The 65,427-nt window shown below is 37.4% G+C and overlaps 1 protein-coding gene across 6 annotated transcripts; it reads right to left on the reverse strand.

Annotated features, from left to right (window-relative positions):
- Nucleotides 1-6,567: 6,567 nt before the first annotated feature.
- LOC110463222 lies at nucleotides 6,568-57,009 on the reverse strand. 6 transcript variants are annotated; one of them, XM_021517634.1, is made up of 17 exons: nucleotides 56,912-57,009; nucleotides 56,516-56,669; nucleotides 24,161-24,217; nucleotides 21,248-21,376; nucleotides 20,661-20,714; nucleotides 20,198-20,269; nucleotides 19,238-19,351; nucleotides 18,860-18,955; nucleotides 18,241-18,369; nucleotides 12,844-12,990; nucleotides 12,191-12,253; nucleotides 11,804-11,895; nucleotides 11,474-11,579; nucleotides 10,162-10,330; nucleotides 9,444-9,511; nucleotides 8,754-8,875; nucleotides 6,568-8,275 (listed from the first exon to the last, which is right to left on the reverse strand). In XM_021517634.1, the coding sequence occupies exons 2-17, from the start codon at nucleotides 56,537-56,539 to the stop codon at nucleotides 7,213-7,215; spliced, it is 2,505 nt and encodes an 834-aa protein (XP_021373309.1). In that variant the 5' UTR covers nucleotides 56,540-56,669; nucleotides 56,912-57,009; the 3' UTR covers nucleotides 6,568-7,212. The 6 variants fall into 6 exon arrangements, with proteins under 6 accessions (XP_021373309.1, XP_021373313.1, XP_021373312.1 ...); XM_021517638.1 differs by lacking the exons at nucleotides 56,516-56,669; nucleotides 56,912-57,009 and adding an exon at nucleotides 56,104-56,264; XM_021517637.1 differs by lacking the exons at nucleotides 56,516-56,669; nucleotides 56,912-57,009 and adding an exon at nucleotides 45,352-45,622.
- Between the last annotated feature and the right edge of the window lie 8,418 nt (nucleotides 57,010-65,427).

A 65,427-nucleotide genomic window follows, 5' to 3' on the forward strand; every position in this document is an offset into this window, starting at 1 on the left:
ACCCTTAATTTCGTCTCGGCTATAACTGTTGTCGGGCCGGACCAAGTGACAACCACTAATTACGCACCTCAGCTGGTAAGAACGAATATTTGTGACGTGTGATCTAGTTACACTCAGAGCAATGTTAATCCGTTGTTAATATCTTTAATTAAATTATTTTTTTCGTAAAAAGTTTCGCAAGGTTCGGGTTTCTTTTCATAAATTAGTTATTAAATCTTTTGTCTTGTAAGTTTCTAATTCACCGTTTTTGGTAATGGTACGACGATCGTTAAGAAAAACATTCTGTCTAAGTCTACTGGTTTGTGTGTGCGTTCGGGTTTTCCTTTCATAATGTTGGTAAGGCGTCCCATTTAACTATACTGTGACCTGTCCTTGAGGTCTTCTTATTGATGTATGTATTAACTAGTCCCTCTGTTTGCATTCAATAAATGCAATGATGTTTATGATTTCATGTTTTTATCAAGTTAAATCATCAACAATAACCTAGATTGATCAGAATAGCTGAATACATAGCCTCTTCACTCTAGTGCATTGTGTATGACTGTATTGATGATATGTAGGTCTCTACTGACTGCGGTAAAGACAATAGAAAGGTTTTTGTTTCTCTGCTGATTGTGGAATAATATACTAATGATACAGGTATAGCATTTCTCTTCTACTGATACAGGTATAACATTTCTCTTCTACTGATACGGGTATGACATTTCTCTTCTACTGATACGGGTATGACATTTCTCTTCTACTGATACGGGTATGACATTTCTCTTCTACTGATACAGGTATAGCATTTCTCTTCTACTGATACAGGTATAACACTTTTTCTTCTACTGATACAGGTATAACATTTCTCTTCTACTGATACAGGTATGACATTTCTCTTCTACTGATACAGGTATAACATTTCTCTTCTACTGATACAGGTAATATGAAAAAGCAAAGCCTTAAAAGAGCGAAGCTTTTGTTGTTCTCTGATATATACTGATTCAGAATGAGATAATACTGCTTTCAGAATGAGGTAAGATAAAATTTGTTTAAAGTCGGCTAGTCGAGGGATAACAATAAAAGTCTGTTTTGGGAAGTATGGCAGCACGTCCGTTTTTGAACATTATTTAATTTTCCCTGACGGCTGATCGGATGGCCGAACGTTCTCCGCCAGGGGATAAGTTCGGACAGGCATTCTGGTTAATTCGGACCCACTGGAATCATGCAACGTCAGATTTTACCGCCAATTTTACGACTTTTTATGTGTTACATGGGCCGAACTTGCCACGGTATCATTGGCCGAAACTGTCCGGGCCCAAATTGATATTTCAATAAATTCTTATCGTACAGCAATATGGTATTGAGTGATTGGCTTGGCTTTGATGTATATCATTTGAAGCTGTCAGTGTGCTACACGTTTGACCGTAAAAGAATAGCAATTCCGTTCACAGAAAATTCGCATAACTAGAAGCGAGATCATGATTTTGTTTCTACCCTCTCAAAAGTAATTTTCTCCTGTTTAGTAATTTTACATTAGAGTTTTCCTCTCCATTTTTTCGTGTGAATGCCAAGCCAACTTAACTGCTAAGATCTTTAAAGTTGTAAATATTAGTACAAAAACAAAAATATCAGGGGTGGCCGAACTTGCCCCGGTCTCCCCGTATGTAGATTTTTTGAAGAATTAAGAATTAAAACCTCTGCGTGTTTCCGTTAGGTACAATGATTGAAATGAGTTGAGGAAAAACTGTTTTGTAATTGCTATAGAAAAAAGTGCATATTATATATTTGACGATAAGTCTATAAAAGTAAATGTATAAAAAAAAAACAAAAAAAAAACCCACATTGTTATACTTTGATGTAACTGAAATTGTCGTTATATCGATATATAGTCTGAATTCCTGAAACACTGGATTGAATTTCAGGTTTTATAATTGTCACTGAGGTTTGACAGGTAATGATGCCAAATAAAATTAAACAGTTTCTCTCTGTAACTAGTTATATTTACATTTGCATGGCATTGTCACTATATAGCCTCTTTGAGAGCTGTGTCGTTGATGGGACTTTAATTACCATAACGCACGAGACATAATTACCATGCCGCACGAGACACAATTCTAAGCGTATTAATTACAACACTGACCGGAACTACAATATTTAATGTAAATAAACATGACGGGTGCTGAAATATTGCTGGGCATTGTGAGATTTGATAATGTCATTGTAACTTTATGTGCAAAATAAAAAATAAAATAAAAAACACTTTTATTTCAACGAAAACAAGACCAAGGTCTGCAATATCGTACAAAATGCACATTGGTTGAAAACACCAACGCCGGCAATGGAAACAATTTTAACGCTCATGCAATTTATCAGAAATATCGTCTGTTACACTGCACTGATCAACAGGGGTTCGTTATAAATGTCTGAAATACACATATTCTATAGACCTACTGACACATATGTTACAGACCTACTGATGAGTCACAGCACACATAAACATTCGTCATTTCAGACATTTGTAACGAACCTGTGCTCCGTCGCNAGGGACGCTATACACAGCGGATTGGTGATCGCCGACTTTGAAGAAGGAGAAAATGGTGAGGATCAGGACGAGACACAAATGAAGACTTATGCCGTACATGGGGTAGTGAACCAAAGACTCAAGAGCAAGGTGTCGTTCACGGACGCCGTTGATGACGGTCTGCTGGACCGAAAGGATGGTCAATACGTGAACAATGTAACAGGGGACAAAGTTCCTGTTCAGGAAGCAATCATGAGAGGCTTCATCAAAGCTAGGCTTGTGACCGACACCTCGAAACTCGATATCGACCCATCAAATAACATCGTCATAGACAGGATCGAAAAGGCCAGGTCCAAGATCCTCTCTGCTGTCAGATCTGCGCATGCGTTCAAAGGGTTGACTAATGGTAAACATTAATCAAGCTATTTTTCATTGACATGGTGACTTAATCGGTTCTACTAAAAACACTCGTTTCCGAAAGCATATGAACAACCGTAGTATATAGAGATTGGAGTTTGTGTACATTTTTGCTTTACAAAACAAAAACTTGATTTAGTTCACGCATTTTAAGCGAACATATGATATATTGATAAAAGCAGTAAGGCATGCTTTGAGAGAAGAAAACAACAGTGCCCTGACCAATGACAATTGTTTCGCCGTTTTCGATTGAAGTGGATACATAACATCATACAAGCAATTATATTTATTATTTCGATTTTTTTTCAAGTCATGATCTCAATTGCCATTTGCAAAGATCTTGAAAACAATATATGAAATAAATATATATATAATATATACATTATAGATTAAAATAAATGTGAAACACCATGGGAAAACACGAACACGTACTTTTTTACGGATATATAAAGAATGAAGTTTGTAACATGACTTACATAAATATATATATTCACAACAGAGCTTATCGTCTCTATATGTTATATATATATCTTCCCAGCGCGTCGTCATACATTTATACCTGGTATTTCATATCTAATCATTATAATGTGATTTAATTTTTAATGATTTGTTAATAAAATAAATTCATGAAAATATGACAAGTTATATTAATTAATTTTGCTTGTTTTCCCCAAAAGTATGTGACATTTTCAAACATTTTTGTGAGATGTTCTTGCTAGAACTATTCCGACGTCTTTCTGTTATTTTGAGTAAACTATCAAGACGCTCATAATTGTATCGCCTGCGAAAAGCTGGTGACACATAGGTATTGCTATGTCGGCGTCGGCGTTCGTGCAATAACTTGAGTTTCCTTGGGCCGATCAAACTCAAACTTCATGCAGTGCTTCCTTACCAAAAGTGCTTGCTTGGGATTGCTTTTAAGGTTCAAAGGTCAAAGGTCAAGGTCACTGTAACAATAAATAGAAAATCTGTTTTCGTGCGATTACTTGAGTTTCCTTGGGCCGATCAAACTCAAACTTCATGCAGTGCTAAGCATACTTGCATTTTCAAGAATTTTTTGATGGATACCAATGAGGCGATGTATTTCCCCGTAATCTCCCAGCTTCCTGCGCAGGCGACACATCCACTTCCGTGGAATTCTTGTTCTTTATACACGTAATCCCTTTACGTCTTGAACATGATCTAAACGGGACATTACATCTTACATAGACATGTTTTCATGAGAGCGTAGTTCGGCACCCGAGCGAAGCTCTTTAGTGCTAACACATGCGTGCGTAAACAGAGTTGCTTCTCCTTTCTACACATTGCCTTTATTTATTTTTCGTCCAGAAGAAGACGTCCAGTGGGGAAACAGGAAGGGTATCCTTGAAGCAAAGACAATTGTGTTTCAATCCATGCATGAACATCTTCATATAGTGAAAACAATACCCATGTTTTATTACTCATTTATTTAGGTAAAAACTAATATACATTCGGAGTGAAAAAAATCGATCACATAAATGATACCAGCAGGCATGAAACGTCGTTCAGAGATTATCATACTATGACGTCATAAGCACGTCATACTCCATCGGCCTTCATCGGTTATTTCCGGGAAGGTAAAATATAACCGGAAAATTTTGGAACTGACAGTCGTTGCATTTATCTCTTTGTCGGTGCTTCATGACTTTTTAATTTGAGTTTTTGCCACAGGCATAACAAGTAAAAACGCGGATGTTTTCTGAAGATCCTTTTTGTCATCAACCATGTCCTGTTAAAATTTTCTACCGGGAGATATTTTCCAAAAGAGCCGCATTAAACCATTAGGTCAACATGTACATTTTTTTTTCATCGTCAAAAATTTCATCAGCTTTTGATTTCGATTTGTTGAGAATATGAACGAAATAATTAACATTTTTGAAAGTATGGTTATAGTCTTTATATAATTTATGTATGCATCCCCACTCATAAAAGAAACAATGGATAATTAATGTATGTCGAAATCAACAATAATTGTCCAGACAACGAATCCGAGTTCAACGACATTTTTCAACAACGTATACTTTTTTCACATGTCGATTTATATAAGTATTGAACTGTTTTTGTATGATATTTATGATCTATTTGAATGACACAGCTTTGCAAGCAAACAAATCATAATGCGCTAGCGCGCATTATGATTTGTTTGCTTGCAAAGCTGTGTCATTCAAATAGATCATAAATATCATACAAAAACAGTTCAATGCTTAAATAAATCGACATGTGAAAAAAGTATACGTTGTTGAAAAATGTCGTTGAACTCGGATTCGTTGTCTGGACAATTATTGTTGATTTCGACATACATTAATTATCCATTGTTTCTTTTATGAGTGGGGATGCATACATAAATTATATAAAGACTATAACCATACTTTCAAAAATGTTAATTATTTCGTTCATATTCTCAACAAATCGAAATCAAAAGCTGATGAAATTTTTGACGATGAAAAAAAAATGTACATGTTGACCTAATGGTTTAATGCGGCTCTTTTGGAAAATATCTCCCGGTAGAAAATTTTAACAGGACATGGTTGATGACAAAAAGGATCTTCAGAAAACATCCGCGTTTTTACTTGTTATGCCTGTGGCAAAAACTCAAATTAAAAAGTCATGAAGCACCGACAAAGAGATAAATGCAACGACTGTCAGTTCCAAAATTTTCCGGTTATATTTTACCTTCCCGGAAATAACCGATGAAGGCCGATGGAGTATGACGTGCTTATGACGTCATAGTATGATAATCTCTGAACGACGTTTCATGCCTGCTGGTATCATTTATGTGATCGATTTTTTTCACTCCGAATGTATATTAGTTTTTACCTAAATAAATGAGTAATAAAACATGGGTATTGTTTTCACTATATGAAGATGTTCATGCATGGATTGAAACACAATTGTCTTTGCTTCAAGGATACCCTTCCTGTTTCCCCACTGGACGTCTTCTTCTGGACGAAAAATAAATAAAGGCAATGTGTAGAAAGGAGAAGCAACTCTGTTTACGCACGCATGTGTTAGCACTAAAGAGCTTCGCTCGGGTGCCGAACTACGCTCTCATGAAAACATGTCTATGTAAGATGTAATGTCCCGTTTAGATCATGTTCAAGACGTAAAGGGATTACGTGTATAAAGAACAAGAATTCCACGGAAGTGGATGTGTCGCCTGCGCAGGAAGCTGGGAGATTACGGGGAAATACATCGCCTCATTGGTATCCATCAAAAAATTCTTGAAAATGCAAGTATGCTTAGCACTGCATGAAGTTTGAGTTTGATCGGCCCAAGGAAACTCAAGTAATCGCACGAAAACAGATTTTCTATTTATTGTTACAGTGACCTTGACCTTTGACCTTTGAACCTTAAAAGCAATCCCAAGCAAGCACTTTTGGTAAGGAAGCACTGCATGAAGTTTGAGTTTGATCGGCCCAAGGAAACTCAAGTTATTGCACGAACGCCGACGCCGACATAGCAATACCTATGTGTCACCAGCTTTTCGCAGGCGATACAATTATGAGCGTCTTGATAGTTTACTCAAAATAACAGAAAGACGTCGGAATAGTTCTAGCAAGAACATCTCACAAAAATGTTTGAAAATGTCACATACTTTTGGGGAAAACAAGCAAAATTAATTAATATAACTTGTCATATTTTCATGAATTTATTTTATTAACAAATCATTAAAAATTAAATCACATTATAATGATTAGATATGAAATACCAGGTATAAATGTATGACGACGCGCTGGGAAGATATATATATAACATATAGAGACGATAAGCTCTGTTGTGAATATATATATTTATGTAAGTCATGTTACAAACTTCATTCTTTATATATCCGTAAAAAAGTACGTGTTCGTGTTTTCCCATGGTGTTTCACATTTATTTTAATCTATAATGTATATATTATATATATATTTATTTCATATATTGTTTTCAAGATCTTTGCAAATGGCAATTGAGATCATGACTTGAAAAAAAATCGAAATAATAAATATAATTGCTTGTATGATGTTATGTATCCACTTCAATCGAAAACGGCGAAACAATTGTCATTGGTCAGGGCACTGTTGTTTTCTTCTCTCAAAGCATGCCTTACTGCTTTTATCAATATATCATATGTTCGCTTAAAATGCGTGAACTAAATCAAGTTTTTGTTTTGTAAAGCAAAAATGTACACAAACTCCAATCTCTATATACTACGGTTGTTCATATGCTTTCGGAAACGAGTGTTTTTAGTAGAACCGATTAAGTCACCATGTCAATGAAAAATAGCTTGATTAATGTTTACCATTAGTCAACCCTTTGAACGCATGCGCAGATCTGACAGCAGAGAGGATCTTGGACCTGGCCTTTTCGATCCTGTCTATGACGATGTTATTTGATGGGTCGATATCGAGTTTCGAGGTGTCGGTCACAAGCCTAGCTTTGATGAAGCCTCTCATGATTGCTTCCTGAACAGGAACTTTGTCCCCTGTTACATTGTTCACGTATTGACCATCCTTTCGGTCCAGCAGACCGTCATCAACGGCGTCCGTGAACGACACCTTGCTCTTGAGTCTTTGGTTCACTACCCCATGTACGGCATAAGTCTTCATTTGTGTCTCGTCCTGATCCTCACCATTTTCTCCTTCTTCAAAGTCGGCGATCACCAATCCGCTGTGTATAGCGTCCCTGATACTGATAACGTCCCCATCTTCTGTGGTATATGTGCCCTTGACGTCGTCTATGATGTTCTTGGCGTTCGCCTGAGCAACTGTTAACTCCTCTTCAGTGCTTGGATCTAGGACTTTCCTTATCTTGAACGGTCGAGTGTCCTTGACCGTCTTTATAGTAATCAGCCCGTAAGATTGGTCCTCCTCTCTAATTTTCTCGCTAGACTGGAACGTAATTTGCACAATACCCCTGTTGATGGCGGCGCCCATGGTCATGGTTTCCTTTGTAACTATATTTACGTACTGATTGGTCGCCTGGTCTATGATACCGAGAAGGACAGCTTCCTGGGGAGTGATAAAGTCGTTCTTGGTTCGTGGGTCCTTAACAGAACTGATCGTGAACGTCTGTCGTTCTTCCGCCACAGACGACATAACGCTCTCGGTGACAGTCTCCTCGTAATACTCCTCGTACGATTCGTCTTCCTGTTCCTGGTAAGCTGGTGGTCCTGTCTCCTCCATCGTCATGGTGTTCTGAGTAAACTGTTCCTGCACTTCTTCCATCATCATTTCCTCCTCCTTCTTTGGAGGACGAGGAGGGAAGGGCACCCTGGGTGTCTCGTGGAAGGTAACAGCAGTGTCCATTCTGGACAGGTCAGACAGATTGAGATTGACCGTTGTGTCCCAAAACCTGAAAATACATGATCAAAATAATATATATGTTCTATTGATATCCCCTATATATGATTCATGCCGAGATCATCTCGCTTATCTGTATGTTTAGCTTACTATATTCCAATTTCGTACTTTATCTCGTTTGTTTTCAATTTTCCAATCATATATCAATAATATTTCAAAACGTTGAAATTAAAATATTACCGATTTCAAAGATAAGAAACATTTTTAGTACAATTAGCGGCTCTATATACTGTATACCGGTAAGTTTTCGACCAGTCCAATTTTCGCCATTAGACGGTAAAATCCATTTGCGCTCAATAATGAATTCGACCATCACATTTTCTTCCTTAATGTATTATGTTGTTTACATTAATGCTTATTGTAATGATAAATTCGCCCTCATCCCAGAGGGCGAAAATCAAACTGCAGCGAAAATTTCCTGGTATACAGTATATTGTTTGGAATTTTCGCGTTTAGCAATTCAGTCTTACTTGACAAAGTGTGCGGTGGACACGAATCTCAGCTGGTCCCACTTGTCACAGACCAGCAGATGCTTGGGCTCGCGGACCAGCTCTACAATAACCTTGAACGTTTCCCAGTACGCCCAGAAGTCCTAGACAAGAAGAGGAGATCATAATATCATAAGGTAAAAAAACAAAAATATATACAGCAGTGACATCACCTTAACTGACTCGAAAATACAACACATGGAACAACCGAAAAGACACCAAAGCAAAATGAAAGGCAACATGAACCTAACAAAACTCCAGACCTACTGTTCGAGAATGGCGAGCGATTTTTGTTTTTGTTTTTTTACTTTGGTTGAGTTCCGTGTGATTTTTAGTAGCTGTTTTGGGGGTTTCTGGTGATAATCTGATACCAAACAAAAGATACAGTTCAGAATTAATTGTTTATACGTCAAAGGCTTTAAAATAATACCATAATGAAATCAATTCTGTGAGCTTTGTATTTTCCCAACAAATCTCGGATAATAGTATGGAAATGATAATCAAACTAAGGCCTAAATATCTCAGAATCTCTTTAATTCTAATTGTAACTCGGTCATCTAATTATTGCTTATTCATCACATTTTGGGGGCGCTTGTTTTAAATGGTAACACTGTAATCATTGCATTAACTATGAACAGAGCTGTTGTTACAACTGCCGATTGTTGTTCGTACCTTGTACTTGCTGAGAAGGTTATCTAGAGATTTGAGTTGAACAACAGCTGTAAATGGGGAACCCGTACCTGAAAACATACAAATATGTATAATTAATCATTCTTAAAACTAAGAAAAACTTATATACGTCTTGAAAAAAGCCAATGTTAATGTATTAATTAAAAACAATATCATATACATAGGTAATTATCTTGAAAAATAAGAAAACGTTTATAAATATATATATATATGATATATTGAAAAGCGAGACAACGTATATATATATATTCATAATTAGGTAGTGTTGGTATATACATTGAAAATATTTAGTTTTGTTTTTTGTATTTGTCTTAAAAAGGAGAACATATAATATATATTTTTAGTTGTTTTCATGACTTGTCTTGATTGTTGTTGATTTTTACTGTCAACGAACGGGACGACCAATACATTGATATTTTATTTGTAAAGATTTATTTGAAAAATTCTTAGTTACACCTTTCAGGTTATACAAGTTTTCTGTACCTTTTGGTCCTTCCAGTGAAACAGTGTTAACATGACAATGAGACAATTTTGAATCTTCATTATGACATCAATCCTGTCTTTGCCTGCTTAAACTATATCTTCATATCAACACTGTTTCGGATATAAATTGACATAATCATGTAACCTCGATCAAATGAACTTTGAGCTAGATATCACATCGACACTCAATGTTTTTATTAAGACTTTCGACACTTACCATCCTTGTCTCCCTCTTCCAGGATCATGCGCAGTCTAGCGATGCGTTCCTGGAGGTCCTTGAAGTCCCCGTATCCATTCCACGTGTCGTATAACGTTTTCTCGATATTGTTCATAACGCGGATGAGGTCGTTGCGGTCCTTAGGACCCATCCCTTGCAGGCTCTTGATCTGCAGACAAGAGAGTTAATCTTGTTATCTTTCCGTAAGTCTGTACTATTGTGTAAATGACATTGTAATAATAATTTGTTGGAATGGACATTGTTTAGATTGACTGCTTTTTGGAAAAAATATTATTTAATCCATTAACGGAGCCATACGTTCAATTAATGATCTGAAATACTGATTAACTTATCTAAAAAATCAACAAGGAACACAGAGGTGTCAACAAACCAGGAAATCAAAATCGATAAAACCGGGGCATAATACGGGAATACATTAAACGGAGACTCTTGAAAAAGTTCTAAAACCAGGTGATTAGGAAGGGTAAACTAACATCTAGGTCACATCAATATAGTATTAATAACAAAGCGTACAGTTAAATTTTCCTTAGCGGACGATGCAGAGTAAATGAATTCTTGCATAAATATTTAAATGACAGTACAGATAATGTCATTGTGGTACGTAGGGGTAGATATATATAATCTGTCCGACGTTAAATGAGCGGGATCATGGAGCGTTTAGAGCTACACCTAACTGCTTGTGACGGACAATACAGAGACCTGGGCCTTATATATAGCACAACCCTGTGAAGTGCCAAAGTTTATCAAGCAGAAATATGACACTATTGAGAGCTTACACAAGCTTTAACATTATATCGGGAAAGATGTATAAAGAAATGACGAAGACATTCTTCTAACTGAAACGAGGTGCATCACATCCAAGTTTTCCTGTATGTCAGTAATATTTGTTCGGGTTTTTTTCAGTTTTTCATCTACTGTTCATGAAACGGTACTCAGGTTCAAACTCAGACTTTGTGTTCAAGCCCCTTCTCTTATTCCAGTGATAAATAAAAAATATTCACACTTTGACGATTATTTGAAAGACTTAAAGCTGCATACATATATTTACACGTGAGTTTTTGACCGTGTCACAAGATTTAAGCAAGTTACAAAAAGTTGGTTTGTACGCATAATCCATGTCTTAGCATAAAACAGTTTCATGAAAATAGGCCCTTTCAAATTCTCATTTCACAGAAATGTCACACACTTGACATGGTGTCATGACGTTCCACCTGGTACCTTTAACAGGAGAACATGCCTACAAAAGGTGGCAAGGGAATATGTAGGAACGAGAAGAACGTGTTCTACTGACCTCTTCTTCTGACCAGTCTCGAAACACCATCAACATGAAGGCGATCATCTGGTAGCCAAGACGCTTGATGCTCATTGTCCACAGTGCCAGCAGCTGTGTTCTCAACCTAAGGTAAAAGGTCAATGCTAAACATTATAAAATTACTCTTTAGGTTAATATCAATAAAATGTATTATATCAATTTCAAAGTAACTTAAATCGTCATCATTTGTATATCAATAAAAAAAAAATGCGGGTTAGTTCTAGAATGTTTGAAACCCAACCTTAACTGCATTACGAATCATAAGTAGTATTCAAATATGTTTTTCAATATAAATATAAATGCACGAACCTCATTATGGCGTCTATGGCGGGACCAGAAGGCCCTGGGATGACAAATAAGACGGCAGGCACTAGGCATGTCTGTTCCCTGGCATTCTTCACCTGTGACGTCAATCATATTAATTATGAATCGGCTGGGAGGTAAACGTAAGAGCAGTAATTCACCTCTCAGTCGGTAGGCAATTTTAGTCTATACTTTCGTCCTCACAGGAACACTATATGGTATGGTTGTCGTTTTAATCATTTAATGTCATTATTCTTATACAGTATTTTTTCATGGAACATAAACTCAACTCGAGAAAAGGCCAACAAAAATCATATATTATAACGAATGAAAACAAAGACATGCTACATATTTGATAACAATACTTAATGTAACACATTTGTTTATCCTCACCATCCATTTTGTTCTGTCGCTGTTGTCAAGTAACGTCAGAGTCTCCCCCTCCTGGAACTCTATCTGAAACAGAGGACGACATTTTTGTTTTGAGGCATGATTGGGTATTCAGCACCTAATCGTGCTGGTGCAGTAGTGTAAGGCAGAACTTAGGTTACTGATTCGGAATTCAGTTATAAAAACGGTCTGTATTTTTGTAAGAGTATGTAAGAAAATTATTGTCATTCCCCTATAGCCGCGATTGTATTCGAAACAGTCTTTAATTATACATGTACACATTTTTTTGTCTCTGTGGAAAAATATCTTTCAGATAACTTTGGACGTTATCGATGGTTTACCAGAAAATATATATATGTCATATTTTGTGTGTCTTACTTGAAATCTAAACCAATACAATATTTCATTAATTGAATTAAAAAATGGGCTAATTGCAGGAAACTAAGCTAAATTGTCACTCAATGACTCGGATTCATTTCTATAAGACAACTATCTGACGATATTTCGAATCTCGACTAATCGCTCACACTTTTAGAAAATTGATGTTAATATAGTAACAAATTCAAAATATGGAGTCAAGTTATGACAGGAACGAATCTACTAAATGCATCACCTAACTATTCGTAAAGTTAAAATATCATAACACTCTTTAATACCTCTGATGTTTTGTATCCAGCAATGGCGATGACAGGACGTGGATCCTCCAACTTCCGGATCCGGTTGGGAACCGGGACGATACGTTTGGCGCGATCAAATAGGCTCTCCACCTTACCCTGCCACTGGAGATAGGCCAGCAGTACATCCTGAAACACGATGGTCAGTGGTCATTTTTGTCTAATATTAATTATTGATACGGTTGTTTTACGATCTTAAAGTTGCATTACAACATATGTTAGATCTAGTTTTCTGGCCAATATATAATATAAACCTATTGCATGCAGGTATTCCGTGTTATCGTTGTCAATGATACTTGTGCTGTATCAACACTGGAAACTACAACAGAAGCAACTCAGTCAGATTGCATCAACTATCAGTCAGATTACATCAACTATCAGTCAGATTACATCAACTATCAGTCAAATGCATTTGCTGAAAGAGGACATCATCTGGTGATAAAAAATAAAGAAATAATCTGCAAAAATTTCATGTTTTGGTTTATTTTCAAGTTGAGCTCTTGAAATGCTTATCAAATTATCAAATGTAATGTATTTTAGCATCAACATACCAGACCATATGAAAATGTCGATTCAAAAACATAAACACGGGAACATTGAAGAGGCCAAAACAGAAGACGAAAGACGCTATTGCATCCTTTGAAATTTAAGTGAAATTCAATCCTGCGTAAATGTAAGCGATTCCTGAAGCTAGTGTTTTACCTGTCATGTTATGATCTATATTAAACGATCTTAGGCACAGAGCGTCTTTAATGACATCCAATAGCTGTTACCGCAGCATATATTGGAGTCAGTCTGGTAGAAAACAAGTTACATGTGCAGGATATGTATACAAGTCTCTGTAGCAGCGAATCAACTTCAAAACATTAAGTCAATAATATAATTCACTAAAACCTTATATTTCTTATTTTATAGATAGCATATGAAATAATAACTCAATTCGAACAATGTTGTGCTATTTTTTCATAACTAAAGGCAACACAACATCTTTTAGAACTATGTAGATAGTAAGTATACAACAGCATATTCATATCACAACCAATCGTCAATGGTCTTCTGTAAGGGGTGATACAGTGTACATCTCAAGCCGATATCACATCGCTTCTTAAGCTTAACAAAACATCAAGACATTTTCATCTTTGACCGTTCGATACGGGACACGCAGTAAATGTATTTCCGAGGTTGTGACATGATAGATAGCAGGTCGTGTACACTAAATAGTGATAATACAAACATCATCTTTCGAAAAAGACAAAAATGCAAACGATATATTTTCTATTTGAATTCATGATCAAGCTAATAGGCCTTGGTGCTGAACTTTGGGGTCGTCCTTATTTAACGTATTGTTGGACTAATTAGGGATTCCATCCGCTCTCTTACACAGAAACACTTCAATCTCAAGTGGACCAAGCTGTCGCAGGGTCGAACGGATCCCAGCCTACAGCCACTGGTCTCCTCAGACTAATTAATCAAAGTGCCGTGCGGCAGTACATATACACTAAACGGTAAATGGTGTCGGTTTTATTTTTTTGAACTCCTGACATATTGTTTCAAACTAAAAACGAATAAAACTCCAGCAAATAAAATTTACAGCGACATAACACACGAATTACAGCAACATGTACACAGGAGGGACAACGCCACTAACACAGGGGTGACAACGACACGAGTGACAACGCCACTAACACAGGGGTGACAACGACACGAGTGACAACAACGCTAACACAGGGGTGACAACGACACGAGGGACAACGCCACTAACACAGGGGGGACAACGACACGAGTGACAACGCCACTAACACAGGGGTGACAACGACACGAGGGACAACGCCACTAACACAGGGGGGACAACGACACGAGTGACAACGCCACTAACACAGGGGTGACAACGACACGAGGGACAACGACACTAACACAGGGGTGACAACGACACGAGGGACAACGACACTAACACAGGAGTGACAACGACACGAGTGACAACGACACGAGTGACAACGAAACTAACACAGGGGTGACAACGACACGAGTGATAACGCCACTAACACAGGGGTGACAACGACACGAGTGACAACGACACTAACACAGGGGTGACAACGACACGAGTGACAACGACACTAACACAGGGGTGACAACGACACGAGTGACAACGACACTAACACAGGGGTGACAACGACACGAGTGACAACGACACTAACACAGGGGTGAAAACGACACGAGACACGAGTGTCAACGACACTAACACAGGAGTGACAACGACACGAGTGACAACAACACAAACACAGGGGTGACAACGACACGAGTGATAACGACACTAACACAGGGGTGACAACGACAAGAGTGACAACGACACTAACACAGGAGAGACAACGACACGAGTGACAACGACACGAGGGACAACAACACTAACACAGGAGTGACAACGACACGAGAGACAACGCCACTAACACACGGGGGACAACGACACGAGTGACAACGACACTAAAACAGGGGTGACAACGACACGAGTGACAACGCCACCAACACAGGGGTGACAACGACACGAGTGACGACGACACTAACACAGGGGTGACAACGACAAGAGTGACAACGACACTAACACAGGAGCGACAACGACACGAGTGACAACAACACTAATACAGGGGTGACAACGACACGAGTGATAACGACCCTAACACAGGAGTGACAACGACACGAGTGACAGCGCCACTAACACAGGGGTGACAACGACACGAGCGATAACGACACTAACACAGGAGTGACAACGCCACGAGTGACAACAACACTAACACAGGGGGGACAACGACACGAGACACGAGTGACAACGACCCTAACACAGGAGTGACAACGACACGAGTGACAACAACACAAACACAGGGGTGACACCGACACGAGTGATAACGACACTAACACAGGGGTGACAACGACACGAGGGATAACGACACTAACACAGGAGTGACAACGACACGAGAGACAACGACACTAACACAGGGGTGACAACGACACGCGTGATAACGACACTAACACAGGAGTGACAACGCCACGAGTGACAACAACACTAACACAGGGGGGACAACGACACGAGACACGAGTGACAACGACACTAACACAGGGGAGAAAACGACACGAGACACGAGTGTCAACGACACTAACACAGGAGTGACAAAGACACGAGAGACAACAACACTAACACAGGGGGGACAACGACACGAGTGATAACGACACTAACACAGGAGTGACAACGACACGAGTGACAACGACACTAACACAGGAGCGATGTTAGTGTCGTTGTCACCCATGTGTAAATGTCGCTGTAACGCATGTGTTAGTGTCGTTGTCACTCCTTGGTTAAGGTCGTTGGCACTCCTGTGTTAGTGTTGTTGTCTGTCACTCCTGTGTTAGTGTCGCTATAACTCCTGTGTACATGTTGCTGTAATTCGTGTGTAATTGTCGCTGTAACTTTTCTTTTCAAAAATAATATAGCAAAGCTATAGTCATAGCTATAGTCAAAGCTATATTCATAGCTATAGTCAAAGCTATAGTCATGGCAGAGGTTTGCAAAGCACAGTGATCCTTAATTCACGATTTATTTCGTTATTTCTTTTAGTCGTTAATGTATGTAAAATTATAAACACATATATGTAGCATTAACGAGGTTTTTTTTTGATAGAGCAATTAATATAGAAGTATCACCAGATTCCATTGGTACTTGAATGTGTACTTAGACTCATGAGACTTATTACAATTGGATCATGACGCTTAGTTCGGCATATCTATTGTTTACATTCAAGTACCTGACACACGGACAGAGTGGGAATCACGTGCACGTACATGAAGCTACGTGTACATCTACACGTCTTGTGAGAAGTTCCACTTAGCACTAGCATTGTCGTCTGTAGATGTAAGAGTGTATTTGATGTAGCTTGAGGTTTTGTTAAGCAGTTCGATATCTATACAAACAAAAGATACTACCATGTGTAGTACCATCTAAAGTATACAAGTACAGCCCTCTGGTGCGGTTAATGCGCAGTTTGATAAAACTAAACTAGTAATTACAATTATGGCTCAAATGTTTGTTGACATCAACAGTTCATCCATCTGAGAGATGTTCCATGGTTATAACCCGAAAGCTTTGTCAGAAATTGACACAGGATCCCAGGAAATGACATACCACTGGGGCAACCATTGATTCGTTATGCCGAATACCCATCAGTTTGGGTAACATCGTAGCCAAGCGTGGGTAGCTGTGAGGGAGTCGAACAGCTCTGGTTTGAGGAAAACTATAGATGTTTAGCATAACACGTGATGTGATTTCAGAAAAGCATTATCTATGTAACTAAAGATAGGGAACAATCTTATCAAGTAACTAATCATAGGTAAAAAAAAATATCCAGGTAACTAACCATAAGTAAAAAAAAATATCCAGGTAATTATTCATTAGTTAAAATTTTATCCAGGTAACTGAAGATAAAGAAAAATCTTAATGATAATTGAACGCAAACTATGAATGTTTGATATCATTATAGGAGCCCGTGTCAGTTAATTATCATCAATAAATAATTAAACGTAACACATAAACGTACAGGTTATAGGATTTTGGTAATGCTATGACTGTCGGATTGTAAGACATGATGCAAATATTTCCCTGTTGAGTTGGTCCATTCATTTTTTTCAAACTGTCATTAATAGATGATCGAATCTTGATATTAATATGGAATCTCTGTTGATGTTTGTACGATTGATGCTCAATCCTTAAGTCATTGAAACAATCATTGCTTTCAAAAAGGTGTAGAAGGTACGAGTTGTGTCCCTTGCCCTAAGCACAATAGTGAAGTGACTCGTATTTTCTGAATAGCCAATCAATAGAAATGGAAAAGTCAAGCATTTTAAAACGGTATGGTTTCTTTTGATTTGGTTTAGTATTGTTTAACGTCCCATCAATAGCTATGGTCATTTAAGGACGGCCTCTCCTGTGTGCAAGATGCATGCGTGTAGTGTATGCGTGTGTGTTTTTCGTGTTTGTCTCCTTGTCATAGCGCGGAACTCATGCTGACTTTATAGTGCTACCTCACTGAAACATACTGCCATGTCGGTTCCGTTCATAAAGGTTGAGATAAAGCGAATGTAAACAATATTTCCAATGTTATTTTTAGTTTAATATGTTTAGCTGGAGGAAATTCTAAGAACTGAAATTCAATCTGATTTTTAGGAGGAACATCTGCAGGGCTGTGACGTCATACCACGGTCATTCTGTTCAGTATGTGTTAAAGGTACCTTAACTATTTTACTTGCGAATCAATCGTAACAAACACAGGTAATTGCACCTAACATTGGGTTATTTGGTAAATGTATTTCCTAACACATGGTTTAACCAGTCCCTACCTTCATTTCTGTTTGTATACAATTAACGTCTGCCTTGTCACCACTTAGTTTTGAGCGGTCAAAGGTCAGGTGTATCCTTGACATGGTTGTATTCATCCAGTATTCTACTTCCTCCACCTCGTGGAAAAACTAAAAGAAAATAACACATATATATATATTTAGATTATGTTGTTTTTGTCAAATAACTTATAAGATGCGAATTCATCATTTTCATACTAATTATATTTAGCGTAAAAAGAAACAGAAAAGGCACAATATTTTCACATTTTCAAAAGAAAAATACAACAACATAGACAAAGTTCCGTCAAATCGTTCTAAATGACAAAGGTTATGAAAAAAGGAACAAAATGGCATCGAAACTGCACAATTCCTATATTGGTATATGTAGGTAAACGAGAAAACATTTCTAAATAGTTCCCTTGATTACTTTTAAAGGTTTAATTTATAGAAGCAATCAAAATCCTGTTAGCTAACTCTCCAAAAAGTTTGCATTTAGATAAAAACCAGATGAATCACGAGCAATAGTGATATTTGTTTAGTTGTTATAAGGTAAAAAAGACAGATTCATTTATTCTATAAACTTATGTGACGTCACATGCATTAAGTTGGAAGTACTAACCTCTTGGTATGACGCGGCGTTATGGAGGTGAACCTGGGAACACTGGAGAACTGTGTTGATCCAGCGCCAGTTGTTACGGACGGCCACCACACAGCCCTGGACAGACAGACGGACATATATATTTAATCAACACAAGTGTATCTCAAATTGTGCGTATACTTTCCTAACTCAAGAAAGGACAATAAACAGAGAAATACATTTGATCCTTTATAACACAAAGTCTTTAAATTTAATATATCATAGTCAATACTAAGTTGTGTTATTTATCAACTAAACTCCGTAACATTTCGAATAATTTTGATTAAATTCTAAAAAATCGATTGACACAAATGGTTCGGCGATTTTGACTTTGACCCGGAAACAAATGAAAATACTGACCTGCGCAGTTCTGGCGAGATTTTCGTTGCTCTGGTTATTCCGATCCGTTTGTTTGTTGTTCTCCATCATATTGACTAAGTGGACCGACCTAGCGTCAAATTCGCATGAAAGACTCTAAATCAGAAAAACAGACGAAAGGTCCTTAATCTCTCATAGCCAGAATACATAAACAGACGAACGGTCCGTAATCTCTCATAGCCAGAATACATAAGCAGACGAAAGGTCCTTAATCTCGCGTAGCCAGAATACATAAACAGATGAAAGGTCCTTAATCTCTCATAGCCAGAATACATAAACAGACGGAAGGTCCTTAATCTCTCATAGCCAGAATACATAAACAGGCGAAAGGTCCTTAATCTCGCATAGCCAGAATACATAAACAGACGAAAGGCCCTTAATCTCGCGTAGCCAGAATACATAAACAGACGAAAGGTCCTTAATCTCTCATAGCCAGAATACATAAACAGGCGAAAGGTCCTTAATCTCGCATAGCCAGAATACATAAACAGACGAAAGGACCTTAATCTCTCATAGCCAGAATACATAAACAGGCGAAAGGTCCTTAATCTCGCATAGCCAGAATACATAAACAGACGAAAGGTCCTTAATCTCTCATAGCCAGAATACATAAATAGGGAGAAAGATAAATCATAACCACTGTAAAGGATTAAGATAAGAAAAACAGAAACAAATGAAAAATGGCGTTAAATTTAAAACAAAATCGCCTTTAATAGAACATGTAGTCTAATGTGAGAACATTTCTTGATGGAAAGTACATATAAGATGTTTTCGTTCACGTTTGAGGAAAACGAAACTAATAGAGACCAGGATAAAGAAATGTACGTTTGATCTATAAATATTTGTATCCATATTGATGTTGTAGGAGATTGTACCCTGACGTTCATTATCATACATATATATATGTAAAACAATAAAGCTATTTGGTCTGGTGCTTTATACCTGTATTGAATCTTCAAGGGAGGCTATTCCACTCAGCACCTCCAAACAGGAGGATTTCTTACCAGACACGGCCTGAAACAGCAAGGATGGTGAGATTATAAGTACGAGTAGGTAAACCATAGGTACAGTATCCGAGTTACACAGGTAAGACTTCATATATGAAGGATAGGTGCTTTATATCAAGACTGTCAAAACACTAGAAAGAATTTTCAGGTGGAAAAAAAAAATTGAGTGGTGTAAAAGCTTATGTTTCTACTACCTAAACATGATTATTGAACATTAAGATATAATTCCCTGTATATCGAAATAAGATAGAACTGTACCATAATAATTTTCAATTTGACATATGTGTACCACGCCAATGTTTTTATTTCAAAATTGTAATAGCTATATGTACAGGGACATAACTCGAACACTCGTACACCACCTCGTACACCACTGACTTTGATATGTACGTACTTACCTTGACAGACTCGTAAGCCGCAGAAATATCCATTGTTTCTTTTTGGCCTAATTGCTATAACAAAATCGAAATCGTTAAATATTACTAATATTGGTTAATTGCTTGTACTATAATATGCAGCCTTTGCATTAAGTATATAAACAATATATAATAAAACAATCGGTAAGGCATATGTACAGTTATAAACAGGAATATTAAACCAATTAATGTTGCTCGAGAAACGGAAACAAACTAATGTCAGATGGTTTGAATAAACCAGAATAAACCCCATGTACAATCAATCTATCACTAGAAAAACTTTTAAATAAAACCATCCCCTTTGTTTTCAATGCCAAAATGTGTTCAAAATTAGATATTGGAATTTCCCAATATCTGCAAGTTGTTATTAATTTTGAAATCTGGTTCCTGTTTCGCGGCATTACTGAATAGTGATATGGTCAAGAACGTGTGTTGTCCTAACCAATGAAGCTTTCTGAAATGTAACTGGTGTGGTATGACATATCAATTAAATCCTTACTTAACTCATTTATTCCTGTTAATTTGCACTCTAAGGACAATGTAAAACAAACGGGTTATCGTGAACTCACGTGTTTGGTGAAAATTTTGTTTAGATTAACTCCGTAACTTTGCACTTCCTTGTTCCGGTTTCGCTGAGCTGCAATTGCGGATGTTACGTCGGATTGACAGGTTCCGAACGGACTCGTCAGCAACTCATCCTACAGAAGAAAATAGATAAAATAGTTTGGACTCAAAAGCATGCAAAGGTTCGATCGTTCACTTCAGTCCTTCTTTTAAATCGAACTTGATGTCTTTTAGGAGCTGCCATAACTGATAAACCAACGTACAATATACCGGAGGTATTCAACAGAACCAAGATAGGTTAGAAAGTACATGTTGATAAACACAGTGACGACCAATAACTAACAATCAATGTATATCATCTAAGACAGATTACGTAGATTTAACAGATATGCAAATTGTCCACAAAGATATTATAAACGTGGGATTGAATAGGTGGCGGAATGTGTACCTACATTAGAATGAATCAAGGGTGTCGAACTCAAAACACGCAAGTAAAAGTGAAGCGGACAGCGACAAAACCAATACCGAGTTTTTACTATCTATCCTATGAAGAGCATCCTTGATATCTAGGGGTTACGCTCTCTTACGCTCTCTGCACCCTGGAATATGTCATAGCGAAATTGAAGGCACGAAGACAGTTGTTTGACTGGTCTCAGTTATAAACACCTGATAAATCGACAGGCTGATACCTGTCCTTTGTAGATTACAAAGGGGCGACACCCAACTTCAAAATCAGTCAACTTTTACCGTTACGCGACCGCGAGATTCTTTTAATGTACATCAAAGAATCGAACTAGTCAACTTGTCTCATCAACAGGGTGGCGCACACTGGGCCTTCAATTCTGCTATGATATATTCCAGGGGTGTAGAGAGCGAAAGTGAGTGTAACCCCTGGATATCGAGGATGATGAAGAGGTAGGCAGATTACCATGATGAAAGGGTACCACACACTGAAACTAAACCTAACATAACTCGTATATTTAGTTCATTTCTTTTTCAAGATGTCAAATTATCTAAAATATACCTAGACCATCACCAGAAAAAATGCTATGAATTAAATATATATTTACGGCTAGTTTTTAAATATGGACAGGATTCAGATTTGTGATTTATTAATTTCGTGGTATGCACATAGAGGCTACAGGCCAGAGACTATCGGCCATCTTAGTAAATAATATATGAATATGCCAAATAAGTTTTTTTCGGAAATTGCTGACAAACGTTGCAAAAAATCGTTAGAACCCCACTGTCCACTAGAAAAACAACAAAGGAACATCAAACTGGTAATTTCACAACACACCGAATAAATCATCTTCTTTCATATCTCTGTGACCAACTCCTCAGTCATCTATTTAATAGCAGTGGTAATGGTCACGTGGTTAACATGAGTATTAACCAACTGTCGGTTTAAACACGGGTGCCTTTGAGTTCGTTGTTCCCCTATAAACGAATACTCATCTATTATGACCTATAATATAGTGGATACGTAATTTTAGCAAATGTTTAGTTTCACGAATGCAATCGATGAAATTATAATAGTACCAAACTTTTTTAGTAAATTTGGAGTATAGAGCCGTAAGGATATTTTTAGGTAATTTTCGCGTATACATTAGTCAACTTATAACTTAAACAAGTTATATGCTACCTGATCCGTTCGGGATCAAAAGTATGTCGATCATTGCCGAGGTCACAAGGAATGTCGTAGGAAAGATTTACAATTCGTGACCGCGTTTTCATGATTATCTCACTCGCGTTAGATAAACTGTACAACCTGTCTCGCGAAATCGTAAACGTAGCGATCAGTATCTCTGTGAGATCTTCAAACTGGTGAATATAGCTGTAAGTATATCACATTCCAGCAGAAGTATGTCTCCTGGCCGATCAGCGCGTCATATCTAGCTGTAATCCATCACAAAGTCAATTCAAATATACCACAAAACTCATTTACATACGAAACCGTAAGATAGGTTATCATTAATAATTCATATTTCCACTAGCTCTTCTTTTGTTTTGTTCCGGTATGTTATACATGTATGTGTAGTAGTTAATTGGCCAAAATGTAGATATGTAATTTTTTCATTACATATAGAACTGATTTACGTCAATGAATACAATACTTTCACTCGTTTCGTTTGATCTTGTATAATGATTACTAGTGTTTGAGTTCCAGTGTATGAAGTGATTACAGAAAATATGGCTATGCAAAGGAATGCTTCTAAATAAAAGTCAAACGTCGACAAAATGTTATCTTGCGTCTACTTTACCACATGTGCCAGTCACACGATGCATAAGGGGAATGTGTGTCATTCTTGCGGATTTTGAGCATCCACGTTAGGAAAGTTCCGAGACTGAACGCATATATGACTTAGGCGTAGATCAATTCAATCTGTACTATCTAATTTTGTGGAGGAGGAGGAGTTGTAAACTCGGGGATAGTTATTAAATAGTTCTCTTGTAGACGCATTCGTTTAAAACGAAATGGGTCTCTTCACAATTACTCATACTAGGATAGATATGTTTTAACTGGATACTTTAGGAAACTGTCTGATTCCCTCCATAGCGGAATAAATGCGAACTCCATTTGACCTCTTGATGAACTGTTGTGAGCACATATGGAGCTTTTTTAGTACAAGACCTTATATATAGGAAAGATGTGTGAACGACTATTTCGTACAGCATTTACAAAAGGAATATCTTGTTTCTCACAAAACATATTGACTAAGAAAGTGAACAGCTAGTCTTTCACATTTCATATTGACAAAACAGAAAATTAAATCCATTCACTTTTCAATTAAGGACACGACAAAGCTCCTCGTCTCCATAAAACAATACCCATACCAACAACTCCAACATGAGATACCTGAGACAAACACACATTAGCTTGATATAATTGAAAACCTAGCAGAAATCAGACTTACCTGGGTCTTGAACAACCAATCCATACACTTCTGGACATCTTCTTCTGCCATTTTTTTCTGAAAAAATAAGAAGGAAAAATGAATACTTGCAAACAGGTTAGATAAACAGCACAGCTATTTTCTTGAGTCGTACTGAAAATGTGCACTGAAGGAGCCGGTGCTACAGAAAAAAGTGATTAGTAACAAACTAGCATACAAGTGATGTTGATAACACACAGTACCTTGTTACATTGTAGTCAGGCCTGACGCATTATTTTCTATGTAAAGACTTACTACAGAAATATTTTATATCGATACTTCCGGTGACGTCCTCACAGAACACTTTGTTTCAGCTTAACAGTCAGGATTATGGTTATTTATACGTTGTTATTTTACACACACGACAACTGTGTAAGAGTGGTATACTTTATTGATAGCCATAAATGCTGAGAAGTTGGCCTTTCAATCACGCCTAGGGCTATATAGTACGACACTTGTTGAGTATTTTGAGGACCCCACTGTTGAGGATAAGTACCATGAAAGTATGAACTCTTTCAGTTTGTTGTTTCTCTGAGCCGTATTGGGCTCCATTTTACTTCACATTAAAATTATTTCACTTCATAACAGAAATAATTGATGATATTTCATTTTAGCAAGATGTTAATCCGTCATAATTGGATTAATATCATGTTGATGTCTTTTACAAAAGAAACAATTGGTCTTTAGTTGATATGGCAACCAGGAAGGGTTTTATGACGCTCTGGCTGCTAATAAACATCACAATTTGAACGAGGTGAGAGTTTAATGTCTTTTCGACAGTCCTATACAAATATATTAATAAAATATTCAAAAGGCATTACGTGTTTCAAATTCATCTCTCTTTCGTATGGCAACACTTAAAAAAAAAAAAAATCTCAATGAATTACCATATATCTGCACATTAATGAAACGAACATCAAAATGGAGTTAGCTCAAAGGTCCGGTGTTTTATTCAATTATACTCATTATACACGCTGTCTCCTGAGTTACGGATAAAACATAATATGATGAATGAGATAAATGCACTTTATGTTTGTGGAGTTATTAACAGAGGCGCATAGCGTCAGATCAGGTGTGTCTTTTTGCACACCGCAGACAGACACCTGCTATGGATTTAAAAGGTATTTGAAATTAAAACTATTATCAATAATCTGAATCACAAAAGAATGAAACTGTTTACATGGGGCATCAGTCGTGAAGCTACAATAGGCATCGACATAAACTGTAAAACTATAGGAAGACATGAACATCAGTCGTGAAGCTAGAGTAGTTATCGACATAAACTGTAAAACTATAGGAAGACATGAACATCAGTCGTGCAGCTATAGTAGGTACCGACATAAACTGTAAAACTATAGGAAGACATGAACATCAGTCGTGAAGATAGAGGAGACACCGACATAAACTGTAAAACTATAGGAAGACATGAACATCAGTCGTGAAGCTACAGTAGTTATCGACATAAACTGTAAAACTATAGGAAGACATAAACATCAGTCGTGAGGCTACAGTAGTTACCGACATAAACTGTAAAACTATAGGAAGACATGAACATCAGTCGTGAAGCTAGAGGAGGCACCGACATAAACTGTAACACTATAGGAAGACATGAACATCAGTCGTGAAGCTACAGTAGGCACCGACATAAACTGTAAAACTATAGGAAGACAGCAACATCAGTCGTGAAGCTACAGTAGGCACCGACATAAACGGTGAAAATGTAAGAACTGAAAGACATCAACATAAGCCGTGAATTATTATCATTATTAGCAATGCTTAACGGCCCAGCAACACAGGATAGGTCATTAGGGCCAACAAATGGTCGACAAAAACAAATGCTGAATAAAAACATCAAACCAAATTTAAAGGTAAAAAACAAAGCTTACAAGATGCATCAATATTGGCTATTAAACTTACAGGAGACATCACCATATATGTTTTGAAATAACATACTTTGTAGAACCCTTTAGCCAGTACCAGTCAGCAGATCAATAGTATTATTCGACTCTACCACCAATCAGAGTTATCTGAACGAAGCCCTGTGATGGCCACTGCAACCGTCCAGTTAATGAAATAGCTCTGATCAGGTATTAGCGACATACTTTGACTATTCAGATATGTAGTGACGTTTTCGAGCAGAGAAGATGACAACTAGAATTGAGGTGTTTAAATCAATAAAGAAATACTTTTTTGCTTTAAAATGACTCAACACATTGCTATGGTAACCGTCATGACTTCGTGGTGAGTTTTTTAAAGGAATATATTGAGTTACATAATCACGCCACCACTCGGTCTATACTACCTAATGCGAAATAGAGCCAATCCTAGAGTATCCTCCAAGGGTACATATACATCCTATACATATAACCATTATGTGTGGGCGTGACGGTATTCAAATTACCTAAATAACTAGGAAAACATTTTTAAGAATATTATATAACCATACAAATATTACACGTGTATAGATTGCTTCTGTCTACATCATACCTCTCGGCTAGCCAGTCTTACGAATAGGTTACACTTCCCGCAATAACGCTTTATTTAGCATACTCTTAACCACATCTTAGATATTAGTTATGCAAAAACAACACTACATAAACTACTTCTCGCCACACCTGTGGCAAAAATATCTATATTACTATTCAACCAACACGCATAAACATAATACCGTGCACTTAGTTGTCAAGATACATACAGGTTTCAAAAATACTTATTACATATCCTTATTGAAAGCATTGTGCATCAAATTTCGGCTATGGTTATCTCTCTGCTGATGCATTTCCCTTTCGTAATTTGTGAATTCCTTGATGTGAATGATGATTTTCAAATTAAAGTGAGCATGTATCATTACAGTAATTCTGTGTGATATGACACAGTTAAAGTGTGGGATACAGCACGTTTCTGGTTCCCAGAGAGAGCGTATATCTCCCGAGGCGGAGTCGGAGTAAACGGGCAAGGTAAAGGGAACCAGTTACTCCCAAATCCTATTTCCTAATCGTTATCATTATAACGAATCTAGCTGTTATATCTACTCTTTAAACATCGTCTGTTCTGTTGTCTCAAGGTCGATAATAATATGGTAGGGCGAAGAGGTTACGGAAAGTACCGAGGGAGTAAGTCCAGGAACTGCTAGAGGGTGAGCTACGGGAGTGTTTTTTATTGTTCAGTTAATTCCAGACTGATAGCCTACTTATTCCAAAGACAACTAAGTCTTGACAAAAGCAAGGATGTAGTCATACATGACATCCGTCTAGAGTAAGGAAAGATATATTCAAAAGCTATCTATGCATGTCAGAATGCTATAGAAAGTATATAATTAATATAGTTAATAGAAAGTATACTAATATATATATGTCATGTCTTATGAATGAAATACCTTAAATTTACCAAATGGAACTAAAGATACATACTCTACAATGACGGAAAATAAATTTTAAAATGTGAATTGATGTTCACATACAAAAGCCCTTTTAAAACTGTATGCAAATTTCAAATAACACTTTTAACGATACAAGAACTATTTGTAGTTGAATTGAAAGGTACATATATTATCAGCAAGATAATAAGTACATTGTATTGAAAATAAGAAACGTTTCACAGCGCAGAGGTGAAGAAATTAATACACAAAATAAGTAAACATGTATTGTGACCCCCTCTATCAATGCACAGGGTACACTGAAGGAGAAAGACGTGTAAACATATTCACCGCAATTGTACAGGAGCACTTTGTAGTGATTGAGGAAAGATTAAGAAGATGGAAAAAACTATTTACCACTTTAAAGTCAATTTCGAGCATGTTTAGATACATATCAAACCAACATCAGTATGACTGGAAAACTTTTCACATACATGTATAAACATCCGATACTCTCACACTTCACATACATGTATAAACATCCGATACTCTCACACTTCACATACATGTATAAACATCCGATACTCTCACACTTCAGATACATGTATAAACAACCGATATTCTCACACTTCACATACATGTATAAACATCCGATACTCTCACACTTCACATACATGTATAAACATCCGATACTCTCACACTTTGACGACTTAGCCTAGTTTCTTCTATTCACTTACATTAACACAAAACTATATAAAAAATAGGGATATATCCTTAAATGTATTTATGAGACACGATAGTGTATCGGAAATGTACTAACAATTTATAGTTTGAATTAGGAGCGCTTTTTATATGTAGATGTTTATATTTGGACAAATATGCAAACAATGATGAAAGATAGTGACTTCTGAATAAATTTAGGGGAACGAATTTCAGATATGGACGCTGCTGTCATATCTTATGATTAGAGGTAGAACAAATGTTTATATGATGTCTTCCAAATTTGTTTTCATTTCACTCTACATAGACACGAAAACTATATCTGTGTTCAAATGAACGGTAATATCGTCTGATCTATTAAAGTACCTAGTGACATCCCTAAAATACATAGTGACATAAATTATCTCCAGGAACAGAATGAGACAAGGTGCTCATCTATTGGCTTCAACTCGGAATATTGTTTTCAAAACATTCAACACCCTAACCCAAAACATGTGTCAATCTCTATCTGATAATAATATACTTGTCTATATATAAACCCAAGTAATGTCACGTTTTCATACTGAGAACTAGAGTAGCAACCCCGCGAGAACTAGAGTAACAACCCCACGAGAACTAGAGTAACAACCCCACGAGAACTAGAGTAACAACCCCACGAGACATTCTAACGAGTATATTTCAAAAACATTCATGTTAATCTAACACATTAGAATTAACATATTTCCCTATGAGATTATGATGGTGACCATAATTCTTGTCGTCTGTTGTCTTAAACAACATGCATCTTTGGAAACCTAATGCTGTAAGTTTGTCCGTCAGCAGTCGACATCTATCACAGAAGACAAGCTCTAGAATACCGAACCAACTTCGACATGTAAACACCGCAGTTAGTGGAATCAGGGAGATTAACACTGCGACAATATAGTATCGATTTCAGAAACGATGTAACACAATGTGATTTTTTGATACCCTTTTTTTAAGTATGTATTCGATAATATCACTAAATCTGATATGTACACTAAACAGAGTGTATACTTACAGTAGTTTGTAATCCTTTGTACAGAAGAACAACAATCACACTGCCGTCTACACCTTAACACCACCTGGTAAGTCTAACTGCTTTTTAAATTCGGTTTAAGTAGAAATCGACAACAGATAAAGATTACGTATCCGAGCGCTTCCACCTGTACAAGAATGTCATTCACTCGACCGGTTTTACAGGCTAGACATCATACTAGCAGGGGTGGGACTCCCCCATGATATCCTGGTGTACAGGAATGCATTCAGAACAAGTTTACCTGTATCCGTATACCATCAGGTATGCTTCCCACCTGGCAAATATCTCGTAAAGCTATATTTCATTTTTATTTTCAAGTTTTATTTATAAACTTTCTATGAAATTCATCCTTCTTTTATCGTTTATATATTCGGTACGCGAAACAGAAGTGGACTGTCTAAAACGAGTGTGGGTAGGCTTCCAATAGATTATACGACCAGGGAGATAAAATAGATAATGTTGAAGTGAATGGGTGACTGTTTAGGTAAAGAAGTATAAAAATGAATGTGGGTGGTGGAGGCATGTAAAAGTATATTGGGTGGAGGCGGAGGAAGTAAATGACTGGGAATGCGATTTGTTGGGACTCTATGATGTTTGAAGCTTGGCTCTGGTGGTCAGGGGTCAGGAAGAATGGATGAATTCAGAGGGAAGTTATTGAATAGGGGTACTAGTTCAGGCCTTGTTATGGCGAGTTAGTGACATTAGGTAGGATGGATAAGGATAATAGAAGGGGAGACGGAGAGTTGGGGTTGACAGGAGGTTAATGCTGAAACTTTGAGGGTGGCTGTGCGGAGATAGGGTCAGGGCGGGTCATCAGACTGTAAGCGTATGCAGGGTACATCTTTTATCCTCCTTTATCATGGCACAATTGATCATGTCTGATCGTGTGTGATCACATTGTCCATATCAATATAATACATGTAGATTATATTTTTGTTATTATTAAAGAGCATCTGGTTTACTTTCATGGTTTTTCATTCGTATTAATGCATCATTATAGGTCTGTACCCTTCATGGACTTTACAAGTTATGTTGAGCAGTACTTAGTATGGACGATAAAAATATTTACCTAAAAATTTACTTTTAAATTTCGTATATTTTTTTTATCACATTAATGTGATATATGTTTACTCGCGTGAAACGGACCCTTGTACAGCGTGAAGATGACCTTGTATGAAGAACCAATACAATGGACATTATATGTTATTAACATGTAAATTTATTCAACATGATAAAGACATATGACGATAACATTATACTTAAAATCTTCCTTTCACGTCTTGCCACGTAACCATGACGATGTGTGTCGATGTGTTCTGTGACCTGATACAACTCCCGAAACGTCTGGGCCGATTACCAAACGAAGGACAAACTACAAAAAGGTCGACAAGTGAAGATAAAAGCCTGCCACAACGTACATGTAATCACAAAGGGTAAATACGCCTCAACGTCTTCATACCAGGACAGCCTCTAATACAGCATCAACGCAAAGATAAAACACAGTATACGTCAACACAAGAGGAAAAATTTACCAACACGTCAAAGCAAACGACAATATATGCTATCATGCCAATAAACGAGGCAAACTTTACCACGACGTCAAAACAAATGGCAATATATACTACAACGTTGATACATAAGGACAAAATCTACAACGACGTCAAAACAAATGACAATATATGCTATAATGTCAATAAACGAGGCAAAGTTAACCACGACTTCAAAACAAATGACGATGTATACTACAACGTTAATACACAAAGACAAAATCTACCACGACTTCAAAACAAATAGCAAAGTATACTACAACATCATTACATAAGGTTTAAACACACTGCAACGTCCTCATATGAATGCTTCCACAACATCTGCACGCGACGGGTATAAAAACCACTACATCAGCTTACAAAATCTAACACAATGTAAATCAAAATGGAACCAAAACAACAGTTAACAAGCAGACACTAAAACAACAGGAAGAACTACATAAACCTGCACTAACCCGGAAGTAAATGCTAGTATATTTTGTTGCACACGTGGCACCCATGATGCTATGTCTAACAATAAACTTAAAATGCAGTGAACAGGTCTTTCAATGTTAGATCTGAATCATAACAGTACTGTCCCTTAAATGAAGAGCGAAGCCTCAACGCCATATTTGAATTTAAATGTATATGATATATATAACAATCATATTTTCTTATATTCGCGAGTTTTGAATCAGGATTCGAATATTCAACAAACAAATCAAGATGCAAGACGAATTTTCACTCAGCTTAACATGTGTTGAGCTGCTAGTTTAAGCCATGACGTTGACAAAACTTTTAGATGTGTTTAAAACTGCACTCCCGAGTGAGCATATCAGTGTTCCCTCAAAGGTGGACATAAATTGTTATGTCGTTTTAAACCTTAATTAGCTGGACACATATATAAATTGTCATGATGTGTTTGTCTCCTTACCACAACATACGCAAGCAATACACTTGGTATAGAATAATGCAAGTAATATGTCACATGGTCCGGGTATATTTTAAGTTAAAGGTGAGAGTATAAGTCAGGTATTCTAGTTGATGTAGTACATGTGATACCCGGTAACATTTATGAATAACATTATCTTTCCTATCCTTTTTTGTAAATGTCGTCATTTCAAAGCAATTCAAATTCACACTTAAGATTGGTATAAGCATGCAGTAACTACTGCTTCATAAATCAATGTAATGTCACATTTTGAGTCACATTAGAAAACAATATTTTAAGCTCGTTCCAGTAAAAACAAAATTCATGATGCGGAAATTTTAATTATATTTTAAAGGGGTGCAAATGAGACTTTAATGACCAGGAAACTATTAAACACTTGTAACAAAATAAAACAGTTAAAAGTAAGTAAATCTACTGCATTTATGTTTCATACACCGGAACGCATTACAAAGGGGACAATCACCAGGTATATATTTAGTTTCATGAAAATAGCATTTAACTAGACAAATTAAAGTTAGTTAAACAAAGCATGTTTCCAATTATCATAAGCTTGATTAATATCTCAAAATCCCTACTCGTGTCCCCATCCCATGTCTACCAGCGCAGAAAGCTCAGGTACGACACAAAGGACTTTTCTCCAAACGAAAGGGTGTATGATTCTTAAAGAGCAGTATATATATGACTTGCTACATCAAAATAGAAAGCATTTACTGGGCGTGACAACACGTCTTACTCGGCACATCAGACCCAAGGTCACCAGGGAAAGTCTACAGGGAAGCGCTATTTATTCTAAACTTTGGACTCAGTAAACGCTCATAGGAAATCGTTCGAATTTCAGAAAAATGATCTACACACAGACTTGATTTAGCAAGATGTGTTGTGCTCTGAGCTTTGCAATACCATAACCATATCATCACCGCATGTTGCTATCTCATTCGGCTTTTGTTTGATCCACGTTCAATTTCAAGCCATGCTTTTGAGAAAAGAAAACGTGTCGTGAGCTCCCTGCGTTCCTTGAAATGGGATGGAAACATTGTCATTCAGGCCTACAACCCATACTGATGTCGTGGAATTCCATCACAGAAAATGGGTTGCAAATTAGTTCCTGATCATACTTGAAACAAAGACAGGATGCGTCTTTGCTGGTGAACTGAATCGCGAATTTCCTGCATTTTGGTAATCATATTGGGAATATATTAGCATGTACAACATATTCATCCAAAGTATTGTACTGTGTGAAAATAAACAGTCTGCATCTATCCAGACAATAAAAAAATAATCTGGTCTGCCTGGTATAGAAGATTAAGTGCTATAATTTTCAACAGAATAGCATGAAAATTGTTACTAAGAGTTACATATGATAAATGAAGTAGTACAGACTCAATAGCTATATGGTAAATATATGATCCATGAAAATAATGAGAATAATTTAGAGCTGAGGTCAGCGGAGTGGCCGGGGCACGTATAACAACGTAACCAGGCGACCATATCCTACACAGCAGTGTTTTAGCGAGTCTGTGCACTGTGTGTATCGCATGTCTATGTATAGATACTAAACTATGCAGTTTTGGAAATGTCAACATTTGCATATCGATGTGTCGTATGTTTAGGAAGTGGGATTTTGTAGCCGTTTGGTTTTATCTTGTATATGTAGTGTCTGTGGGATTTTGTCCAGTAGAGAAATAGTCTACATACAGTCGTAATATTTAGTCTGTGTTATTTTGTTTTGTGTCATTACAGTGCCTTTGTGATTAAGCCTAGTAAAGACTTAATGACTCTTCGATTTTTGTCTAGTACAAATATAGTCTGTGTTATTTTGTTTTGTGTCACTACAGTGCCTTTGTGATTAAGCCTAGTAAAGACTTAATGACTCTTTGATTTTTGTCTAGTACAAATATAGTCTGTGTTATTTTGTTTGGTGTCATTACAGTGCCTTTGTGATTAGGCCTAGTAAACACTTAACGACTCTTTGATTTTGTCAATATATATTTCCTGTGTGATTTTGTCCGGTGTTGAAATTGAATGTTTGATATTTTCGAGTATAGATACTGCGCGTGTGGTTTTAAATGGTATAGATGTACTGCCTGATCTAGTACTATTCCAATATAAATGCAATTTCTGGGTGATTTTATTTCTGGTTTAGATAATGCCTTTGATTTTGTCTAATTATGATATAGTTACTGTGTTACTTTGTCTAGTAAAGACACTTTTAAGTACATTTAAGTACATTTTAAACCACCAAGTATCAAGTTTAGACATGTTCTGCTCTGTTGTCAGTGATAATGTCACAAAACGAGAAGAAGTTTACCCTTACAACAAGAAAACAGAAGAAAAGAACACAAACATCATGATATTTCAAGATTTTTAAAAACACAATGATAAACAAATAGACTTAAACGGAAAGTCTTGTCGTAGTTTTATCTACATAGAAATGTATTCATTAAGCTAACGCTATCGTAATATCTTTACATTTATCTTGTTTTCTAATCACCAATTGAATTATTTTTATTTAAAGACAGAAATATTAACTGCTGATAGAATAGCAGTATTGTCATTACTGAAAACGGATATAAACATTGCTAAAAGTCGTCTGCTTAGTTTATCCCCTTCCTGTTACGTTTTACTCACCTTATGCTTACGTACTCCAACAGTGTTCTGCTTACGTAAAGCAAACTGAATTAAAGAATGTGCTGTATCGCGAAAAATAAACCAGGTGATGAAAACGACGACAGCCTTTAGGGGAAGGTTGCTTTGTGATTTGATCAACAGCCATACCTTCCCCAAAACCGAAAACTCGTAGAAATCAAACATGGCTACGAAATAAATGAATTCTCCAAATTGCCAAATTTCAAGATCTCATAAAACCAGGAATGCTGAACTTGATAGTATTTCGTAAGGCATGCGTTGACAGGTAAACATGGGCTGTATGTTGCAGTATTCGCCTCCACATATCCTATATCCGGGACGCCCTATCTCACATGATACATAATGCTTATTGGCATGTTTATGTCACTGGCACTCGTACACACTGCACATATATTTGCACAGGTAGAAATTGTCAGGTAAACCATCACGTTGCTTGATAAGTACGTCCTCGTAAAGCGCGACCTAGGGGGCTTGAAACCGGCAAAATATTAAAATCCGTCATACACATTAAGGTATATTTTTAGAGTTCAATCAGCGCCGATATATCCAGCCGCTATTGATCGTGTAATCCGAGTATTGTAATCACTTAAACAGACAAATACGTTGGTGCAATTTGGAACATAACATTCAACAAAACGTTAGACAGACACGATGTATTTTTTCAACAGAGCTATTAATCAGTTTAACGTTTGTTACCAAAAGGCTGACTTGCTATGTATGTATGTGTGGGCGTACGTATTAAATTGAATTTAGGCGTCATAGGTGTTGACCGCTTAAACCTGTATTACAGGCACAAGTAAGACGACATACACCAATAAATAAAACTTGTAAGACACTTATGGATAGCGTGTTGGATAAACTAGCAACCGCTTTTGTGCAGAAACCGATCACACACTGATTGTTACCAAAAACAACTTTATTTTAATACTCCACTGAACCGTATCAATGAAAGAGATTTTATCAAAAGGCGTATAATACACTTAATCAGAATGTTCACACTGTTTATAGTTGAAATGTTGGGCTTCAGTAAGCCGGTTTTAGGATTGGTTAGCTATAAAATTCTAGTTCTGAATTCAACAAACTTTCACTGCAAAACATTCCATTTCGTGAGAAAATAATGTAATTTTCGCCAAAAAAAGGCCATTTAAGCAGTATTGCATTTGTACAGTCTCACGACCCCGCCTTTGGTGCTACAGTACAATCAGGCCGGCAATGTATTGGTGTGAATTAACGTTGGGTTACCAATTGGTTAATTACATCACATCCAAGCACACTAGTCGCGCAGCTACACGTGGTACACAAACACCCGTCAATACTCTATCCATAGATCTTTACAAAGTAAATCTAAACTAACTGTCATCGTTGAGTTAGGTAAACTATAATGGAGGCAATCACTGTTACAAATTACCTTTGTTAATTACATGCATTCATAAGCAGCTTGAAAGGGACTCGTGTGTAAACAAACGCTTTTGGGAGCGAATTTTAAAAATGAGAAGAACATATCTGTGGGTATCCATGTCTTCTAATAGAAGAGCGTTATTTTCTTTTGTAAAACACAAGTCGTGATTGTGAGTTAAAGGCAAAAATAATTTGCTTGCTGTTCTTTATAAACGGACAACGGGACGCTTTAACTAGTGTTATATGAATGTGACCATCGAGCGTTGATGAGTGAGGTCATTTTTTATTAATCTAACTGTCAACAGCGCGGTTATATAATACTTCAACCACAGTGACGAGTGTAGGAGTATTTTGAAAGAGAGATCCAATAAGTATATTCGATTTAGAAGTGCATTCAAAACATTGGTAGATTCTTTTTAAATGTGCAGACTTTGCTTTTCTCCTTGAAAGAAATGTTCACATGCTCGGCGACAGAGGTAGCTACCTGCAGACAACAAATAAAACCTCGGTCGTGTTTACTCGCATTTCATACTTGGATTGGAGACTATACCTGTATATTACACTGTAAAGGGATGGTAATTTGTGAAAGGTTTTATCATTGAGGTAATTTAATCTCACAAAAACACGGCTTCCCTGATATCGTATTACATATTATCCTGTCTGTAACCTGAAATAATGGCCGGTTAACACACGACCCTGGTGAAACATTAACACAGACAGTCTCATATCTCACAGAATATGTCCCAAAGTATTTACATTATATCTGTAGTGTAGCACACTGTAGCAAATCTCATAGAAAATAAAGTGTTCATTTTAGCATACTGTAGCAAATCTCGTAAAAAAGTAAGGTTTCATGGTCTATACATTATAGCACACTGTGGCATATCTCATAGAAAACAAGTAAAGTGTTCGTTATAGCACACTGTAGCAAATCTCATAGAAAACAAGTTAAGTGTTCATTATAGCACACTGTAGCAAATCTCATGGAAAACAAGTAAAGTGTTCGTTATAGCACAGTGTAGTAAAGATCATAGAAAACTAGTAAAGTCCCAAGGTCTCAACATTATATCTGCATTGTAGCACACCGTAGAAAAACTCACAGAAAACAAGTCAAGTGTTCATTACAGCACACTGTAGCAAATCTCATAAAAAATAAGTGTTCATTATAGCACACTGTAGAAAATCTCATAGAAAACAACTGAAGTGTTCATTAAAGCGCACTGTAGTAAATCTCATAGAAAACTAGTAAAGTGTTCGTTATAGCACACCGTACCAAAACATCATTTAATAAGGTACCATGTCAACAATACAATGACGTCGGGTAAACAATGCATTTAGCTTGTAACGTCAACATTGTATTACGAATCTGACGGGGTGAACTGGATAAGAGAACAAGAAGCATACTCCCTTGAGGTGAGGAAGGTGAATCTCAACTCTCGGGGAATGATTCTGAAGTTGCCAAACATTTAAAACCCCTCCTATCCCTTTTTCCAGTTCCTTGGTAATCAAACCGTTGATGCGTTTCAATTTTGCATAAAGCCGCTTAGCTGTTCTAAAGAAGTAGTCTTTAAAAAGCATCTATAATGATTTGAACCCGGAGTTCGCATTGCCCGTCTTACCTTTGTGTAAATCCGCTTACAGAATTCGGTTAAAGCTAAAGTATGACGCAGTATGATTTGTCGGATCCTACAATCCTAGCTCCACTGGTCATATCGGGACTACTGATCAAATAATAAGTCACACGATTGCCAACTTGTTTGCCAAAAGATCCTCTCATCAAATCATCGGAACTATCAAATATCTTAACCGCCAATAAACACGATTTGAATACGAAATGCAGATTGATGTGCAATTTCTATACGTTACGTAACGAAACTGGATATAAATTTAACCACAAAACAGATTAGACCGGCTCGGTGAGGGAGTCTGTAAACATTGCGTACCGTATGAAAATTTCACTTTAGTTTTTTGTAATTCATTATTACTACTTTATAAATACGTTTTCTCTGTGATCTTCACATCAGTAATATTTGTTTACAAACGTTGCTGTGATTTACGTTCTATACCTTGTCCAAGTAAATAAATCAATTACGATGCATTGCAAACAAGTCATAAACATGTCTACCGGACGTGTCAAAAGGTCAGGACTACTTACAATGACATAGAAATTGTCTCTAAATAATGGAAGGCGTAGGCATTTTTACTAAAATGCATTAAAATACTTTTCAACAGAACAGTTTAAAATCATTTTGGGATTACCATCGCTCACTTGTTATTCCCTTCACGTCATTCTACCAATGCAGTGCAGACGGAATGCAGGGCTATTTTTCTGTTGGGTAACAATACAATTCCTAAAAAATATTCATTTGTTTTACTGACGAAATATTACCCCTAATCTGAAGTAGGCTTATTGAGATGTAGTCGTAAAACACAGAAATATAGGTTGATACCAATTAACACAATTACTGAAATACCAAATCCTTGATATATATCAAGGAATCGAAGTCTAAAATGTTATAAAAATTTACGAGTTATACGTACTTTCGGTTGAGCAATACGCGCTGAAATGTCTTTACTATCTCTTTTTCTGCCATAATACGCTGTGTTATTCCACTCTCAGATCATTGTATGAACATGCAGACTGTTGAATAAATATGAGTGATACACCACACGTGGTATATGACCTTCCGTAGTTTTGATTGGTCGATAAGATAACTTTGACCGGACGAATTTTTTCACGCGCTTTGTGCCGCGTGCTGTATTGTTTACGTTGTCTGCTGTAAACATCCGGCAAATGTTGGTGACTTTTGTGAGGTTATGAGATGGGAAAAGGTTTTTATAATGCAATACCAAAAGAAGATGATGCTTAAAGATTTGATCGCTAGTTTCAGGCAACATTGCTACAGACGCTCGATATCGTTTCGACGCCATATCGTCGCGTGTCCAGGTCGTGAAACCCAGAGACGTAATATACCGATATATGTCGTTGTGAAACACACAGTGTCGGAAAATATTTCGTTCTCTCCATGTCCAGTTATCAATATTTGGAGGGCCTGTTTATGGCGGAACTCTCACTATAAACGTCAACCATAGAACGTCACGAAGAAACGTCCCAGCTAGGCCTATGGTTTTGGACATTGACAGCGATTAGTGCGTCATCATCACTTGGCGGGAGGCAGACTTCGTTCGATATGCTTACGCGCATATAGTCCGTGGTTAATTTTTATTTATTAATGCAATAATGCATACTCTCAATATTTAAAGTCTCTCATCTATTTTATTTTTTCACATTAATTTTAAAAATTATCAAATTTGTAAAATAAAAAGTCATTTTTGAATATTAATAAGTGACCTTTTACATATGGGTCATATCACTACGCCAGCCTTGTTAACAAAATGTGTGTATGCTATTCAAATCAGTCCAGGTGTTTCCAACTGAGATTGTGGTAGAAACAGATCACACGACTCGTGATTGTTGAATATGGAATTTATTTCACTCGAGTTAGTTAATTTTCAAAAGTTACAGAAAGACACTCGCTAAAGCTCGTGTCTTTTGTAACTTTTGAAAATTAACTAACTCGAGTGAAATAAATACCACTCGTTGTGTAACCTCTATTTATCACATAATCGGCCTGTTATCCAGTGAATTCGCCCGTGTAATATTTTTACATATATGTCACTAGTGTAATATACCCTGGAGCGTTTTTCATTGGCTGTACCAGTCAGAAATCGATTGTGACGTCATAATATGGACAATGACGTGACGTCATATATTGTAGGTGAAGGGCGCAACAAAATGGCTGTCTCCGTTTGATTAAGCCCTCTACATTTTGGCTTTAAAACGTGTCAAAATATAACCTTTCGGAGTTATGAGATAAAAAGTATCTTAAGTTTGTTTTCATTTCATATGAGATTTTGTTCTGTATATTGCTGCAAAATAGGATTCTGGAATAAGAAATATCCATCATATGCAAATTAAGGCAAACTTCCTTTTTAAATATTGTATACAAAGTAAGTATGCTGTCTGACATTAACTTTTGTTAGCGAGGTTGGTGACCCCAATAACGTGCACTACTAATCTTTCTATGTACAATATTCACACACAATGCTTACTCGTGTGGGATTTGGGCGACCATATTCGTACACGATACATTTAGACTATTTACGGTCGGTTTGACCGGTGAGTTTGTCAAATACACCGTGAGGTCTTGAATATTTGGTAAATAAATCAAGGGTTTACTAATGTACTGATGAATCACAGTGGATATTACATAGTGTCTATTTACATTGGCTTTATCATAATGGCAGCCATGCGAGGTACTTTATGTATATCAATTTCAGAGCTGAACACTCCAATGAGTCTCGTATAACGACGATTACTGCTAGCTTGACCTAGCACGTGTCAATGTGTCGCTTGAACGTACCCATATATACAGATAGTTTGATATTTGGCATATGGTCTTCCAGTTATAATGTTTTATGCTTGTTGTTTGGGGAAAGTATGATACACATCATTGCCATCCATATAACGGAAGTGACGAAACGTTTCTACATTTATCAAAACAGGACAGTCACACTTGCTAATACATACATACTATGTTAATTGTACATATTTTACGAGCATTGTTGACATATTTAACCAGTCTAAAATGCCGGAGGTCACACAGTCCTAACATTGTCTTTACGTCAGTAGATTGTATAACGCTCGGAGCTGATCATCAGTTGTCTGTACTGTACAGAATGTTTCTGATCATTGAACTTGATATCGTATTAGCTCACTCTATTTTTTCAACACATCTGTCTACCCTGTTAAGAAACGAAGCAATTGGAAATAATGGAACATGCCCATCGTGGAATTTTTTTAAATTGTATTTCTTTACACTGAAAGATAACATCATGGGAATCAACATTACACTACACAAAAGGATGGGGGACAATTAAAGGACCAGAATGAAACCCTAAATAAATAAATATATGGTGTGCTTATTGCAACCGTAATAGTCAGTTATAGATTATGACACGCATGTGTTTATAGATTTACATAAGACTGCTTCGTGTCATGTTCGTGTCTTTGTGCTTCAAACATATTCCAATGTATGTACTGCAAACATGATCCAATATATTTTCTGCAAACATGTTTCAATATATGTACTGCAAACATGTTCAAATATATGTACTGCAAACATGATCCAATATGTTCTGCAAACATGTTCCAATATATGTACTGCAAACATGATCCAAACTATATATTCAATTACGTATTGACACATCCATCTACAATTTATGCACTTTATAAATAAATGTATATTGACTGTTATTGTTAGACATCAATTTCGACTGATGTGACAAAAGAGAAAGTAATGGTTGCAAAATCTATATAAATCGTTATCTATTGGGACAAACTGATCGTCTGTAGTGATCTCGTTTTTATTGTTTATATGCACATACCATGCAGATGCAATTGAAACAGAAAGCCCACAATCTTAGTTTGGTAACATTTGACAAGATAAACATGGCTATTCTGGAGCTCTTCTTACAAATAACGCGTTAGTTACGTACAGTATTGTAACGTGATGTCCGCAGACCGAGAGAGTCAGACATTCTTTAAACATGGTCTTATCATAACGTGCATCGCTCTTTACTATGGTGACACAAACGTGAAGAGCTGCGGTATCTGATCGAGTGTCAGAGCGGACAGCTCGTGTCTACAGGGGCGGCCATTGTCAGACGTCGTTCTCTGTCTGGTCATATCACTGAATTCGTTCTTCTGCTCAAGTTCTGACTTTTGTCAAAAAATTAAATCGCATTGTATTCTACTTCAATGGTGGTAAATTCATATCAGTATTTCAACAAAAGGTTATTTTTCATGAGAACATTAAAATTAAAAAACAATAATTATAAGTGTTGCCCTGCAGGTCGGGAATTGAGAAAAGAATATAACTGCTGTTACATATGTTCCCACGTCATATCGTGAGAGGCAACTACAATGTGGGAACCCCTGCAGAATTGGGATATTACATGTGCGTCCAATACCTCGGGACACAAAAGTGACCAAAATAAAACTGCTGCACCCATTGTAACGTATATCTCTCTAATGTTTGCTTCCTAACGTCTTTCTTGGTTATACCTCTCTGAGTGTTGAACGTTCGTTGAAAGAGGGGAAGACAATGGAATCTGTTCTGAGGCATCCTCGATACTCCTGGGGTTACGCTCATTTTTTCGGAGAGCGAAGTGAGCATAACCCCTGGAGTATCGAAGAATTACGAGTAATCACAACAACTGGTTAACCCGTTGTCGGTATACTGTGATCGAGTGGAATACTATGCTAGGTGCTTTTGGCATGGTACAATATATTTCAGTGAAATAACACCAAAAATTTGGCATCAGATCCGCGCTTTCATAAGGAGTTCATATACACCAAGATACCCTACCTCCAGCACACATACAAACATACATTACACATACACCCATACACTCTTACACATATACAAACATACATTACACATACCCCCATACACTCATACACACATACAAACCCACATTACACATACACTCATACACACATACAAACATTTATTACCCATACACCCATACACTCTTACACATATACAAACATACATTGCACATACAAACCTACAATCATACACACATACAAAAATACATTACACAAACACCCATACACTCATACACACATACATACATACATTACACATACACCCATACACTCATACACACATACAAACATACATTACATTCACTCATACACACATAAACACATATATTACACATACACCCATACACTCATACACACCTACAAAAATACATTACACATACACCCATACACTCTTACACATATACAAACATACATTGCACATACAAACCTACAATCATACACACATACAAACATACATTACATTCACTCATACACCCATACAAACATATATTACACATACACCCATACCCTCATACACACATACAAACATATATTACACATTCACTCATACACACATACAAACATATATTAAACATACACCAATACCCTCATACACACATACAAACATATATTAAACATACACCAATACCCTCATACACACATACAAACATATATTAAACATACACCAATACCCTCATACACACATACAAACATAAATTACACATACACCAATACACTCATACTCACATACAACCATATATTACACATACACCAATACACTCATACTCACATACAACCATATATTACACATACACCAATACACTCATACTCACATACAACCATATATTACACATACACCAATACACTCATACTCACATACAACCATATATTACACATACACCAATACACTCATACTCACATACAACCATATATTACACATACACCAATACACTCATACCCACATACAAACATACATTACACATACCCCCATACACTCATACACACATACAAAAAAACATTACACATACACCCATACACTCATAAACACATACATACATACATTACACATACACCCATACACTCATACACACATACAAAAAAACATTACACATACACCCATACACTCATAAACACATACATACATACATTACACATACCCCCATACACTCATACACACATACAAACATACATTCCATTCACTCATACACACATAAAAACATATATTACACATACACCCATACCCTCATACACACATACAAACATATATTACACATTCACTCATACACACATACAAACATATATTACCCATACACCCATATACTCATACACACATACAACCATACATTACACATACACCAATACACTCATACACACATACCAACATATATTACACATACACCAATACACTCATACACACATACAAACATATATTACACACATGGAGGCACGTCATTAAATGACCTTAGCTGCTGATTGGATGTTAAACCCTATAAAACCTAACCTAATCAAACAAAAATGAAATGAAATTTGTTTTAAACTAAGAGACAGAAACATATCACATGTATGAATATGACGTAGTTGCACGTGACCCACAAATCGTCATAGTCAAATGTATCGGTTACCGCTTAAAAAGTTGCTTTCGATATGGACTATACACATAGTTAGTACCCTTGCTGCTGAAAGAGGGACTTATGTCCCCTTAGGTTTAGTTTTATAAACAAAACAATAAACGCTGACCACAGTTAAAATTGATTTCATACCAACAAACCAGGAAACGATCTGGTAATCGTAAAAAACACGGACCATTTTGTCAATTAAGGAGAAAATAATTATAGCCACATTTGTGACATTACATAAAGAACGGACAAGCTTAGATGTCAATGCCTTGTAAAGCTCAATATGGAAATCGTCGACGATATAAACCAACCTGTCGGAACATCAAAGGCCTTAACTGTTTAATTAAAGTTATGTATACACCATACCTGTGAATTAACACACGAAGCATATGTTTATATATAGGTACAAAACAGGTATTGTATTGCCTGTTAATGATAAAGGCTTGACGTTCAGCCTTACTGAGTGGGTAAAATATATACTGCAGCCCAGGTATAAACACACAACAAAGATATAAACAGCCAGCATGTTATATATACCGTTATATATACCAATCCTTCCAGTTTACAAAAAATGACTTCACTTTTGCTTCAAATACCTGTGCGAAGGATAGAAAATGTCAATTCTGTCCAACCTTCAAGTTAGGGACTAGCGCATTAAGCGCTTCAAATTTACAACTACACGAAACATAATCCATTCGTTATTTGTAAGAACACGTAAAGAGATAGACTATTCATTAAACCAGAACGTCAACGCACGAGCGTACAATCTGAACTCAGCCTCCAGAAATAGGTACAGCGTAGATAGGTAACAGGTGGTCAAGAAGCAACAAATGCTTACAACAGACCGAGGATCAGGTAAATCAGATAAATCAGGACATCATGAACTTGAGAACCTTGTGCGAGACCAGGCGGTTGCTGCACAATGTCGTCGTCATAATGTATCTCGTCCTTTCATAAAGTAATATTTTTCTTTCTTATGTCAGATAGCAACAAAATATAACATTGTTTACTGTTATTATTTATACCATGGTTGTTCCTGAACCTGATTTTACAGATATCATTATAAATATCCTAGGTAATTTGCTCAATTCGTTCATACCCTTTCAATAAGCGCCAATTTGTAATCGGTTTGTATTTACATTGCAGTAGACGTGTGGTGTAAATTGCATTTGAATGCGACAGTCGATACTGTTTATGACCTCGTCATTACTGTGTCTATATATGTATATTTTGTTAGTCTGTGTAACTTGTTAATATTATAACATTTAAATAAATCAGCAACTCTTTGGGAATTTAAAAACAAATATCAGTATGCAATGAGTAATACTGATATAAACTAAGGTAGAACAAATTAGATGTCCCCTGTGCTGACACAAAAATACACAATGATGCGGTACATACACCCAACACGTGTATCAGTACATAAATACCTACGTTGTAAGTGTATAAACACGTGTACCAAACACCTACCTTATATTGAGTACTTCCAGTCCTCTTTTAAAAAACTAGTGCCCAGGTTTATGCTCTAAATGGGTAGCCAAAAATGTGCCGACACACAAGTTAAAATTCCGGCTGTAATGTAATCGTCCCCTTGCCTTCTAAATACGACACGTAATCCCTGTCTCCGGGTGGCGGGCGTGTAACCGAATTATGTTCTTCTGTATGTTTGACATGCACAGGTATCGTCCTTTAGAACAGCTACACATGTACGCGTGTATTTACTGAGGCAGGTGCGTCGTCTTTAGAGCTCGACTATTCTGGAGGCAAATGGTTGGATTCTTTTTTAAATCTACGGTAAATACTTTTAAATTTCGATACAAATAAATGACCAAATGGTGTTTGCACAATAAGAACAAGTGATTCATTGGGTAGGTTGAATTGGGAACAATTTTAGGTGGTGTCAAACCTACAAAGTGTAATGTTCAATTTCTAAATTACATGGTACACTGCTGTATTTCTAAACTTTAAGTATGAACTTCATTTATTTTACTACAATAATGAAACCACTCTTGTTAGCCTGGATAGAAGCGTGCAGGAGGAAACCGGAGTACCCTGAGAAACCCTGACCACATACGTTTCATGTCTGATCAGGGTATCGAACCCCCGGCCGTCAGAGTGAAAGGCTAGTGTGCTATCCACTGAGCCAACCGACCACTTAACAGTATACTGTTGTATTTCGATCACTTAATGCATGTATGTGACTGACTCAAAAGGAGGCTTAGACCTGGGTAGGGGGGACAATAGTTTGAGTTTGTAGCCTAAGGGTAGATAACGTTACCCCATCTCCAGTACCCATTCCAATCAAGACTAAGATCCAAAAGGGGGGGGGGGGGGGGGGCAATGCCTCGCATCATATACATAACAATTTCCTGGGCCATATGGGGTACCCAGAATTTCCCACTTATAACGGAAGCTAATTTTATAACTCGTTTATTTTGCTGTCTTTTTAATCTGGAAAATTTACAATAATCAGTAATTAATAAAAACAGTTAATTAATTGAACTCCGTTACATTACCATTAAAAAACGTTCAAAACGTCTCGGTAATTTACCACAGTCACCTATATCCAGGATATCGATGTACGAGATACTATACAGGGTAAGTAACAATACCCCTGTGGCTTTTCTACTCTAGAAAATCTTAGTACACGACGACACATAACTCCGTGACATCCCTACACATAGTGTACTGTATGCGGGGAACAGTCATTATAATGGTTTTCTTTACGTAGGAATATGTCATGTGTATCTTATTCTGATGTTAATTTGTAAAAAATGAATTTAACCGAGTTTCTAATACGATGCAGGAGCCGTCCACTGTAGTCCTACCTAGCGGGATAAGTAAACGCCCACTGTAGTCCTACCTCGCGGGATAAGTAAACGCCAACTGTAGTCCTACCTAGCGGGATAAGTAAACGCCCACTGTTAACTACATTGTAGCATGGTTAAGTAACGCCCATTGTATCGCCACCTAACATCGTGAAGGAACCGGTCTATGTATCACTAAATAGTATAATAAAAGAACTGACCACCGACCTTTGACTAAAGTGGTTAAGAGAACGTCTAGTGTAACCATAACTAGGGTGGTTAAGTAACCGGCCACCGTATCACTAACTAGTGTGGTTAAGTAAACGGCCACTGTATCACTTACTAGCGTGGTTAAGTAACCGGTCACTGTATCACTAACTAGTGTGGTTAAGTAATCGGCCACTGTATCACTAACTAGTGTGGGTAAGTAAACGGCCACTGTATCACTTACTAGCGTGGTTAAGTAAACGGCCACTGTATCACTTACTAGCGTGGTTAAGTAACCGATCACTGTATCACTAACTAATGTGGTTTAGTAACCGGCCACAGTATCACTAGCTAGCGTGGTTAAATAACCGGCCACTGTATCACTAACTTGTGTTGTTAAGTAACCGGCCATCGTATTACTAACTAGCGTGGTTAAATAACCGGTCACTGTATCACTAACTACCGGGGTTAAGTAAACGGCCGCTGTATCACTTACTAGCGTGGTTAAGTAAACGGCCACTGTATCACTAACTAGCTTGGTTAAGTAAACGGCCACTGTATCACTAACTAGCGTGGTTAAGTAACCGGCCACCGTATTACTAACTAGCGTTGTTAAGTAACCGACTATCGTATCGCTAACTAGCGTGGTTAAGTAACCGACTACCGTATCACTAAGTATAGCATGGTTAACAGTCCCACAAATCCCTAAGCCACATGGTTTGAGGGATAAACTCTATACATTATATAATACATACCACACACCACAGCAGAATTACTGATTTACATTGATATACATCTCTTTTAGTAAACTAAATCCCTACACTATCGATACTGATAGGTTGTATCATAATAGCTATACATAGAAAAATAAAAAAGCTAACATGCAGATAAAAATTATTTAGGAAAGAGAGTTAAATGAACAAAAATGTTACCTTTTTTTTCGTTTTCACTATATGATTCGTTAACAAAAACGTACGCTGTATTTACTAAATAAGTATATTAAGATGACAATGCTTCAGTTATACTGTATAGGGTTCTGACCTTTCAGTGCTGGGTTTAACAGCTTATTCCGCTTGGTGTAATTTAAAGTGATAAAGACCGGTTATGAATATCTATATATCACAGATCAGCTGATATATAATTTCCTGTAATAGTTCGGAATCGTCAGATGTACGAGCATGTCCCCAACGGTCCCGGGGCGTCACACATAAATGGCGTCGCCATCTCTAAGGCATTCCGTTTTATGTAGAATTCCATTCAAACTATTGCAGTTTAAAGCCGGAATAAAAATATAATCATCATAAGACCATTACCTCAACAGCTGCCGCGTGGCCTATAGCATTTAGATAGCTTCTAAAATATCACTGTGATATGATGTACACGGACTTTCATCTATATTTCAAAACTTCATTTGTCCAATTTACGCAATACAGTATTTACAACATACACACAAATATGTGTGGAACACACAAAGAAAATAACGCTACAAACAGATATAAAACGGTTCACACAGAAATAGAATGATTTAATTAAACAGAGACACTGCGGTATTCTATAGAACAATACACAACAATAGAACAATACACAACAATAGAACGACACACAACAATAGAACGACACACAACAATAAAACAATAAACAACAATAGAACAATACACAACAATAAAACAATACACAACAATAGAACAATACACAACAATAGAACAATACCCAACAATAGAACAATACACAACAATAAAACAATACACAACAATACAACAATACACAACAATAAAACAATACGCAACAATACAACAATACATAACAATAGAACAATACACAACAATAAAACAATCCACAACAATACAACAATACATAACAATACAACAATACACACCAATAAAACAATACACAACAACAGAACAATACACAACAATAGAACAACACACAACAATAGAACGACACACAACAATAGAACGACACACAACAATAAAACAATAAACAACAATAGAACAATACACAACAATAGAACGACACACAACAATAGAACAACACACAACAATAGAACAATACACAACAATAGACTAATACACAGCAATAGAACAATACACAACAATAGAACAATACACAACAATAGAACAATACACAACAATAAAACAATACACTACAATAGAACAATACACAACAATAGAACAACACACAACAATAGGACGACACACAACAATAGAACGACACACAACAATAGAACAATACACAACAATAAAACAATACACAACAATAGAACGACACACAACAATAGAACGACACACAACAATAGAACAATACACAACAATAGAACGACACACAACAATATAACAATACACAACAATAGAACGACACACAAAAATAGAACAATACACAACAATAGAACAATACACACCAATAGAACGACACACAACAATAAAACAATACACAACAATAGAACAATACACAACAATAGAACAACACACAACAATAAGACGACACACAACAATAGGACGACACACAACAATAGAACAACACACAACAATAGAACAACACACAACAATAGAACAACACACAACAATAGGACGACACACAACAATAGGACGACACACAACAATAGAACGACACACGGAAAAGGAACGATTCATATGTTTTACTTTATCTTAAACAATGAGATCTATATAAACTTTCAATGATACGAAAAAACAAATACAGTTTCCATTTAATTTGAACTATTTAGAGAATTTGGCATACAAAATTTAACGAATATAACATATGCTAGAACCAGCACTATTCGATATAACAGGGACCTAAGAAAACTAGACCCTGTTTTGATTCTCTGTCTCTGATATACAATAGGCTGTAAGGATTATCTGTGATTCTATGTAAGAGTGATGTTCTTTGTCCATATAAGGAACTATATTATATGATTAAATCGCCATTTTATACCGCACTACCAAGGTGAAGGTAGCGACCTTTTATTATATTCGTGAATACATTAGATAACAACTAATCCTTGTCTCCCTCCTCGTAACTAGCGTTTGTGTGATTAATCAAACAGGGAGACGAGTGCTGTCGATGAGGAAATACGTGACCTACTCTAGTATAGTATTTGAAATACAACACCTCTAGTGTCCCGGTTACAGGTGAGAGAGCAAAAACTGGTTTCACTACACGTAATTGCTGTCCCCATACCTGTGAAGTGTTACTCCAGATTTCTTGTTTTTAAGATATCGAGATCTGATATGAGATTCTGTTTTTCATAGCATGTTAGCTTAACAGCAGGTGACACGTTTCCCCTTGATGTGTTCATGGAAAAAGTTGATGAAAAGCAAAGGTAAATTATTCAGTTCTCAATGATGACAAAGGGACTTTTTAGCTACGTGAAACAATACATTTTATTGACTGAAATATCAAGAAAAAAATATTTGAAGATTTCGATACTTTTCATTCACACGGCGTATAAAACATTGCATGTCCGACACGTGTCCAGGGCCAATACAGGAGCCCACTGTGCCTTTGAGTGACTAAACCATTATTACAATCTATGCAGGGATATATTACGAAGAGTAATCGAGCTGTTAAACGTTGGTTGTAAGTGTAAAATCAAGTGTAGGTCAGTTTGAAGCATCACAACTTCACAACACCGCATGATTCATTGGTGTTTGGGTAAAATAACACATGTACCTACTTATACAACTACAAGTGTTATAAGTAGCAATCACCAAAACCGTCGGCACTTTCTGTAAGCGTGAAAGTATTTTTTCGTTTTCGGAAAGTGCCGACGGTTCCCGATTGAGCAATTTTCACAACCCATAGAAATAATAAATAAAGTGTGATTTGTATATGTGATAGCAACACAATCTTCAGTCATCAGTGAAACAATATTAAACGGAAATTGGAGTGTGTTAACAACCAGAATGTCAATAGATATACAGCACGTGCTCCTTCACCTTGCTGTTTGTCATACAGCTTTAATAGAAATCTACATGTATGCCCATAACATGGAGGAATGGAGTTTGTATTTCTGCAAACAAGTTTCTTTACAACAGATACGTGTCTTCGATATTGCTTCGTGTGCATTTTGTTATGTACCATGCGGAACAAAACGCCTGCAACTACGAAACCATTCACATCCAAATATACCCATATATGTCTTTTGGTAAAGGGCGACAATGCTTTATGGGAAATATCATTTGATTTGTCAGAGTTTTTAGACAAGAATAGTTTACGGTATTTATTACTATAAGTTGATGGTATCAACAGCCCATCGGCCACAACGTAGAAAAATGACACTAAACGTAAATAAAATGTTGTAAAGAATATGGACGGAAGCATAAACATACCTAATGCTGCAATGTGTGGAGCAGGTTAATTTCGGTTTCTTCCATGTCCCGCAGACAAATCCCAATTACAGCACACTTCTCTCCTCCTAAGTGTACAGACCTAGAAGTTCTGGGTAATGTAGGGGGACGTTTAAAAGTTTGTGGTTTAGTGAATTTGTATGAGGCATTGTTTGGCAGTGAAAGCCATTTAGCGGGGTCTTTATAACGAGTTTACGGTAATTACTCTCACTAATGGGAATATTACGACCGTGGGATAGCTACGGTAGACGATACGGTAGATTGTCCGAAGGAAACCTTACACCTGTGGGACACAGGTATACAACCTGCAGATAGACATCAACAGGTATAGCCCAACAGGTGTATCGTTTGAGCAGTTTATGGACAGGGTACAATATAAAATAACTAAGGGTAAATTAGAGGACGATGGATTTATAGCAAGGAAAATACTAAAACCAGCAATATTTCGGGGTATACTTTTGTGTACATTGCTGTCGAAAAAGCTGATTACAGGTAAAAATTGGAAACGCCCAAAGATATCCTTACTGTTTCACATGTTGGTGTGAGTGTGTGCGCGCAGGTAAGTTATCAAGACTTTGGAGAGGGAAACACAAAAATGGTTCAATAAAGGAGATTAACATACCATCTAACGGACAGGACTTAGATTAGGCTTGGTTGTGCAATCGATATATATCCCTGTGTTTCTTTATACTATTTACGTAAAAAGTGGTCCAGTTTATATCACTAATGACGTCATCAAACCCCTGGTCTTTTGTATCCTACAGTGAAACCTTGAAAAATGAAGGGAGCCAAGAATGAAGCCAAGAATGAAGTCGTTCCATCTTATTTCATCTTTCGTTCATTATTTTATACAAAGGCATATAATTGCTTTCAATAGTGACACTAATCCCTAGATTACCAGAATTCATATCTCCTTGATGTATGGTCCAATTCAGATTCCCTCCAAACATCTTCCGAAATATTGGTAGATCGCCAGTTTCTTTTCAAAATACTAAATCACGTTTTTAAAAGTCAGGTAACCTTCCAAGTTTTCGGAATGTGAAGTTTTTTTAAAGTACTAGATGCTCGGCTGCCGTTCTAGGTTGTCTTTTAGAGTAAGATATAAAGTAAACAAACGGTAAAATGTCATTCAGTAAGAATGTATCACTGTCTTTCGTTTCTTTCGGAATGGCAGATTACATCTAAGAATGCGGTTATATTTACGAATGCTATAGTTTGTATTTAGAACTGCTGTCTATGCTGTATCTAAGAAGGCTGTAGGTTGTATCAGGTAATGCTGTAGGTTGTATCAGGTAATGCTGTAGAATGTATCAGAAAATGCTCTAGGTTGTATCAGGTAATGCTGTAGGTTGTATCAGGTAATGCTGTAGGTTGTATCAGGGAATGCTGTAAGTTGTATCAGGCAATGCTGTAGGTTGTATCAGGTAATGCTGTAAGTTGTATCAGGTAATGCTGTAGGCTGTATCAGGGAATGCTGTTGGTTGTATCAGGCAATGCTGTAGGTTGTATCAGGGAATGCTGTAGGTTGTATCAGGAAATGCTGTAGGTTGTATCAGGTAATGCTCTAGGTTGTATCAGGGAATGCTGTAGGTTGTATCAGAGAATGCTGTAGGTTGTATCAGGGAATGCTCTAGGTTGTATCAGGGAATGCTGTAGGTTGTATCAGTGAATGCTGTAGGTTGTATCAGGGAATGCTGTTGGTTGTATCAGAGAATGCTGTAGGTTGTATCAGGTAATGCTGTATGTTGTATCAGGGAATGTTGTAGGTTGTATCAGGGAATGCTGTAGGTTGTATCAGTGAATGCTGTAGGTTGTATCAGGGAATGCTGTAGGTTGTATCAGGCAATGCTGTAGGTTGTATCAGGTAATGCTGTAGGTTGTATCAGGGAATGCTGTAGGTTGTATCAGGGAATGCTGTAGGTTGTATCAGGGAATGCCTAGGTTGTTTCAGGAATGCTGTAGGTTGTATTAGGAAATTCCTAGGTTGTATCCGGGAGTGCTGTAGGTTTTACATATTTAACTGTTGTATATAGGAAAGCTATATATACTATAGGTTGTATCAAGAAATAGATTGTTTCTAGGTATGATATACACCTCTGTTTCTAGGTATGGGATAGGTTGTTTCTATGTATGGTATAGGTTGTTTCTAGGTGTGTTATAGGTTGTATCTAGGTGTGATATAGGTTGTTTCTAGGTATGGTATAGGTTGTTTCTAGGTATGGTATAGGTTGTATCTAGTTATGGTATAGGTTGTTTCTAGGTATGTTATAGGTTGTATATAGGTATGGTATAGGTTGTATCTAGGTATGGTATAGGTTGTATCTAGGTATGGTATAGGTTGTATCTAGGTATGATATAGGTTGTTTCTAGGTATGGTATAGGTTGTTTCTAGGTATGTTATAGGTTGTATCTAGGTATGGTATAGGTTGTATCTAGGTATGCTATAGGTTGTTTCCAGGTATAATATAGGCTGTTTCTAGGTATGCTATAGGTTGTTTCTAGGTATGGCATAGGTTGTATCTAGGTATGGTATAGGTTGTTTCTAGGTATGGTATAGGTTGTTTCTAGGTGTGTTATAGGTTGTATCTTGGTATGGTAAAGGTTGTTTCTAGGTATGGTATATGTTGTTTCTATGTATGGTATAGGTTGTTTCTAGGTATGGTATAGGTTGTTTCTAGGTATGTTATAAGTTGTTTCCAAGTATGGTATAGGTTGTTTCTAGGTATGATATACACCTCTGTTTCTAGGTATGTTGTAGGTTGTTTCTAGGTATGGTAAAGGTTGTTTCTAGGTATGGTATAGGTTGCTTCTAGGTATGTTATAGGTTGTTTCTAGGTTGTATCTAGCTATGGTATAGGTTTATCTAGGTATGTTATATGTTGTTTCCAGGTATGGTATAGGTTGTATCTAGGTATGATATAGGTTGTTTCTAGGTATGGTATAGTTTGTTTCTAGGTGTGTTATAGGTTGTATCTTGGTATGGTAAAGGTTGTTTCTAGGTATGGTATAGGTTGCTTCTAGGTTGTATCTAGCTATGGTATAGGTTTATCTAGGTATGGTATAGGTTTATCTAGGTATGATATAGGTTTATCTAGGTATGGTATAGGTTTATCTAGGTATGGTATAGGTTTATCTAGGTACGGGTATAGGTTTATCTAGGTATGGTATAGGTTTATCTAGGTATGGTATAGGTTGTATCTAGCTATGGTATAGGTTGTTTCTAGGTATGGTATAGGTTGTATCTAGGTATGTTATAGGGTGTATTTAGGAATGTTAATGGTTGTATTTAGAAATTCTATAATGTTTATCTAGGTACGGGTCATCTAGGTAGCTTTACGTTGTATCTATGACTGCTATAAATTATCGTACAAGGACCTGATAATTTGTTGCAGCTATATATAAACCTTAACTAAAGGGTCCGGAGTAATTTTACAGGTATAAGGGGTATATCTGTAGCAAATGAGTTTGGGCCCTGAGGCTTATAGCACCAAAAATACAGGTGTGTATCTAGGTATGATAAATGACCGTCTCGGCCAGGACGATGTATACCTGTCATTTGGAACACTGTGACCCAACTGTAAGTTAGACATCGGTACAAATGACCAATTGTATAGCCGGTTACAAATCAGCGCCCTCCCATGGTCATCAGGTAAAATGACGTCACTCAGACTTTCGATTCAATTAATTAAGGCCCATGTGGCGATCTATATCTCCCTCACCCAGGGCGAAATCCACGGAGTGGCGGTTATCGCGGAATATACAGTTATGATAGAGAGAAATACTCTTCTCCAAAGCTATTTGACATGCTAACTATACTGGTATAGACAGCTGAAAATATTGTAAAGATGATCGGGCAATATGTTTCTTATCTTTACCAAGAACATGGTGTACTTGAATCACGTACTACCAGGAATGTTGCTCCGGACGGTAAATACAAGTATGGTTAGTTTGACGAACATATTATATGTTATATATACCAGCTATTATATTTTTCTCAAAATCAAATCTAATAAAAACGTTAACCGTATCCCTTGATACTAATTTCCAAACAGAGCACCAGATATATGTAAACATATAGTCTAAAGAAATGTCCATTAACATTGTGTTAAGTGTATCGAGCTTTGTAAAACAGACTTCCGCATGACCAAATAGAAAATAAATAAAACAAGTCCTGAGAGGGACATGGTACCAATCACTTACTGAAGGTGTCCTCTCTGTACAGCGTGTGTTCCTACGTATTACCCTGTCATGTGAAGGCGTGCGGAATCGACTACAACATCTATACTATACATAGCTACAGTTTCAAGTTTCTATTCAATTAACTTTTAAACCGGTTTATTATACAGAGGTATAGATTTAACAACATCAAATTAAGCACACGCGCACGGCGTGTATAGACTACACACGTTTGACGGTCGCGTGCGTGCACTGTCAACCGTGCAGGTATTATCAATTTATCTATTTACATGTTTGTGCATGGAAGTTTAAAATTGAACTAGAATGCTGTCGGCTCCTAAACATATGTAAATATACATATTACATAATATAATGAAACTTCGACCATAAATTATCCCTGTATATGTTATATAATTCATGTGTGTGGATTGAAAAAATGTGTATTCATATCATGTAAATTTAAGTCTAAATATGATACACAATGAGGCTTTTATGAATGAATATGAAATGTAATTATCAAAATTATTATAATAATATTTGTGTATTTAGGAATTTTGTTAGAGCGTCGTATGTTTAACCCATATGAAATAATGTTAAAAGTACAAATCCTTCAACACCGATCGGAAACTAAAACATGTTTTTAAGTTACCTGTTTCTTACATTTAGAGTATATGTATGCACCTTACCTGGTAATGCAGTTTAGCAATTCCACCGATACTTGCTAGGTGTATCCAATCGTAACACAGAAACGTATTTCCCGACCCAGCCAGCTTTTACGATAGTACGTACCCCACCTCCTGGTACCTGTACCACACCTGTGTTGCGGTGATTAGACACACTGATACACCTGGGTGATCACCACACCTGTGTGATGCTTTAATAGGCAAGTATAGCTTTAACGAATGTACTCAGGTAGGCTACAGGTAGACCTTTTACCACTGTATATATTTTTTTGTCTATAAACACACCTGTCAAATATAATCGTTACCTTATCAATCTTCTACAGTTAATGTGGCATTGCCTACACGTTCATCGGAATTTGTCATCAAGATGGTCACAAAATATCAATAAAGTTCTACACATATGGTATTTACGTACCTGAACGGACCAGCGTGACCACATAGTCCGGATCTCCTCTTGACCTGCAGTGGTCAGTAATGCTTGTGATTCAAGTCCGAATATCCTCCGGCCAGGTTACACTTGCGTCCGTACGTGTATTGTCATAAGCTGTGGATTTTCCCGCCCCTCTCACCTGTAGGGGATGATTTACAGGTAAATGAGAGACAAGAGAGATGTACACACTTAAATAGCATTACTTTATAGCCCGTCAGTGTAACACTATATAATGTTACCTTATCTTACCTTCACTCACAAAAATTGTCGAATTTGATACACATTATAATATCCGATTGTTTCAAAAGAAAGATGACCACGGAAAATTGAAGTTTTTCTGTAACGTAAGTCAGTATAAAACTAGTCAAGAGAGTAATTTACCTAACAAAGCAGTTTGTTAAGTCAGGTCCATGTCTGTTTCCTGATCACAGCCGCTCTATACACAGCCCTTGTTTCTATGTTGTAATTTCATCACCTACATACAATGTTTGTCAGATGCGGATGCCCTTACTTAACGGTTATATACTTCCTCCACAGAAAATGTCAAAATTCTAATTCATGACTCTCGCTAATACACTTGTAATATCGTCACGTTAGCTGTATGCTGTGGCCTACAATGTAGAAAATAATAGGAAAAGAACAGGCATATCTGACGAGACGTGTTCAAATTCAACCTGATTTGAAATATGTCGTGTTTTATTCACGGTGAATTTAAGAGTATATCAAGGGCAGAAACATCTATATATGGTGTTCAGTGGTACACGAAGCATCTATATACTTGGTCTGTATCCCATGAGTGGAGGAGTCCTGTCATAGATGCTGGATTCGAGACTCTAAAAAAAAAATTAAAAAAAATATAAGTTTGGAAAACATAGTGAATACACTATTTCACATATTATAACAACTCTTAAATTTTTGTCCTTACTTCCAAACTCATATTTCATATTTAAACATTTTATGTTTCATACTTAAAATAATCAACTTTGAAATTTCAAAATAACAACATACTTTATTATTTATATATATATATATATATACATCCATTGTTACCTTTAGGAGAGAACTAATATAGGCTATGCCTGTTGTTCAATCCTTTTTCTAAATGAAATAAAATTTATTGAAATGAAATCTATATACGATGTACAGTGGTTAAAGCGAGCTTTCTTTACTTATGGTAGAAAATTCTGTATTGTTCGGTTTTATTGGGTTTAACGTACTATTAACGGCTAAGGTCTACCAATCCCTACTTATCCCCTTTTATACTATCTCAAACAAGTCAGTAGGACCGTGTTCTCGTGTCCGAATGGTCATTTTTAAAATGAAATTGATCTTGAATTTTTAAACTGTATAATGTCTCATGACAAAACAAAAGGAAAAAATGTCAGTAGTTTAAACAGAGACGTATATTATTACATACGTCTCTGGTTTAAACAAGGATAACATTCACTTGATAGTATCATACCCTTCGTATGACTGTGTGAATGCTTCTAACTACAACCTTTGATAAGACTGTTCAGTGTGATTATACCGATCGATATAACATATATACTGTGTATTTTGCTTTTTAACGAATTTAGCAATTTCTGTTTGACTTTTGATGCAGTTGTGTACAGATTGCCGAAGGGAGAAACTACAACTGACAGTGATGGGTCAACAGGCTCGTCGAGTGTCGGACATACGAAACAAATTACAAACGGTACAGGAAACGACAGAATACTGGACCAGCCGGACGTTTGTGATTCGTAATGTGTTTAACAATCTGACAATTACACTTTAATAGGTGTACGGTTTGCCGCAAGTCTGGTCACCAATAAGTTGTAGAGGTACATATCCCTTATATCTCACACAAGGTAGTGAAATAGTATTTTAATTTTACATGGGTATGATGACGTCACAATTAAAAGACGAAGAGATGACGTCATGCTGCCGTGAAATTAACTTTGTTATGCAAGATAGAATATCACAACCTCGTGTAAAAAAAAATCAAAAGAGTTGCCTCCCCTGAGCCATTAAGAGGTGAAATCTGCCTACCTTTATTTACGTTCAATGCGACTTAGTCTTGTCAGATACTTCAATTTATTTTTCGAATAGTTTTGTTTTTGACATTAATTTTATCGTTCAGGATATTTTGTTCACGCTCAGTATCCTCACATGTTGCACTATATAATAGTTCAATAATTACCCCAAGGCACGTCCTCGGTATCCAGGGGTTACGCTCACTTTTTGCAGAGATCGAAAGTGACCTCTGGATATCGAGGATGCCCAAGGCACGAAAATACAAATTTTTTAACTGGACGTTTAAATGTCAAAGTTAGTTTCATTGGTTTGTATTGCATATTGATACACATTTATTAATATTTCTCCTGTTAGCCTATTCTCTTGTACTAGATTTATTCTGTAGATCTAAAGATGAATACTATAATGTATATCCATACGAGTGATATATATAATATTTAACGGGAAAACCATTACATTTTCTATGCATTACATTTTTGAAAAGTAACGAGTCATATATATTGCTGCATCAAGTGCGGTAATTTGTAGCATTATGTTTGACGCCAGATTCTAATGACGCCACGCTTACGTTTGACAACAAAGCAGAGTGCCATTTTGAATGGGTCACTCAACGCAACTCTGCCCATTGCTGCTATTATCTGGGGATAATTTAATCTTGCTTGTAACAAGCATTTTCATTGGCTTAAACATTTATGTTATCAGCCCATAACGTAAAAAAAACGTCGCCGTTTGTAACGTCGCTTTTGATTGGATGATACAGCTGCGAAATAATTTCTTAGAGAAAAGAGACCATCAATAAAAGTGGATTTCCACATGGATTGTGTAGATTAATTTATAAGGGTTGACTTGAATATATTTTTTATGTTATGGAGCTATAACACAAAAAAACCGGAGCGTACAAGCGTATACTGCCGTCGCTTCATGAACTTGAAACTAAAAATCTACGTAATGATTAGAAAGTAACGTTCTGATTGGATAATACAAAAATATGTACTAAAAGTGATATCTTCACATGTGAACATGAAACATTTCCTATATCTTCACTGCAGTTTTTATCAAGTGGATGATCTGTTCTGGGTGTATTGACAGACGAGGCTAGAACCTGTGTTTTGGGTGTATTGACAGACGAGTCTAGTGCCTGTGTTTTGGGTGTATTGACAGACGAGGCTAAAACCTGTTATGGGTGTATTGACAGACGAGACTAGTATCTGTGTTAAGGGTGTATTGACAGACGAGGCTAGTACCTGTGTTTTGGGTGTATTGACAGACGAGGATAGAACCTGTGTTTTGGGTGTATTGACAGACGAGGCTAGAACCTGTGTTATGTGTGTATTGACAGACGAGGCTAGTGCCTGTGTTATGGGTGTATTGACAGACGAGGCTAGTACCTGTGTTATGGGTGTATTGACAGACGAGACTAGTACCTGTGTTAAGGGTGTATTGACAGACGAGGCTAAAACCTGTTATGGGTGTATTGACAGACGAGACTAGTACCTGTGTTATGGGTGTATTGACAAACGAGGCTAGTGCCTGTGTTTTGGGTGTATTGACAGACGAGGATAGAACCTGTGTTTTGGGGGTATTGACAGACGAGGCTAGAACCTGTGTTTTGGGTGTATTGACAGACGAGGCTAGTACCTGTGTGTATTGACAGACGAGGCTAGTGCCTGTGTTATGGGTGTATTGTGGATGTATTGACAGTCGAGGCTAGAACCTGTGTTTTGGGTGTATTGACAGACGAGGCTAGTACCTGTGTGTATTGACAGACGAGGCTAGTGCCTGTGTTATGGGTTGACAGACGAGTCTAAAACCTGTTAGTGTTTTGGGTGCATTGACAAACGAGACTAGTACCTGTGTTTTGGGTGTATTGACAGACGAGGCTAGTGCCTGTGTTTTGGGTGTATTGATAGACGAGGATAGAACCTGTGTTTTGGGTGTATTCGCAGACGAGGCTAGTACCTGTACTATGTGTGTATTGACAGACGAGACTAGTACCTGTGTTTTGGGTGTATTGACAGACGAGTCTAAAACCTGTTATGGGTGTATTGACAGACGCGGCTAGAACCTGTGTTTTGGGTGTATTGACATACGAGGCTAGTGCCTGTGTTATGGGTGCATTGACAGACGAGGCTAGAACCTGTGTTTTGGGTGTATTGACATACGAGGCTAGTGCCTGTGTTATGGGTGCATTGACAGACGAGGATAGAACCTGTGTTTTGGGTGTATTGACAGACGAGGATAAACCCTGTTATGGGTGTATTGACAGACGAGGCTAGAACCTGTGTTTTGGGTGTATTGACAGACGAGGCTAGTGCCTGTGTTATGGGTGTATTGACAGACGAAACTACTACCTGTGTTATGGGTGTATTGACAGACGAGACTAGTACCTGTGTTTTGGGTGTATTGACAGACGAGGCTAGTGCCTGTGTTATGGGTGTATTGACAGACGAGGATAGAACCTGTGTTTTTGGTGCATTGACAGACGAGGCTAGTGCCTGTGTTATGTGTGTATTGACAGACGAGGATAGAACCTGTGTTTTTGGTGCATTGACAGACGAGGCTAGTGCCTGTGTTATGGGTGTATTGACAGACGCGGCTAGTACCTGTATAATAGGTGTATTGACAGACGAGGCTTAAACCTGTTATGGGTGTATTGACAGACGAGACTAGTACCTCTGTTAAGGGTGTATTGACAGACGAGGCCAGTGCCTGTGTTATGGGTGTATTGACAGACGAAACTACTGCCTGTGTTATGGGTGTATGGACAGACGAGACTAGTACCTGTGTTTTGGGTGTATTGACAGACGAGACTAGTACCTCTGTTAAGGGTGTATTGACAGACGAGGCCAGTGCCTGTGTTATGTGTGTATTGACAGACGAGACTAGTACCTCTGTTAAGGGTGTATTGACAGACGAGGCCAGTGCCTGTGTTATGGGTGTATTGACAGACGAGGATAGAACCTGTGTTTTGGGTGTATTGACAGACGAGGATAGAACCTGTGTTTTTGGTGCATTGACAGACGAGGCTAGTGCCTGTGTTATGTGTGTATTGACAGACGAGACTAGTACCTGTGTTTTGGGTGTATTGACAAACGAGGCTAGTGCCTGTGTTTTGGGTGTATTGACAGACGAGACTAGTACCTCTGTTAAGGGTGTATTGACAGACGAGGCCAGTGCCTGTGTTATGGGTGTATTGACAGACGAGGATAGAACCTGTGTTTTGGGTGTATTGACAGACGAGGCTAGAACCTGTGTTACGGGTGTATTGACAGACGAGGCTAGTACCTGCGTTATGGGTGTATTGACAGACGAGGCAAATACCTGTGTTATGGGTGTATTGACAGACAAGACTAGTACCTGTGTTATGGGTGTATTGACAGACGCGGCTAGTACCTGTATAATAGGTGTATTGACAGACGAGGCTTAAACCTGTGCTATAGGTGTATTGGTAGACGAGGCTAATACCTACGTTATGAGTGTATTGACAGACGAGGCTAGTACCTGTGTTTTGGGTGTATTGACAGACGAGATTAGTACCTGTGTTATGTGTGTATTGACAGACGCGGCTAAAACCTGTTATGGGTGTATTGACAGACAGGCTAGTGCCTGTGTTTTGGGTGTATTGATAGACGAGACTAGTAGCTGTGTTATGGGTGTATTGACAGACGAGACTAGAACCTGGGTTTTGGGTGTAATGACAGACGAGACTAGTTCCTGTGTTTTGGGTGTATTGACAGACGAGGATAGAACCTGTGTTTGGGGTGTATTGACAGACGAGGCTAGTACCTGTGTTTTGGGTGTATTGACAGACGAGGCTCGTCCCTGTGTTTGGGGTGTATTGACAGACGAGACTAGTACGCTAGTGCCTGTGTTATGTGTGTATTGACATACGAGGCTAGTACCTGTGTTATGGGGGTATTGCCAGACGAGGCTAAAACCTGTGTTATGGGTGTATTGACAGACAAGACTAGTACCTGTGTTATGGGTGTATTGACAGACGCTGCTAGTACCTGTATAATAGGTGTATTGACAGACGAGGCTTAAACCTGTGCTATAGGTGTATTGGTAGACGAGGCTAATACCTACGTTATGAGTGTATTGACAGACGAGGCCAGTACCTGTGTTATGTGTGTATTGACAGACGAGACAGGAGAGAACCTGTGTTTTGGGTGTATTGACAGACGAGATTAGTACCTGTGTTAAGGGTGTATTGACAGACGAGACTAGTACGCTAGTGCCTGTGTTATGTGTGTATTGACAGACAAGACTAGTACCTGTGTTATGGGTGTATTGACAGAAGCGGCTAGTACCTGTATAATAGGTGTATTGACAGACGAGGCTTAAACCTGTGCTATAGGTGTATTGGTAGACGAGGCTAATACCTACGTTATGAGTGTATTGACAGACGAGGCTAGCCCCTGTGTTTTGTGTGTATTGACAGACGAGGCTAAAAACTGTTATGGGTGTATTGACAGACGAGACTCGTACCTGTGTTAAGGGTGTATTGACAGACGAGGCCAGTGCCTGTGTTATGGGTGTATTGACAGACAAGACTAGTACCTGAGTTATGGGTGTATTGACAGACGCGGCTAGTACCTGTATAATAGGTGTATTGACAGACGAGGCTTAAACCTGTTATGGGTGTATTGACAGACGAGACTCGTACCTGTGTTAAGGGTGTATTGACAGACGAGACTAGTACCTAAACCCTGTTATGGGTGTATTGACAGATGAGGCTAGTACCTGTGTTATGGGTGTATTGCCAGACGAGGCTAGTACCTGTGTTATGGGTGTATTAACAGACGAGGCTAAAACCTGTGTTATAGGTGTATTGCCAGTGTATAATAGGTGTATTGACAGACGAGGCTTAAACCTGTTATGGGTGTATTGACAGACGAGGCTAAAACCTGGGTTATAGGTGTATTGACAGACGAGGCTAGAACCTGTGTTATGGGTGTATTGACAGACAAGACTAGTACCTGTGTTATGGGTGTCTTGACAGACGCGGCTAGTACCTGTATAATAGGTGTATTGACAGACGAGGCTTAAACCTGTGCTATAGGTGTATTGGTAGACGAGGCTAATACCTACGTTATGAGTGTATTGACAGACGAGGCTAGGACCTGGGTTATGTGGGTATTGACAGACGAGGCTAAAACCTGTTCTGGGTGTATTGACAGACGAGACTACTACCTGTGTTTTGGGTGTATTGTGGGTGTATTGACAGACGAGACTAGTATTGACAGACGAGGCTAGTGCCTGTGTTTTGGGTGTATTGATAGACGAGACTAGTAGCTGTGTTATGGGTGTATTGACAGACGAGGCTAGTACTTGCGTTATGGGTGTATTGACAGACGAGGCTAAAACCTGTGTTATGGGTGTATTGACAGACAAGACTAGTACCTGAGTTATGGGTGTATTGACAGACGCGGCTAGTACCTGTATAATAGGTGTATTGACAGACGAGGCTTAAACCTGTTATGGGTGTATTGACAGACAGGCTAGTGCCTGTGTTTTGGGTGTATTGACAGACGAGATTAGTACCTGTGTTATGTGTGTATTGACAGACGCGGCTAAAACCTGTTATGGGTGTATTGACAGAGGAGGCTAGTACCTGTGTTATGGGTGTATTGACAGACGCTGCTAGTACCTGTATAATAGGTGTATTGACAGACGAGGCTTAAACCTGTTATGGGTGTATTGACAGACAGGCTAGTGCCTGTGTTTTGGGTGTATTGATAGACGAGACTAGTAGCTGTGTTATGGGTGTATTGACAGACGAGACTCGTACCTGTGTTAAGGGTGTATTGACAGACGAGACTAGTACCTAAACCCTGTTATGGGTGTATTGACAGACGAGGCTAGTACCTGTGTTATGGGTGTATTGACAGACGAGACTAGAACCTGTGTTTTGGGTGTAATGACAGACGAGACTAGTACCTGTGTTTTGGGTGTATTGACAGACGAGATTAGTACCTGTGTTAAGGGTGTATTGACAGACGAGGCTAGTACCTGTGTTATGGGTGTATTGACAGACGAGACTAGTACCTTGCCAGACGAGACTAGTACCTGTGTTAAGGGAACCTGTGTTATAGGTGTATTTACAGACGAGGCTAAAACCTGTGTATTGTACACGCATGTAAAGCACAACAATGTTCCACACAGAAGAATTACCAAATCTATCTAAACAATGGCCTCAACAAACTGCGACAATCAGTTGTATGTACAGCGCCCACTTCTTACACAGTACCAATGTAACCAGGAATCAGACATACACCTCTCCCAAGTTATTACCATGTCAGTCCAACTCACATTAAAATGAAAGAATATTCATCACTGCAATATCAAGACAATGTCAGTCAATTTATTCACGAAAGTAATGAAACAACAGTAAACATTTTTCACGGTCATAATGCGAGTTTATATCCGATTAAGTTCGCCAGATACTTTTGTTTGGTGTTGAATTATTGCCTCGAAAATTATGTGAACTCACACACGCTAAGTTTAAAGCTTGGGTATGCAGTATAATTCAGTTTCCTACTCTGCTCAGGAATAGTAAGATTTGAACTAGATGTAAATAAAACAAGTGAACAAAGTTTTGATGGTCGGGTGGAAGTTGACTTTACATGTATTCCACTATATGATTTAGCTATATGAACANCATACGAGGCTAGTACCTGTGTTATGTGTGTATTGACATACGAGACTAGTACCTGTGTTAAGGGTGTATTGACAGACGAGGCTACAACCTGTTATGGGTGTATTGACAGACGAGACTAGTACCTGTGTTATGTGTGTATTGACAGACGAGGCTAAAACCTGTTATGGGTGTATTGACAGACGAGACTAGTACCTGTGTTAAGGGTGTATTGACAGACGAG

Source organism: Mizuhopecten yessoensis, unplaced genomic scaffold (genome assembly GCF_002113885.1).
Source record: "Mizuhopecten yessoensis strain PY_sf001 unplaced genomic scaffold, ASM211388v2 scaffold10879, whole genome shotgun sequence".
NCBI lineage: Eukaryota > Metazoa > Mollusca > Bivalvia > Pectinida > Pectinidae > Mizuhopecten > Mizuhopecten yessoensis.

Excerpts from the sequence above, each read along its gene's own strand:
- LOC110463222 (XM_021517633.1), bottom strand. The coding sequence starts at position 34,599 with ATGTTTGATTTCTACGAGTTTTCGGTTTTGGGGAAGGTATGGCTGTTG. Across the intron at positions 21,377-24,160 it reads ATTGGTTGTTCAAGACCCAG|GATGAGTTGCTGACGAGTCC; the intron begins GTAAGTCTGATT and ends TTTCTTCTGTAG. Across the intron at positions 8,276-8,753 it reads TCCACCGCACACTTTGTCAA|GTTTTGGGACACAACGGTCA; the intron begins GTAAGACTGAAT and ends ATGTATTTTCAG.